At 38.8% G+C, this 72,089-nt stretch overlaps 1 protein-coding gene across 1 annotated transcript; it reads left to right on the top strand.

Moving 5' to 3' along the window:
* Positions 1-21,715: 21,715 nt before the first annotated feature.
* Positions 21,716-50,748, top strand: LGSN (lengsin, lens protein with glutamine synthetase domain; the record flags this gene model as incomplete). The annotated part of the gene is made up of 5 exons (XM_084890402.1): positions 21,716-21,745; positions 38,050-38,179; positions 38,973-39,149; positions 44,519-44,685; positions 49,442-50,748. 5 exons carry the CDS (start codon positions 21,716-21,718, stop codon positions 50,699-50,701), a joined length of 1,764 nt encoding a protein of 587 aa, XP_084746528.1. The 3' UTR covers positions 50,702-50,748.
* Positions 50,749-72,089: the final 21,341 nt, after the last annotated feature.

The following is a 72,089-nucleotide window of genomic DNA, read 5'->3' as shown; positions in this document are numbered from 1 at the left end:
GATTCTATTATGGTTCCCTTAAAAAAAAAAAAAAATACTCCTGTGGTACTAACAAGTTCTCTGGTAGGGAGAGACTTAAACATCTGAGCATGTCCAGGAAGGCAATGGACCAGGGATGGAGATGTTGTGTGCCCAGGGGACCTTGTAGGGCCTTTGGGTTCAGGCTGTCCTGAGTGTGTGTGTGTGTGTGTGTGTGTGTGAGTGTGAGTGCGCAGGCCTTTTGCCTGTGGATTGTGTAACTCCAAGAAAGCCACAGCCAGTCCTGGCCGATTGCTCCATTTCCTTCCCTTTGCTGCGACTGACCTCTGCTGTCACAGAGCAGCGACTCTGCCCGCCTCCAGGGCTACTCTCTGATTTCCAACCTGGAAAACATCCAGTAACAAACCTCATCATCCTGGAAGAGAAAAACACCCCGCAGTGACGTCTGCTCTTTATCTCCTAAGATGGCTCCGCAGGTTTGGAAGTTCATGGGTGAGGACCGCGCACAGGGTCACAGGGTCACAGGGCTGCAGCCTCCAGTGCTACTGAGAGAGGCAGATGTGGGTTATGTGTGCTCATCCGAGAAAAGGAAACCCCAGGCAGCTTCCTGCCCTGGACCACACAACTTGCTGCAAACTCTAGATTTTGAGGTCACACTACAGCTTTTTATTTATTTTTAAGCATTAAAAAAAGAAGTATGCATGGCTCCATTAATCCTCACTCTTATCTAATTCAACCACTTCTTCTGGCCAGCTCTTGTGAGGGAGAAAGATTCTGTCCCTTCATTTAGATGAGCAATCTAATATGACTCATGAATAAAACATTTTAAAGATTAATGATCTCAGCGAAGGCCTTCTGATAAGGTAGCAGCACGATAGTCTAATATAGAATAAAAACAAAGAACGTGTCGGTGCATAAATATCACTCCTAATTCGTGAGTTTTGGAAAGTCCCATATTTCATGAATCATTAGCCTGTTTTATCTTGATGTTATACAATCATTTCAAAAATAAGACCGGGTAGATGTTGCCATCTACTGTTTGCCTGGAAATATGCTATTATAATTCACTTTATATAACAACTCTCTTCCCTCTAACTGCATTTCTTTTTCCGAAGTCACCGTCTTTATCTCAATTCCTTTTGAAAAAGTAATTTATTTACTTACTCTTAAGTACTCCATCTACAAGGTCAAGGTCATTATAAGAAATTCTTCCACTGATCTACTGGAAAATCCTAAGGATTTGTCTTAAATCTTCCCCAATATGGTGAAATTGTTTTCAGGTTTGAAAAGACACCAGTATATGTAAATTTTTAATATTTAAAACTCCATTTTAAAAATACACTGGTCTCCAATTGAATTCAAAGAAGTTAAGACAAATAGATTTATTTTAGTTTAAAGAGTAAAATTCAAGATATTTATGAGGAAAGTATCTGCTTTTCCCCCTTATAAATATATTTGTCAGTGGTTGCATGTCAAGCTTTTATTGTTAGGATAAAATACTGCTTACTTCACTTACCAATTGGTTTTCTGAATTGTTTACTTTGTAATCCTTTGATGTGTATGAAACACTATTTTAAGTACCGTATTTTCCGGTGTATAAGATGATTCTCTAATTTTACAGTTAAAACATAGGTTTAGGCCTATATTTGCTATATAAGACTACCCCCCACTTCCGAGGCAACACCAGTTCTTTTTTTTAATAGACCGCCTCTCTGACTCTGGCCAATCTGAGCAGGCTTTTAACTAGAACACAGTGTAGCTTCGGGTACAGAACATGTATAATTTGCATGCATAAAAAGCCTGCTTGGATTGGCTGAGTCAGAGAGGCGGTCTATTAAAAAAAGAACTGGTGTTGCCTCGGAAGTGGGGGATAGTATTATACAGCGAATATAGGCCTAAACCTATGTTTTAACTGTAAAATTAGGGGGTCGTTTTATATGCCGGAAAATACGGTATGCTGTTGATTCACACCAGAAATAAAGTAAAATTTGTAAAATCTTTGAAACCATATTTCAGGCTACTTGGAATGCCCTGAGATAATCTATGATCTATTGACAAAGAACTAGGACTAGACCCAGTAATAATCATCATTAAAATCTGTGAGTTATTTGACAGTTTATATATGTCTGTATATACCGGTATTTTTTTAAGCTTGGTATTAGTCACAATACTATGAAGTAAATAGTACTGTAATCATTTCCATATTGGAGACACAGAGATATACAGAAAGTGAGACTAAAAGGAATCAAGGCACTTGTTGAGTATTACATAGCCAAAATAACTCTAAATATAGTTATCTTAATTCAAAAGCTTATTTACTTTTAAAAATATTTATGAATTAGTTTACTTAATTTACTTGATACCTGACTCTTCAAACTTTTGCTTGTTGAGTGAATAATTTTGAAGAGTTTTAGAATAACAATGCATTCACTTCTAAATGTTCGGGGCGGGTCTCTAATAACTAAAATGGACTGAAATGTTATTCTTATCCTAGTCTTTTCCAAGCAGGTCCTGAAATGTTGCCTTTTCTAAGTGTACACTGCATCCTTGGTTTAGTAAGGAGCAGGTGCTTTAAAATGATATAAAGCACATTGATATACATTTCATTACTGTAATTTGTTGCTAACAAACTTGGGGGCTTAAAATCACACAAAAATATGGTATCACAGCTTCTGTGGGTCAGAAGCCCTGGCAGGATGCCCTGTGCTCAAGGTACCACAAGGCGTTGGCCAGGCTGACTTCTTGTATGAAGACTCTGGGAACAAACCATTCCCCCCTCTTATGCAGGCTGTGGGCAGAATTCAGTCCCCTTTCGCTGTATGACTGAGGCTCCCATGTCCTTGCAGACAGTTGACTGTGGGCCTTTATCAGCTTCCACAGGCCACTCATGTTCCTTAGCTCCCCGTTTTCAAAGCCAGTGATGGAAAAATATTTCCCTTTGTCTAACCCCCCCTCTCATGCTTTGAATCTAACTTCCCTGGCTCTGATCTCTGGACACAGATTTAAAGGATTCACGTGGTTAGGTCAGGCACTCCTGGATGATTTCTTCATCTCAATGGCAACTCATTTTGGACCTTAATGACAGCGCAAGATTCCTTCACGGCAACACCCAGAGTAGTGTTTGACTCGATAACTGGAGACGGTGTGTGTACACCTAGGTCTGGAAATGTGGGGGCCGGTTTAGAATTCTGCTGACCGTGCTTCTCATCTGGGCAGCTACGAGCATTTTCCAATTTGGCCTTAATACGTCCATGAGTCCACATCACAACATGGACCCCTCCATAAATCTTCCTAAAGCACTGCCCTGATTAAATTTAATATCTTGCTTAAATCGATAACAAAACAAGCAACACTTTGAAGGCCTCTTCTTGCGTGAAGTATGGTCTTTGAAAATCAAGATCTGTTCCCCGCCCCTCCCCCCACCCCCCACTTCTCTCTTCCTTTCCTCAGACGTCATTAAATTGAGAACCACCGTCTGCCCTGAGCACAAACAGCTCAGTGCTTTCAGTTCTCGCCCTAATCCTTACCCTCCTTTTCACAAGTGCAAATCCCACATGTTATTTCAAGGCTGCATTCCAACGCTAACTCTTCCACAGACCTTTGTACTAACCCCTTCTCCTTTCGATGCTTTTGTTCAATTTTGTTTTAAAAATCTGTAGCTCCACCTTGGGTGAAGGTAATTAATAAATGCCGCCTTGCTCCTATCAAATGGCGGATTCTCCTAGGCCAGATTGGGATTTGATTCATTTTAGTCTCTCTATAACTGCCAGCAGTACCATGTAAAGATTTTACGTTTAAAAATATTTGTTGCACCATTAACTCTCAAAACAGGAACCAGAAGGTGCCCCGAATTCAGAGCTCTTCATTGTGAATGCTTAATTACAATTCCACCTCTTTTGCAGTTCAGGTTGATAGTCTGGGTTCTTTCTTTTTTGTAGCAAACTATTTTTCAAGGTCACTGATTCCAGAGTTGCTGCTTTAAGTTATGTTACAGGAGTCCAGGGCAGGAGGAATAGGGAAACTGAGACGGGAAAGTTAAAACAAGGCCAACCCGTGTGGGCCATTTACAGCCAGCTTGTACCAGTAAGTAACAAGCCATTATCTTCCCCAGCCAAGGACATGAGAGCAGGAGTTAAAACAACTCCCCAGTGAGAGAATGCAGAAAGGAAGGGGGAGAAGGGGAAGGGGAAAAAGGACAGTTTGACTCCCTGAGCAGAGAAGCCAGCAGTATCCAAGTTTGGCAAGATGAAGTTGCCAGGTGCTTCTCACAGTTTCTGGGAAGGCCATGACAAAGTGAAAAGGGGCCTTGAGACTTAATCTGCATTGAACTATTTCAGCCGAGGAATTTTGAGACCCATAGACAGGAGGGTATGTAACGCCTCAAATTCCCATCCAACTTGCTCTTCAGATTAACGGAGAAGAGCCCGTCTACACTTCATAAGCCAGATGTATAGAGTTGCTTGCTTTGCTTTTTCAATAAAGTTGGAAAAGCGTGCTTTAATAAATGGGCTTTTCACAATGCAGTCAAGATGTCTCCTATAGCCCTAACCAGTTTGGCTCAGTGGAAAGAGCATCGGCCTGCAGACTCAAGGGTCCCAGGTTCGATTCCGGTCAAGGGCATGTGCCTTGGTTGCGGCCACATACCCATGGGGGGTGTGCAGGAGGCAACTGATTGGTGTTTCTCTCTCATCGATGTTTAAACTCTATCCCTCTTCCTTCCTCTCCGTAAAAAAAGAAAAAATAAATAAAATAAAAATCAATAAAACGTATTAAAAAAAGATGTCTCGTATAAATTCATTTATAGGAGAGGACGAGGATCCTCGAGGTTGGGGACAGCCATCTTCACTGACTCAGGGGGCTGTCCTGTCTGGTAACACCTCTCTCGTGTCAGTGAGAGGTGCTTATAACAGGCCAAATTCTTCCGTGCTTAGCTAGTCAATTTTGAGTTGCAATCAATTGCATGATCCACTCACTTATCTTTTCTTCTATAATAAATGTTTATTGTTATCTCCTGGAGAAAAATGTTTTCTGTTTAAATTTAAGAAAACTTTCAAGAGCTAGAGACAGACTTAGTTTTCTATCTTATTTTCTCATTCACAGAGAAACTTTTTTTTTCTAATATTAGGCACTTTTCAAGTCATTCATTGACTAGTGGACTCTGCTGTATGAGTCATGTGTGACTCAACAATTATTTTTTAATGTTGCCATTTATTTAAACAGGCTTTAGAACATGATTAGTCACCATGAGATTCAGCTTGTACATTTCCAGGTAGTGAATGGTTGAAAACAAGAACAGAACAGAAATTTACTTGGTAACTTTCCAAATTTTCAAAGGACTTTGGCATTAATTACCTAATTTTGTTTCATGAAGCATGTGTCTCAATGGTTGTGAAAAACAGTACCTTATCTTAGAGACACCTTTAGCCTTTATTGGAATAAGTTGTTTTGGAAAATGAAATGTGAATGAAAAAGTGAATGAACTTATGGAATAATGATAGATTATAAAATAAACTGAAGCAGAAAAAATAGACTTTAAAATGGAATGTTTGATCAACAACTAAATCCTTACAATTTAACTAAAAGAACTTCTGAATAAATGATCATATCATTTAATTGACAAAAATGTTGATTTCCCCCTAAATTTTCTACAAATTGATGTAAATTCAAAGTATCAAATAGTTTTTTAAAAAAATATATGTTTTATTGATTTTTTACAGAGAAGAAAGGAGAGGGATAGAGAGTTAGAAACATCGATGAGAGAGAGACATTGATCAGCTGTCTCTTGCCCACCTCCTACTGGGGATGTGCCCACAACCACGGTACATGCCCTTGACTGGAATCGAACCTGGGACCTTTCAGTCCGCAGGCTGACGCTCTATCCACTGAACCAAACCAGTCTCGGCAAATAGTTTTGTTTTGTTCTGCTTTTAAAGAATACTGGCTTTTCCTGTACATCTGAAACCAATACAGAATAATTTGAATGTAAACTGCAATTGGAAAAACAACCTAAAAACAATTCGAAATTCATCTGAAAGGGAAAATGCAGAGCACAATTCAAGAAACTTATGAAAAGGAATCATAAAAGAAGATTTGCCCCACCAGGTAGCTAAAGTATACTTTAAATTTGTGTCAAATAAAACAGCCCAGAATTAGTGTAAGCGTAAACAAATAGGTCAACAGACTGGAATATGGAATTAAGAAGCAGACCATTTATTTTTGAAAATTTAGTTTATGAAAAGGATGGTCTTTAATTAAGTAGGGGAAATTATTAAGTAAATGGTATTGAACCAGAGATTGCTAGTCGACCTGTTCTTTTCTGCTTCCATAGTAATAGAGCTCATGATTTCCAGCCGGGAGTATGGCTGCCAATAATAAAGATGGCGCTTCTCAGCCAACCTTGCAGCAAGGTAGCCATGTGATTGATTCGCCACCAATGGGGTGTAAGCATGAGACTTTTGCTGTGATTGTAAAGTGAAGGCATGGCTACTGCAGCCCTTCATCCTTCCTGCTGGCTGAAACAAGGACACAAGAACTGCTACTTTAAAGCAGCGGCCGGCAAACCAGGCTACAGTTGACTTTTATTTGTAGGATTTAGGTTCCCATTTTCTTGCTAGTGATCAGTTGGGGGCTGCTCAAATTGCTTGTCACGTGGTTTCTCTCTTGAAGCCAGCAATGGTGCACTGCATCCTTCTGGTGCTTTCCATCTCCAGCTTTCCCTTCTACTGCCAGTCAGAGAAAACACTGTGCTTTTAAGCTGGATTAAATCTGCCTGGATAATTGCAGTATTTTAAAATCTATAACTCAGGATTTTAATTGCATTAGCAAAATCCCTTCATAGTAGTGTATGGATTAGTGCTTGATTGAATAGCCAGAGGATGGAAATCTTGGGGATCCCATTTTTAAAATTCTGCCTACCACAGTAACCAATTGTACTTTGCAAAAGATTCCTCTCTCTCCTGGAAATTCCGAGACTCCTCTTTGCTGCATGATTAGGGAATACCCTCCTCACTGTGTTCCGGGTCATCTGCCAGTTCAAACTCAATATTGCCAGTGCCGGTTTCCATTACAGTTTCCATGGAGAGCAACCAAGAGTGTAAAGAGCTGGGAATTTGGAAATAAAGGAATTTTGAGTTGGGTAATCCATTTTTTGACATACATATTACTTAAGTTACAGACTTTTGACTGTTCATTTTTATAAACATGAAATTCAAAATGATATGCACTCTTTAATGCCAGATCATATCAGGTTGATTAAAATAAGTAGGAAATAATAAACCTGTAACTGAAAGTCTACTCTTTTATGTAAATTCAGGCTAAAATGTGAATATGAATCAATTAAAAAATTATGCAAGCATACATAATGAATTAGCTCATGACTGTTTTCTTTCAACCATCCTAATGGCATAAAATCATAATTAACACTGTTCCATTTATTATATTTCTAACTATGATATGAGTAGGCAAGGCATTACTACAATTAAAGTATAAGACATTTAAAGTCTTTTATATTAATTTTTTTTTATCATATTAGAAAAATCAAGATGTGAATCTGAAAATGGCTCTTACATGTTTGAGAGGGAGCAATGTTTTGACCAATGAGGAGAAACTTTCATCTCACTGAAGGCTGATAAGCCTGACAGAATGTAAAAGGCAGAGGAGATTAACTCCAATATGTTGAAGGTTGAGAGCTGAAGTGATATCACTGTATGAAACCTGCTTGATGAAAAACAAATTAGTGCTGTTTGGCACAATCAAACTGATTGGGTTTGGGCCAAAATTTAGAAGGCAAGTAATTACGTCTGATTCTCAATGCATGGTTCTAATTTATGTAAAAATGGATAGTATGAAATTCTGTTATTTCTCAAGTAATATTTCTTTCTTTTTAAAATTCTAATTGAATTTATTGGATGACATTGATTAATAAACTTATTTAGGTTTCGAGTGGATAATTCTATAATACATCATTTGTATATTGTATTGTGTGTTCACCTCCCTTTGCCACCATTTATACTCCCTTTATCCTCTTCTATCAATACATGCTCTATCCCTCTTTCCCTCTGGTAATCACCACACTGTTGACTGCATCTCTGAGGTTTTTTTTTGTTGTTGTTGTTGTTTTTTTTTTTTTTTTATCAGTTTAACAAAGGACATAAAAGACCTGTACTCAGAAAATAATAAGACACTGAAGAAAGAAGTTGAAGAAGATGCAAATACTTGGAAGCATGTACTGTGTTCATGGATAAGAAGAATTAACGTCATTAAAAGGTCCATACTACCCAAAACAATCTGTAGATTCAACACAATTTCTATCTAGATACCAATGGTGTACTCACATAAGTGAACAAACATTCCAGAAATTTATATGGGACCACAAAAGACACCCAAGAGCCACAGCAATTTTGAGAAAGAAGAACAAAATTGGAAGAACCATGATATCTGACACCAAAATCTACTAAAAGGCCATAGAAATCAAAATAGCTTGGTAATGGTATAAAAACAAACATATAGGTTAATGGGACAAATAGAGAGCCTAGAAACCAACCTTTACAGTCAATTAATATTTGACAAAAAAAGGCAAGAACATACGATAAGGTAAATACAATCTATTCAATAAATGGTGCTGTGAAAAATTGGTCATATCCATGCAAAAGAAAAAAGAAACTCGTCTACTTTCTTACACCATATATGACAATAAACTCAAAATGAATTAAAGACTTAAATGTAAGACCCAAAACTATAAACATCCTAGGAAAAAACATAGGCAGTAAAATCTTGAACATTTTTTATAATAATCTATTTTTCTGATATATATCCTTGGGCAAGGAAACAAAAGAAAAAATGAACAAGTGGTACTATATCGAACTAAAAAAGATTTTGCACAGCAAAGGAAACTATCAACAAAATGAAAAAACAACCCACTAAAAGGAAGAACATTTGTGCCAGTGTTACATCTGAGCAGGGGTTAATATCCAAAATTTATAAAGAACTTATATAATTCAACACCAAAAAAAATAGTCAAGTGATATTTTAAAAAGCTGATTTTTGAACTTCCGTAAATAGAATAATACTTCAATGCCTTTAATGAGATCTCATGGACCATAAATATAGTGAGATCACACAGTGATTTACTGTTTGTTTGGCAGTTCTTGGCTACTGACATTGAAGTTCAATTGGTTGACTGAATTAAAAAATACATATATACATATTTAAATAAGGTCTAATATTTTTTTCTTAGCCACAAAGCATAGCTAATTCTCTGTATACCTCTTGTCACATACATCATGTTTATTGAATAGTAGAACACAAGTCATGATTATTTCAAACCCTCTTTTAACTATTTAAAAACATCTTATATGCCAATAAATAAATGGTAAAGTTTGCCGAAACCGGTTTGGCTCAGTAGATAGAGTGTTGGCCTGCGGACTGAAAGGACCCAGGTTCGATTCCGGTCAAGGGCATATTCCTTGGTTGCGGGCACATCCCCAGTAGGGGGTGTGCAAGAGGCAGCTGATCAATGATTCTCTCTCATCAATGTTTCTAACTCTCCATCCCTCTCTCTTCCTCTCTGTAAAAAGTCAATAAAAATATTTTTAAAAATGGTAAAGTTTTTTAAAATTTATTTTTATGTTGAGAGTATTATGGATGTCTCCCATTTACCCCCCTTGACTCCCCTCCACCCTATTCCCACTCCACCCTGGCTTTCACCTCACTATTTTTAAAAATATATGTTTTATTGATTTTTTTACAGAGAGGGAGAGGGATAGAGAGTTAGAAACATTGATGAGAGAGAATCATCTATCAGCTGCCTCTTGTACACCCCCTACTGGGGATGTGCCCACAACCAAGGTACATGTCCTTGACCTGAATCGAACCTGGGACCTTTCAGTCCGCAGGCCGATACTCTATCCACTGAGCCAAACCGGTTTCGGCTCACCTCACTATTGCCTGTGTCCGTGATTATGCATATATGCACATAAGTTCTTTGGTTCATTTAAAAATGCTATTGCTAATATTCTTTGGACTGAACCAGTTCTAGAGTTACATAAATGAGTATGTTATTAGTTGGGGTTCTTATTGACTGAAATCGACTTTGATTGATGTAAGCAGAAAGTGGACTGGTAAAGACATTGGGCATTTTGCAGAGTCATTAGGGGAGCTGAACCTGGCCTCAGGAAATGGAGAGGAACAGACTGAACTACGGCTAAAGGCACAGCACAGACCTGGCCCTGCAAAGGTACTCCACCACCGAGCCTTGCATGATGTAACCTGCTCCCCAACATCACCCCATGGCATCAGAGCCTGACACTTCTGCTTCTGAACACACCGACTCTTTCAGCTACCGCTACCACCTCAACACACACACACACACACACACACACACACACACACACACACACACCCCAAACAACAAAACACAAACCCACACAAAAAAACAAACAAAAAACCCTCACTTCTGTGTCCCTGCTCCTTTGCACCAATAGCTTTTGATTGATTGCTCTGTCTGGCTGACCAGAGGACAAAAACCCGTTCCCAGATAAGGCGCACACAGGTGGCTGTGGTGTGAGAAATGTGAGAATCTGCTATTTTTATGAGTTTGTGTAGTGAGACCAGTTTGTTGCTTCCTCCAGGACTCTCAGCATAGGCATCCTCCCGCCCGCCCCACTCCAAGCACAGGAAGGGGTTTAGAAGCTGGGCAGTAAACAAAATAAAACAAATAAAGTAAAATGGCACCACCATCCGTAATAGGGGCTCATGATGAATCTAGTTGAATTGTCAAAGCAAGAGGTAAATTAAATATTTGCATTTTTAATATTCATTGATAATAAAATTTAAAATGACCCTAAATCTAAACATTAAATTCCTATGTGGGATATTGCACCATATTCTGAAATATCTTGTTTCCTTTTTTTTCCTTTGGGTTCTTGAAAAATAATTGGGTAACAGCGAGGGCCTGAAGAGCAGGTAGTTGCTATCTGTAGGCTCCACCCTCACTCACACCACTCAGTCATGGTGATGCAACGGTACCCAGAATGCCGTCTCCTTTATTTTTTTTGAGACGATTTTGAACTTTCAGAGGAGTTTCAATAACAGCAGAGTTCCAGTATGCTCCTCTCCAAGCTTCCTCTTATGTTAACATCTTACATAATCATAGAACATTTATCAAAATTAAGCAATTACTCTTGACACAGTACTATCAACTAGTTTCCCACGACTGTCCCTTTTCTATTTTAAATCTCACATTGCATTTAAGAAGGCAATTATTAAAAAAAAAATTATTTCAGATACTCTTTACTCAGAAACGTTGCAATTCCTACCTGGCCTAATCACTTAAATAGGTGCTTAGCTGGAATTAATTTGTAAAGTCAAATTCCTCTTACGACAATTACTGCGTGGGAACAGAAGTCACATAAAACTTGAATACCACAAGGAGCATAAGTAAGTGAGGGAACTGAGGGGGAGTTTCCATTTCTTTAGTATTTTACAGACTCACAGAATATTCAAATTAGGTGGGCCCTGAGAGATCATCTTTACCCTAAACCTCATTTTACACCTGAAGGAACCAAGATCAAGAAAATTAGGTGATTTGCCTTTCAGGAGCAAGTTGTCATTTAGAACTCAGGCTTTTAATCTGCTAGCTGCTCCACTGCAGCAGCAGTTCTCATGTCCCCTGGAGACCCCCAGTCCCTTTGAGGAGACTGTGTGGTCAACATTATTTTCATAATACGACATTATTTGTGCCTTTGTCAGTTTCATTCTCTCGTGAGTGTACAGTGGAGTTTTCCAGAGCTTGCATGTCATGTGGTATTGTAAAAGCAGATATGAAATGCTAGTGATTTTTTCTACTTCTATTAGATATTTAAAAAAATTGTAAAATTTTAAATGGCATCAAGCTTCTATTACATTTTTTTTATATTTTGAAACATGTCAATATTTTTCCTTAAAAATATGTTACTTATGTTAACATGTTCTATGTTTATTGTTATTCTGTTTTAAAATATAAGTATTGATTGATATAACCTATATAAATGAAAGATTTTGGGGTTCTCAATAATTTTTAAGCCCTGTGCCAGTAATTAGAATGCTGTCATCAGAAAGAGAAGGAAATACAGACACCAAGTATCAAATCTGTTAAATCAGTGATGTTATAAAATGTATTCCATGGCACTTCCCTTCTTTTCCTAAATATAGCTCTGGCTGCGTTGGAATAATATTTAACTCATTACATGTGAGTGCAAACTCTTTATATGCCTTGGAACTCAGAATTTCATGCTTTCACAGTCATGACTGATTTCTTTTAACTTCATGACGTTTGTGCTAAATATACAAATGCTTGTAGATATGTGTCAATAATTGAAATGATAAATTAAGGTGACTTGAACTAGTTATTTATTTTAGCAACTCTGCGTAACTGTCATTACTTTTTTCAAGGAGTTACATTGTTTTCTACACTGTGCTTAAGTTGATTGAAGGGGTAGATGAGAAGTTCCACTCTAGAGCACATGAGAAGGACAAAACACACGCAGGTGCAAACACACACACACACACCAAAACAAGACAAAACAGAAAAAAAAATCTCATGTTCTCTGCCAATGTGTATTTCTGTTCCTCCATGAGTTCACTGATACTCTCCTCAGCCCCACCCAAACTTCACCATTCCCCCAAATGATGTGTTTTAAATTTCAATCCTGTTTCCTTAGAAAATGAGCTGTTTCTAGGCAGTATTGGGGCGAGGTGGTGCTGGGTATGTGAGGGGACATCTGGAGCTCTTGTTATTAGCCATTCCAGAGCTTCCAGGAGAGCTCAGTTACTCTTCACAATTTTTGGGGTTCATATTCTCTACAATAAAGGCTGTCAGTCGCTGTCTTCTGGGTGTCTGTCACAACTGGAAACATGAGCGAGAGAAGGAAATGCATGCAGCTTCCAGAGCAAGCACATGTCTGGAGAAGGACAAAGTGGGAGCATCCTTCTGTCGCTGTTGTCATGGCCTATGTTGACCTGAAATCCTGCATCTGTGATTGATGGAGGGGGTGAGAAAGACCATTCTTTTTTTATGGACTGATTTTCACAAATCGGTTTATACCCTTAGTCCCATTGGGCATGCTTTATCCTTTTGAACTTTGCGTCTCAACATACTGTTTTGTAACATATGATATACATAAACATGAAATAAAACCAGAGCCATTATGGTTTTATTTTCTCCCACTGTTTCTCCTACAATGAAAGAAAAAAGTTCAATCTTTTGTTTAATTTGCATCCTTTGCTCCTCCAATCCTGTTAAATAATTCATCAGAAGGCAGTAACTTTGTGTTAAACACCATACTGTTTTCTCTTATTGGTACTTAGTAAACTTTAGCTTGTGCAATCTGTTCTCATATAACGAACCCCATCATTTGTTTAATCATTTTAGTCACTCTTCTTTGGATCCATTCAATTAGATTACATATTCAGGCAAGAGAAGTACTTGAGTTTTACAGTCTTCCCATATGCTATCTTGGGAAGTGGTAGGGTAAAGACTTGAATCTTATATTCATGGCTCAATCATTTTGACAGACAGCCTGAATATAGTAGGTTTTGAACAAATGCTTGTGAATGAGAAACGTTGAATATGGATTTATTGACAATTTATTCCCACCCCCCACCCCAAGTCATTTACTGACATTTGGTGTCTTGAAAACTTATTTTAAATAACAGTAAGACTTTTAATTTGTTAATATCATGGATTTGGTTATATACCATATGTCTAGGCACAACCAACGATTCTAATAACTGCTTGTGTAGTTTATGATGCAGTGATAAGCCATGCATATATTGAACTGACAATGTTGACAACATGAATAAAGCAATGAAGAATAAACTAGAAAGTGGCAAGAATGTTCCAAAAAGTCATAAAATATATGCACATAAATGTGTAATAAAATAGTAGACTTTATTATTCACACGATTTGTTTCTACTTTAAAACTTTTAAGAGTGAAATTTAACATTTTATAAAATCTTAATATAATAAAATCCCCTGGTTAAAATTACAATTGTTCTAGAGAATTTGATTTCTTGGACCTTAAATAATACATTTTTAATCAATATTTTAAAGAAAAATCATAAATCACTTTGAGGGGAAAAATGTATAAACCTCATAAAAGACACAAAGCATATCAGAAGAAAGGAAATTGCATTTAGCATAATAGTTACTCTTGTTGCTGACTCTAAACAGAATGCAAGACAATGTGTTAAATAAGAATTCTATCAAGCCCTAACCGGTTTGGCTCAGTGGATAGAGCATCAGCCCGCTGTCTGAAGGGTCCCAGGTTCAATTCCAGTCAAGGGCATGTACCTTGGCAGCTGATGGATGTTTCTAACTCTCTATCCTTCTCTCTTCCTCTCTGTAAAAAATCAATAAAATATATTTTTAAAAAAGAAAGAGCTGTTAAAAAAAAAAAAAAGAATTCTATCAGGAATATGGACCTAATCAGGAATTGATCTGTGACTTCTTGATTCATAGGTTGACACTCAACCATTGAATCACACCAGCTGGGTGAACCATTATTGCTTTTTGTCTGAAGTCTTCAGTATTTAGGAATACTAAATATATGATATCAAACACCACTCCTAAAAACTATAAACCAATTGTGCCCCACTAAAATAGATTGACAATTTGATTTTTGTTGCAAGTGGTCAAATAAATTCCTCATTCACATCAGACAAATGTAGACCAAGAAATAAGACCAACAGAATTGTCTTTAACCTTCAGATAAGTTCTCACAAATGCAAAGGGACAAGGGTTATTGAAGTTTCCTCATGTTATTTATGTATATATTTATGTTTTCTTAAATGCTGCACCTTTTTTTAAAGCATGAATTCCCTCCCCTTTGTCCAGCCTATAGGAGTTCAGATCCTCGTTTGTCCATTTACTAAGCTGTGGGGTGTCAGCAAGACATTTAAGGTTTCTATGCTTCTGCTAGCACATCTGTAAAATGGGAGTATTAATAGTACCCTGTTTCCCCGAAAATAAGACAGTGTCTTATATTAATTTTTGCTCCCAAAGATGCACTAGGTCTTATTTTCAGGGGATGTCTTATTTTTCCATGAAGAAGAATAAGGAACACATTTATTGTTAAATGAAAATAAAGGAAATTTATTACCTGTATACAGGTAGTACGGTAGTTGTCAACACAAACCAGACAAACTGTGAATCCTACAGTATCAAGAATTTACTCATTTATTCAATGACAATCATGTCATCATCTTCTGGAACATCATCATAACAATCCAATTCCTGAATTTCCTGGTGAATTTCTTGTGACTCCATTTCTTTCAGAATCAGTGGACCAAATCTCTCATGTTTAGCCTAGGGGGGGCCCTTATTTTTGGGGGGATGCCTTATATTTCACTCAGAAGGAAACCTGTGAGTAGGTCTTATTTTTGGAGGATGTCTTATTTTGGGGGAAACACGGTAGTACCTCATTGATTTTGGGGAGGTTAAATGAGCTAGTACATGTAAAACACTTACAAGTTCATTTTTACACACTAACCACATTAAGTGTATACTATTTTTACCTACTACAATAATGTAGTAGGGCTAAATACTTGTAAATTTTGTAAAGCTTTTGTTGTAATTACAAACTTTTACAAGAAGAACAGAGGAAGTGGTGTGGACATTCCAGCTTTATCTAGATCACAGTTCAAAGTGAAGAGATTGATACACATTGTCTTGGCACAAGGACTTTAATTGAAGAAGCTCAATTAATGCAAAGAAAGTTATTTTTGAAAAAAATGTTCATTTCTTTTTCTAAAGTATATCTGCTTAACAAAGACATGTTACTTTAAAATGTATGATGTTAACAGAAGTTTATTTATTTGTGATGGAACATAAAACATATCAATGGATTTAGATGATCACCCACCTACCCTTATTATACCCAGGATAGAATGGAAACCAATTTTTCAAATGAGCTTATGCCTTATTATTCTAGTGTCTAATATACTTATTGGATTTATTTTATTTTATTTTGTATATAGATTATAATTTTCTCTTTTTACAAAATAAAATTATTCATAAATTATCTAGAATCAGGTAGAAGATACAACTTATCTTTAATTTTGTCCTTGATCTAGGAGTAAATATGGTGGGGATATTGTGTCTTGTTTGTGAATTATTCTTTCTTTTCTTTTTTTTTTTTTTTTTGAGTTTTCAAATCAGTTTTAATTTTACAAATGAAGAATCACATTCTACTTAGAAATTCAAGAGGCATTTTTCCAAGATACAAACAAGAGGAAGTAAAGAGACACAATGAAGGAAGACTACCAGGAGGTTCAGAGATTACTTACAACTTCTTTTTAAAAACATTATTTAAAACTATGGGCAACATTCATGTCCATCCATACAAAAAGGCTAGAATAATGGATGGTGCAAAACTCAGACACTTTCCTGACTGTTTTCTGAGTTTCTATTGTGCCTTTCCCTTCCATATTCTTTATGTATTAAGTGCTCCATGTGAATCATTCTGAATTGAGCATCCCTAAACTGATTTCAACAAACCTGAAATAGGCATAAATAATATAGATTACGCTCTGAAATCAGCTATGTTTGGTATGTAAATTGTGTGAAGGGCTCTGACTTTACCTAAAAAAGAATCATGAATATAAATTGTTATTTATGGGTGAAGATGTCTGACAATAGATGTTTCAGTCCTTTATCTAATAGAAAGAAAGCACTCATGTTAGCTTCAGTGGCTGCGCTGATTGACAGGAGCATAGCAGATATAACTTGACTCTAAGCCATCATAAAAATTTGATTTAGGATGGCAAAAGATACTATATGTTCTTTGGCAATACATACTTAATTCTTATAATAGAAGTCTGGGCATTTCCCCCCAGATAATAAATTTAATCTCTTCCAGATATCATTCACTCACTCAACGGAAGTACCTATATTGATCTCTTATTATGAAACAGGCTGTGTTCCAGGTGCTTGAGTTACAAAACAGAATCAAAACTCTCTAGGCATTCATAGCTTAGGTGGTAGATATAAAGACAGGTAAAAACAGCACAACATGGTAAGCACTGTGTAAAGTTTTGTGAAAGCCAGAGGACAGAGTGACTAACTGTATATCAAGAAATTAAATATGACATTTAAAAAAGAAAGAAAAAAAAAGATCAAGTAAACACAATAATATAACTTTTGGAAGAAATAATAAAACAATTCACGTCCCTTCTTTCATTTTCATGTTTATTAAAGTTATATATGGCACAGCTGGTGTGGCTCAGTGGTTAAGCATTGACCTAGGAGGTGTGGTTCCATTCCTGGGTAGGGCACACAGCCAGGTTGTGAGCTTGATGCAGGAGGCAGCCAATCAATAATTCTCTCATCATTGATTTTTCTATCTCTCTCTCCCCTTCTTTTCCTCTCTGAAATCAATAAAAATCATATCAACTTTTACAACACCTGCTGCCCGGAGGTGTTGTAATTCATTCTCAATTTCTTTAGCTGGATTTCTTTGTTTTAACTCAATATCTCTAAAAATGATACCTACATTACTATTATTGACTTTTCACATTAAATTAATGAGGCTTTAACATGTTTTCCTCCCTTTTTCTTGGATGCACACTTTCAATTATCTTAATCCTCCTAATAAAATATATTGTAATTTTAATATGATCAATATTTAGTATTTACATTATTAAGATTATGTAAAGCTATTCACAGTTGAGCCATGTAGTATTATAATATTATTATTTTTTCTTGCCCATGTCGTATTTTGGTTTCCATGGAGTTAAAAATTACCTTTTATCCAGTTACTTAGTATCTTATGTATATATTAGAAAGTTAATCTCAATTATTCCCCAAACATTCCAACATAAGAGTTATTTTATTAATTTATTTTTCTTGAAAAATATTTCTTGGGCTTTCTTTTCTGAAAATACCTGACTACTTTTCGTTTAGTATTCAGCTATTGTTCTGAGCTCCAACCTTATCAATTTCTGAGGGATTCTCTTTAATCTCACCATGTCAGATCTCCTGGTCCTTGGATCTTTGGCTTTTCTCTGTATTAGTTTTCTATTTTGGAGAACCATAGTCTTCATTAGTGTTCTTAGAAAGGGTTTAGGAGTGGTATGTGAGACATCTCTCTCTTTTCACTTGATTGATAGTTTTGACTCAGTATAGAATTATGTGCTAAGTATTTTCCCACAGGATTTTGAAAACTTTTCTCTGTTGTCTTCCAGCTTCCAGCTTCCAGTGTTGACATTAAGAAGTCTGAGTTCATTTTGATTCCCCATTTATTGTATGGGTTAGTGTTCTAAGACTTTATGATGGCAAATCTTGATGTGTATTAATTTTAATCTTTTCAGTTAGGCACTCAATATACCCTTGTGTTCTGGAAACTTGTGATCTTCAATTCTGGGAAATTAATATATTTGAATATTTTCTCCTCATATTTGTCTGAAACTCCTATTATTCGTATGCTGGATCTCCTGGACTGGTCTTTTGTTTTCTTTTCTTGTTTAATCCCTTATTTTGGGCCTTTATTATTTTTCTTATTTTTTTTGTCTCTCTCCCCCCCCACCGACCACACTTATTTCTGGGAAGTCTATGATGTACACTGCATTGGTTCTTGTATTTTTTTCTTCTTCCCCCTAGGGGGTGGGGGGGCAGTCAAAAGTTAGTGCATGTGTTAAAATCTGATACCTCGCTCATCCACTTTTTAAAGAAAATTTTATGAAAATAAAGAAGCTGTTCTCCCTTAAATAATCAAAATTAGTTCGTTAATCAAGAAATCCAGCTGAAATAGGAAATCATAAAAAAAGAGTATACCCTTTATACATATTATTTTAAATTAAGTCATATAATTTGCATTTATTAGCCAATCTATTGATTTCAAACAATGCCTTTTTTGAGCATGTATCCATTGATTTAAAACCCATATTGCCTTTTTTTTGTATAAACCATTATCATAGTGCATCATATAAGAATAAAATTTTTGTAATTTTTTTGTAATGCAAAACCATAAAGACCATTGTAAGACAATCTGAAAGAATAAGTCTTAATTAATTTTTAAAATTTTTTATGATTGTATCATCTTTACTGAATTTAACAATTATTAGACATGTATGGCTATAGACTGAATTTCTCATGAAATTAGGATCCTTCTAAAAGAGACTTCAGAAAGCGTCCTCACATGTTTCCCATATGGGTACACAGTGAGGCACTGAGTCTTCTGGCACCTTCATCTTGGACTTCCTTACTTCCAGAACTGTGAGAAATATATTTCTGTTGTTTATAAGACACCCAGTCTATGGGGTTTTTGTTATAGCAGCTCAAACTAAGACATGCATCATTTTTAAATCTTTTTAAACATCGAGCTTAGTTTTAGAGAATATTAAATATATATTTTACGTTAGTTTATATAATGTTTAATTTAAACTTTTATTTGCACTAACCAGTGTGACTAGAATAAACACTTTTTAAATAAGTTTACAACTACACTGGTAGGAGAAGAAGTTGGTGGAAACTTACTTAAAACAGCTAACCTCGAGGTTTTGAGTCAGGAAGGAGTCCAATGATAATGAGGGGAGGCTAAAGACAGTTGGATTAGTAGGTTAGGGATGATGGAGCACAGGTCCAGAGAGGACCACAGAATTAGAAAAATGCTAATGAGTATTACTGGAAATGAGTATCTCTGACTTATGACGTGCATACTGCTCATGCCACTAATACGCAGACAAGAGTTTTGTGACATGAAAATTCTTCTAAATGAATAAGATCTAGCAAGTTAGTAAGATCTAACTGTTTAACTGATTTGTTTGTTGGAAAAGTACCAGTCCCATGTTATATTACACAACAATTTTTCCATTTCATCTTGAGTATTAGAATTAGGATTCATTATTAATTTAGGGATTAAGGAAAGAGTGTGTGGCTATGGATGTGAACTGCATTTAGATTACGTAAATAATGCTGATTATCTGGAAACTTCAGCTATAATTTTTTACTTTGTCTCAATTCTTTACAATAAACAGGTGGGTTGTTAGGTTTATAAAAGAATCAGCTTTTGAATTTTGATAAAATTATGAAAAAAAATCAACAGAGTGAATAGGTAAATAAGGCCAATTTAATTTTTTTAGCTTTCAAGAGAGAAATGAAAACTTTACAGATACTCAGTTTTGTGATTAAAAATAGAGAACAAAATGGAGAACATTATGCTAAGTGAAATAAGCCAGTCAGAGAAAGACTAGTACCATATAATTTCACTCATATGTGGAATTTAATGAACAAATTAAACTACCAAGCAAAATAGAGACAGTCTTATAGAGAGCAGGGAGATAGCTCTGGTGGAAAGGGGGTGTTGAGGGGGTGGTGAAGGGATTGAGCAAAAAAGGAAAAAACCCCCTAAAGAACTCATGGGTAACCACTGTGGTGATTTTGTGTGTGGGGGGTGGGGTGGGGGAGAGGTGGAGTGTCAGAGGGCATAGAGGGGATAAATGGTGATGGAAAAAATAAAATAAAGTAATATAAATAAAAAGCAAAAGAATAGAGAACAAAATTTGTCAGCAATATAGCAACTGCTATAAACAGTGTGTTTGAATTCAATATTTTGGTTTGATTAGAAGGAGACACGGAGGGTAAACTGAGAAGAAATTGAAATCCATCAGATGGAAAAGAGGGACAAAGGGAGAGACAGGTAGAAAGATGAACAAAGAAACAAAGGAAAAGCAGAGTTGATTACAACAAACATAAAATAATGACTCGGCAGTTGCGGAAATAGAACAAGACCTGGCGGCGTGGCTGGAGTGCTGGCTCCGCTTCCTCAGGCCTCCAGACCCCAGACAGAAATGACCAGCTATGGAGCCCGTGCACTCATACAAGAAACATGCTTAGAGGATTTGATTTGATTTAGGAAAAACACATCTCCCCTCCCTTGACTCTCTCCCCTTCCCTCTCCTCATCCATCAATTATACTTTAAGTCACAACTGAAGGCAGCAGAAGCATCATTTCAAACTCCCTTTGAAAAGCTTCCCCTACTTCCTCTGACCGAGCTTGGGTAGTTAATGGAACCATGTAGGGCAGCCTATGCTCATTGTGGCCAGCTGGGAAGGGCTGGGGTCTGTCAGAGACTAGCACATGGAGAATTGGAAACGCTACGGAAAGATGGCTGCAGTTATATAATGAAGGGCCAGAATTAATTTAGAAGCCCGGAAGGGACCCTGAAAAAGGAAATAAAAACCGGAATTACAAATGAGTAGGTTTTTGCCGTTGGCAAAAAAAAAAAAAAAAAAAAAAAAAAAAAAAAAAAAATCTGGGTCACTGACAGCTGTATTTTTCCATTTGTGCTTTTGTCTGGGACTTTGATTGCACAATTGTCTAATAATAAGCGTTCATCATCCGAGTCTAACAATAGATTTCATTCCAGAATACAATTGTTATATAACAAAAATTCAGTGTGTTGGAGGAAAAGCCAATCAACACAGTGTTAGGCTTTGTATGCCTTTGTTTGTAGGGAGTCAGGCATAAACGAGCATTTGTCATCCGACTTTTCTAGCGCGGTTCCAGCATCCTGTGCCTGGGGCATGACACATCAGAGTCTGGTGTTCATCTTTTCTTACCTGCCAGTCCCCTCTGGAAAGAGACTCCATGGAATTCATCCTCTACAGTGTTTGTTTCAGGTGTACATATAAATACACGTGCAATGCATTGGTTGGGGATATTGTGGTTTCCAAGGGCAACTTACATGAAAAAGTGCGAGATGAATAATGAAGGGGACCTTCTGCAGGAGGTAGGAAGTTAATAATTAAAATGTCATTTACCACAATACTGACAGCCAAGCTTTCTGTCGTTGTCTGTCAGCTCTCTGAGTACCGGTATGAACAAGGGCAACATGGTTATACTTGTCTTATGTCTGCTTTGGAGAAGTTTGTGATGAGATGCTCTTCTCTCCTGCACACTGAGTTTATAAAAAAAACTTAATTTAGAATTTGCATTTGGAAAGCTCACTTAGTTTTAATAATCATTTCAAATAACTTCGTTAGGCACTGAGTTTCAGAAGCATGAGGACGCTATAAAAATTTTATGCCTATTTTGATTGGTATTAAGAGCATCATCTTTGTTTTTCTCACAGTGCTTGTCTCATTCTAATAAAAATGTTTGAGGTTAAGTGATTAAAATTGAGAGCCGTGGAGGCTAACAAAAATGAATACTCTTCCTCTCACCTTCTAAGTTCTTCTCGCTAAACTAATAATCAAATGGGCAGGGAGATTAACAGGAGAATATAAAATTTTAATACATGCACATGGGGAATTCACATAAGCATGAAAATTCCAAAACAGAGATGCAAAACTGGGTGTTTATGACATTTTGGACAAAGAGAAAAGGTGGAAAAAAGGGGTATTAGTTACAAAAATAAGAATGGGCTGGCACACAGTTGGCAGATAAATTATTGTTATGTAACTCAGAAACAATGGAATGAAAGAGCTTATCTAGCTAACAGGCCCCTGCCTGAAGCCCTCCTGTTTACTTAATTCAAATGAGGCTCAACTGAAACCTGAAATCTCTTTCCTGAGGCAGGTTTCTTTATCTGACTCTCCTGGGCAGGGAAAGGGAAAGGGCCAAGGTTCTTTCTGAGTCTTTTTCTTTTTCTTTTTTGTTTCCTCTTATAAACAGCTTAAAATCAATATATTTAAAGAACAGCTTCAGAGTGGCAAAACTTTGGTTCCTTTCAAGCCTCAGTTTCAAATGTTCAGCATTTTAAATAGGACAGCCCACTCATTTGCTCTAGAATATATTAAAATACTCAGTTGTCAATATGCAGCATTCTCATTATGTGTATGTATTCAAGTTCTAGTCTTATTTTTCAGACAGATAATTCTGAAAAGCTGAAATGTAGACTGGGAGGAATGCTGTACTCAGATCTGGGAGAGTGTCAGTTTTCTTTAGATGAAATTAAGAAAATATAATGTAAGAAGCACACCTATCATGTGTAAGGCACAGTGGTAGACCAATATATTGTTTGGAATAGTGTCATGCAGAGAACAGACCTGGTCCTTACTCCTTCATCTAGTGGACTGAAAAAAACCCAAGGAAGCCTGCAGGGAGCGGTTATAAAGTTAAGCCTCGGACTGACCTGTTGGCAAAGCCAAAAAACAAGTCCCCTCTTAGAGGGCGCAGTCCTCTTAGCATAATTAAGCTTGACCTTATGATGCTCCCTAGATCCTTCCTGGGTAGCTAATGGGCTGTGGGAGGGGCAGCAAGTGCTGCTAAAACAAGTGAAACTCACAAGAACATTACAACATTACATGGTGACCACTGCCTTGTTTACCTCTGGCTATAAAATAAAGGCCCAGCTTGCTGTCTGGATCTGTTCTATGATCTCAGCCAGGCATAGGAGATCCATCTAGACCCAGCTTATTCTCTTTGTCTGTCTTTTCTTTCTTTCTTTCTTTTTCTTTCTTTCTTTCTTTCTTTCTTTCTTTCTTTCTTTCTTTCTTTCTTTCTTTCTTTCTTTCTTTCTTTCTTTCTTTCTTTCTTTCTTTCTTTCTTTCTTTCTTTCTTTCTTTCTTTCTTTCTTTCTTTCTTTCTTTCTTTCTTTCTTTCTTTCTTTCTTTTTCTTTCTTTCTTTCTTTCTTTCCTCCCTCCCTCCCTCCCTCCCTCCCTCCCTCCCTCCCTCCCTCCCTCCCTCCCTCCCTCCCTCCCTCCCTCCTTCCTTTCTTTCTTTCTTTCTTTTCTTCTTTCTTTCTTTCTTTTTTTTTTTTTTTTTAAATATTTTATTGATTTTTTACAGAGAGGAAGGGAGAGTTAGAAACATCTATAGAGAGAGACATCGATCAGCCGCCTCCTGCACACCCCCTACTGGGGATGTGCCCGCAACCAAGGTACATGCCTTTTACTGGAATCGAACCTGGGACCTGTCAGTCCGCAGGCCGACTCTCTACCCACTGAGCCAAACCGGTTTCGGCTGTCTGTCTTTTCTTCATCCTTTGCCGACTCCCCTCAGGCTCGCCGAACCCTTGGCTGTGCTGGCACAGCACAGAAGCCCTGGCCAGGGTGGCTCAATTGGTTGAGCATTGTCTCATGAACCAAAAGGTCACAGGTTCAATGCCTGGTTAGGGCACTTGCCAGGGTTGCTGGGCTTGATCCCCAGCCAATTGATGTTTCTCTCTCACATCCATATTCCTCCCCCTTTTGTCTAAAATCAATAAAAACCCATATAGAAAACCTAAGGAAGAATGAGGTCACTGACATGTACACTGAGTCTAAGCAGTGTGCTTTGGTATGGAGACAAGAATAAGTGTACTTGCCACGAAGAAAGTGGGTAACTATGTGAAGAAAGGATTCACTGGAGTGATAAGCTGTGGCTTATCAAGTAGTGACGGATCCTTGTCATAGGCATCAAATGATGGATATGTTTGTGTAAGACAACCAATTTATCTGAAAGTAAATGTGTAGCTGTAAATGATGGCTTAGAGAAAGAAAGTAATCAGTATGTACATCATCAGCTTTTTGAAATTTTGGTTTCTAATTAAATCGGAGTAAGTTTTGTTACTCCTGAGCTTATGGTCGAACTGTATTTTCTCCCTTACCTCATACAATTTTGGGCAAGGATTCTAGGCGACCCAGCTTTTGTGAAAACTTTTAAGAGTCACCCTGTCTCCATATCAGTCTAGAGACCAATGGTTCCCAATGTGGGGCAGACGCCTCATGAGGGGTAGGGGGAGATTTCATTTTCAAGGGGGGCAATTAAAGAATGAGCTATTAACAGTGACTTTTTTTTTTTTTTTTTTTTTGCATTTCTTATGGTTCTAGGGGCCTCATATACAGTATATAAATATATATTGTGACATATTTATACGTTTCAGTTCTTTATTGTATGTCTTGAAACTTTATTTGCTTTCTTTTCATATCACTTCATATTATTATTAATTTAACAATTTCTTAGTGATTTCTTCCTCAGTACTTCAGCTGTTCTTTTGTTCTTTTATTTTTCTCTTTCATGGATGCCATGTTCTTTGGAAGCTTGTTTAGACCAAGTTAGTGGCATTTTAGGCTTCCTGCACATGAATAGGAGATCACTTTTTGAATAATAAGAATTATATGTCACAGGGGGGGCATCAGAATTTTAGAGATGCTTAGGTGGGGCATGGTTCCCCCTCCCCCCCCCCCCCCGCCCCAAATAAAAAAGGTTGGGAACCACTGGTCTAGATCAGTGGTCGGCAAACCACAGCTCGTGAGCCACATGTGGCTCTTTGGCCCCTTGAGTGTGGCTCGGCGTTAAAACCACTTCTTCAAGATAGACTCGCCCAGGCCGAAAACTGACTTTTGTGCATGGGCCCACGAAGTTTCAATTGCACTGTATAGGCATGATATTTTGTGGAAGAACCACACTCAAAGGGCCAAAGAGCCGCATGTGGCTCACAAGCCATGGTTTGCCGACCACTGGTCTAGACCAATGTTGATGTACTCTTAGGAAAATAGAAAAAACTAACAATATCATTTTAAAATACACAAATTTTCACAGCAAGAGACACACTCTCTCTCCGTGATAACTGGGATGGAACGTTATATTGAATAGATGTAATAAAGGTGAGCCTTGGCATCCACTTGATCTGACTCTCCCCTGGATAACCTCCTTTGTGCTCTCCTGAGTCAGGCCATATTCTCGGGAAGAGAAAGTACGTGGGAGGAGGGAAGGAGATGGTGTGTGACATTCCTTCCCTAGTTAACTAAAGTCTGGAAAAGGACAAAGATTGTGTTCCATACCAGATGCTCTGGTAACGTGAGCAGCAGTAGCACGAGCTTAACTGCAAAAACACGGCAGCTGAACAAAGGCTGGGCTGATTCAGAAGGGCAGATTTTGTGTGTGAAGAAAATCCGCTAGGATGATCACTTCCCCAAGCAGAACAAATTCGTCGGCAAAACCTTCTGTAAAAACGAATAGTTATTAATCTTAGATTTGGTATTTCCCTAAAGAATATTTTACTGAGCTTCCCTATGCAAAGCATTGTCATAAAGTCATGCATTCAGCCAAATTCTTAGCAGCGGTGAACAGAAAATAGATTAAAAAACACATTCTTGTCACCAAATATAGACCTTATGGGTATATAAGGTTGTGAAATCTATCACAATAATTAAAATCTATTTATCAGAAACCTTGCATGTAGCATTGAGCTGGGTGGTACTAGTATGTCAAGCAAGTTGGGTAAGATTTGTTCTCTGCCCTGTAGATGCTTATGACTCATCCAGAAAAGACCTGCACAGGTAGACACAGAGCTGATGCTTCCACGGTGCAGTGGGAACGGATGCCACCTGGGGGGAGGCCTGGATCTGTCTGTGTGCTTGGGCACTACTGCAGCTCTGTGGGAGGCTGCGACCCCAACTTACCCTACCTTCCCTGCTTCCTGCTATTTTCTGTGCAATTCTACAAAAACTTCCCAACTCTATATTTTTATTGTAAATGCGTTTTGTCTCTTAGGATTCAAAGTTTTGTTTTCAGATCTCAAGATTTTTAGTTCATTTCACATTAATTGTGATTTACCTTAAATCTACCCTTTTCGAGTTCAAGCACCTCTCTCAATGTTAAAAATAGGTTCCTGTTTCATGCATGGCGGTTGAGAGACTACTCACTGAAACCAGAATGCCTGTGTGTTGTGTTGTAGACTCGCCAGTAATAGCTCCACTAAGTTTTCATTTTTACAGTCTTAAAGAGTTTTATACTTTTTCCTTTGCATAGTAGAACTTTATTTGCCTTTGGATATAATACTGATAACAATTATATGTGGTATACATTTATATAAGTAAATACATCTGTATCCTTTTATAGCCCACTAAAGTTTTCCTACGGTACAGAGACTGGAACTATATTGTTATTCTAGTTCTGGGCATATTATATTTTTTAAAAATAGAATGCCTTCTCCCATCATATTTAAAATATTCTTTTTGATGAGGTCCAATTTATTATTTATTTATTATTTATTTATTTATATATTTATTTATTATTTAAAGTATTACAAATAGTAGTACATATGTCTCCTCCACCTCCCCTTCCCCCCATTAACTTTCCGCCAGCCTCCCCTACCATCTGGCTAATGCCCTCAACCTCCCATCCCCCCACCAGGGTCTTGTGTCCATTGGTTATGCTTATATGCATGCATACAAGTGCTTTGGTTGATCTATTTTCCTCCCTCCTCGATACTCCCCAGCCTTCCTGCTGTAATTTGACAGTCTGTTCGATGCCTCTCTGCAGCAGCCCATTAGTTGATCCTTTTACCAACAATTCTATGTTTTGGGATCTTATTTCACAGAACCCATTCTCATAAATATATATGATATACTTTATGTATATTTAAAATTTTCTACAATATCTCAACCAATGTCACCCCAATAAATTCAATAAAAACTAAAAAAAGAAAAAATTTGCAAGTCTTCCTTACCTTTGAAGTATATTTGTTGCTTTTCTGCCTATCCACAAAGTTTTCAGAAATCACTTTGATAATCTCTGTACAAGATAAATATAATTTTAGCTGCAAAACCTTAATTTCTCTGAAAAACATAAGGATTTATTATTCAACTTACTTATGAAAATGCTAAATAAGACCAGGACCAGTGCCAAGCTCAGGGAATTCACCAAAGTTTTAGCATCCTTTGTTATTAAAGCTTCATCTTATAATAATAACATGGTGCTATATCTGTAGAAAATAAATTTTTTTCTCTGTTGTGAAACTACTGGTCAGGCACATTTTCTAATACAGAATGTTCTGTGGCAGATTTTGCATGGACTTGCCCCAGTGGTGGGATTTGCTCTGTGCTTGGTGCTGCTGCTGTGTATTTTACCAACTTACCATCCCATCATTTACCAAGTGGCACTTCTTTCACGCAGAGGCTCTTTATAATGATAGTTTCTCAATAATTCTCAGGTGGATGTGGATATATAATGGAGCAGGGTCCCAGTGAATCTCCCAACTTGGATCTGGGTTATTTTATGGTAAAAGTACTGAGCATCTCTGATGGTAGAACTGGAAACTATCTGGTGATTCATGACATTGGACTATTTCACCCCTCCTCAAATGTGCTTGAGAATGAGAAACATGACACTTTTCCAAGTAGCCCATCCCTTTAATTTCATTTCTTAATGTTTAGAAAATTCTTTTGAAATATCAATATATTAAGTAAAATTCTGATTTTCTGTAACTTCCAAGAATTTAATCTGCATTTTCCTTGTGTGCTTAGTTTCACTTCAAAGGATAGAGATTCCACTGAATGCTAAATAGAAGTATAAAGTTAAAAGACAAAGGACCTGAATTTCCTGCTGCATTTTATATAAAACTGCCCAGGATTTAGTATTCCTAAAGGCAACATCTTTAGTTTTTAGTGTTTTGTTGTCTGTAAAGTTTATAAGTAGCATGAAGAAATGAAAGAAGAGTTTCAAACAATCTGTTTGGATTCTGTACTTTCTAAGTGTGAAATTCGGTGAGTTACTGTATCTTTTAGACTTAGGTGTCTCATCAGAAAAATGGTTCTAGCAGTGCCTTCTTCATTTATACAACAAATGCCAACACACTTTCTTTAAAAAAAATCATGTATATAACACATGCTAACACACCTTAAGAAATTATGTATTATATTATGTTTCATGAAACAGCAAGTAATTCATCTTTAGTTCTCCGAAAGCATCTAGTAATCTAGATATTCATTAAGTACTTGTTGAATAAATGAAACTAGAGTAGTCCCAGTAAGTCACTTGTCAATAAGAGGTGTGAATATACTATAAATATTCTGTTTCTGTTTTTGGTATATTTTAAAATGTGTGTGGTCCCAAGCAGTATTGACACATTGAGCAACTACAAATAACTATTAAATAATTTATATTATAAAATGAGCCATTACAAGAATTATTTATAATAATAAGAATCAATTCTTTCTAAAAATATTTACTTATCACAGAACAAAAGGTTATAGGAAAATAAAGAACTTTTATTATCTTATTTTTAGTTTTCCATTTTATTTTATGAGTTTCTGTACCTTTAAATTTTTTTTTTCAATGAGGATTATTATATTTGTAATAAAGAACAAAATCTTCAGAGATTCCATGTATTCAGATGAAGCTTCCTAAAATGCAATAGACTTTAAGGATTACAATTCTTTAAAAATATACAGATGAAGGTCTAGATTTTTAGGATAAGTAACTCTATGGGTAATGGGTCCCTAAGAATATCTCATTTTATGTAAATTGGAAATTGGTAGTCTTTTGTGTCCTTGTGCATAATGATCTCAGATATTTCCTAATTTTGTGTGAGACTAAAGGGACTTTGCAGAAACAGCTTGGTTGAATCACTAACTAGGCCATAAATAGGTGTTCTATGTTTTTAAATAAGCTCCAAATGATGCTACTTACCTGGCTGGTGAACTAGATATGTAAAAAGGAGAATATTTTGGGCAGGGTCTTGAGTAAGATGTGGAATAGATCAGAGTCTACAAACATAGTTAATTGCCAGGACTGAGTAAATATTTTGTAATTGGTTCTTTTCAACGTTTCTGAATTTTATTTAATATCATTCCTTAATGTTTAGAAAATTCTCTTGAGATATCAGCATGTTTTAGTTATGCTAAGAGGAGGTATAGGAAATAAGATTTTGCCCATGTTTTAAAGGAAGTAATCATCCCTAGTGATAAATTGTGGTTTAGAGGATAAAAAGAGGGAGCTCCCCTCCCTGACTAAGGAAAGGTGAAATTAATGATGTCAAGAGACAAAGTTGTTATGCAGCAGCTTGTCACCAGCAGAAACTTTTTTTTTTTTTTTTTTTAAGCCATTCCTGAGAAAAGTTCAAAGGCATCCATGCAATATTTTCTCTAGGAAAGTTGTTTTGATTACATCAGCCTATTGGATTATCATTAGAACCTATTATCAGACAAATAAATCTCATTTGGAATCATTTATGAAGCATAGATCAGAGTCAAATGTCCCTTCTGACTTTGTATTTCAACATGGTAGGGTTTAGTTGCCATTCATTCATTAGAGAATATTTATTAGCCCTAGCTGGTTTCGCTCAGTGGATAGAGCATTGGCCTGTGGATTGAAGGGTCCCAGGTTCAATTCCGAGTTGTGGGCCAAACCCCAGTAGGGAGTGTGCAGGAAGCGGCCAAACAGTAATTCTTTCTCATCATTGATGTTTCTATCTCTTTCCCTCTCCTTTCTTCTCTGTAATCAATAAAAATATTAAAAAAAGAAAATATTTATTAAATTTCCATTTTACTGTAGGCAATAGATTAAGCTCAAGGATACATTTAAAATGTATTAACCTTCCAAGAATCTTCAGTCTGTTGACTAGGTTTGCCTTGTCAGTCTTTCCTGTTTTCATTTCCTAGTCCACGTAGCTTGGATTTCATATTTTATTATTCTAGTCTCTTAGTTGCCAATATCTTCAACTTACTTTGACATTGTCTTCCTGAGTTTATATCCTCACAAACCTCAATCCTGTGTTTTTAACATCTCAAACAGAGCTTTGCTGGGGAAAAATTATTTACCTGTGTGATGTGGATTGATACCACCACAACTTTAAAGTCTTCAGTTCCTGTGGGACACTCAACATTTTTGTTTCTTGAGTTGGCTCTTTCTCATTCTCTGCTATGACTATGTCAAACCAGTTCCATCTTCCTTAAAACTTTAGTTTTCCATATCCCTACTGTCTGAGCCACTTTCACCTGGAAGACAAAATTGGAAGCTCCAGAACTGTCTACCTTTCTTGTCCTCCACTTAAGTGACCTTAATCTTCCTGAGGCTCAGTTATGTGATTTGAAAAGTGATCATTTAATGTTAATAATTTCCTTTTTCCTAATCCCCTCTTTCTCCTTATTTTTCATTTTCCCTCCTCTTTCTTCTAACATTCTTCTTCTTTTTTTTTTTCTCTTAGAGAGGAAGATATAGTAAAGTTCTATATCTAATTAAGCACCAAACTGCCAAATCTACCTCACAGATATCTGGAATATCCGCATTTTTTTTGCCCAAGTGGATATTGGGGATCCTACCTAGTTCCTTGATTTATTGCTGTAGTGTTCATTACCTCTAGAAGAGGAAGGCACCTAAGTATACTGCGCACATGGTATTTAAGGAATCACAATACTTGAGTTAAACTACTCATTGCCTTTTTATTTGGAGAAAAAAGTATGTGGATGAAGGAAACTTTAATTATATTGATAATTATTTTACAAAGCACTAAATGAGATTTCTAAGAGGAGACTAAATAGTTTACCAATTGTGACAAAAAAGACAATACTTATGACTTATTTGAACAGGCTACAAAGTTTAGTAAGAGATCTACTTTCACTGGGGACTTAAGAAAATTAATCATCTTCGAATAGAGTGGCTATACCAAATTGTCCAGAGAGTTGGGTTAATTTTGAGGGTGGTCAGAAGAGTAGATAATCAAAAAAGCCTAGGCAAGAAGGAAACAATGTTAGCCACAGAAATGATAAACCCAGTTCTATTAAGATGGAGCTAGAGTTTGTGAGTGAAAATGACCAGTTATGGAGTCTACAGAGATTGGTAAGGCTGGGTTATGTAGCATCTCAGGTAATATTAATTCTAATTTTTTCCAGAAGGTGCTGGGAAATTGTGGAAGTATTCTAAGCAAAGAAATAACAAGACCAAAATTGTTATTTAGAGCAGTAACTTGGGAATTAGTCTAGAGCAGTGGTCGGAAAACTCATTAGTCAACAGAGCCAAATATCAACAGTACAACTATTGAAATTTCTTTTGAGAGCCAAGTTTTTTAAACTTAAACTATATAGGTAGGTACATTTTATTAACTTAATTAGGATACTCCTAAGCTGGCCTTTGCTAAAAACTCAAGGGGCCAAAGAGCTGCATGTGGCTCGAGAGCAGCAGTTTGCCGACCACTGGTCTAGAGGATAGCAGGAGAATGGTCACGCTGAAAGGAGGGAGAGCAGTTTGGTAATGGCTATGTTAATCCATGCAAGAAGATGGGAAGTGGCAGCACTCAATTCTAAATGGTTAATTCACTGAACAGAATCACCACAATGTATTTAACTCATTCTACTTTAATCTATACTGCTTTCAAGTCTTCACTATTATAACAGGGGTGGCACTGGACATATATGTAACTTTACATATTTTGAATTATTTTCCTAGACCAGGTTGCCAGAGTAGGAATAGGAGTTAATTGGCATGGAGATGTTTAGATTAGTTGATGCAAGTTTTGATATGCTCTTTGAAATATCACTTCTGTGACTATTTTAAATACATTTTCCTCCCATTTTCTTTGAAGAATATACTTTAAGAAAACTGAAGACACATTCTTTTCAGTTTGACATATTCTTTTAAATTTGACAATCATTGATTCCTTTCCCCCCTGATTTCTAACAGAGGTTAAAACTTGTGAGCTTTTCTTAGCTTGCTTTCTTTTTTTGTGCACCTTTATCTTTAACAAAAATCAAAGTATATGAAGGATTATACCTCACATTTATAGCCAGTACACAGAGGTCAAAACAAAGGTTTATTTTAAGTATTGACATTAAAAAGCTAACTGTTAAAGAAAATTAAAAGTAAATGAATAAAGTCAGTGATATTTAGAATGTAAATAACACTGATTATTAAAAAGAAACTTATTAGGTCAAATTAGGTTTTATATTTAATGCTTGGCAGAATCCCTTTAGGTTAAGCCTCTTTTAGTTAATTTGATCAAACTATGGATTTGAAATGCAAAATGACAACCTTATATTAATCCATATAAACAACTTTCAAAAAAAACACTGTGATGAGAAAAACATGAATTATGAAAATATCTTGTAATAGAAAACATTCTGTAAGGCCATTCCTGTGTATGAGACAACGGAGCCATCTGATGGAATGATAGCAGAAAAGCTTCTCAGGTGGAAATGTCAAAAGAAATCAGAATCAACCTGTTGTAGAATTTTGAGATCATCTACATTAAGCATGAATTAGACTTGCATATTTATGCTATGTGACCAAAATAAAACTGAATATCTGTGCTTATGCTCATGGTTCCTCCAAACTGGTTTACTTCATCCCTCTCTATCTTCGGCTCAGGTGCCCCCTTTTCCGTTTAAGCTTGGCCTAGTTTCTCTGGCTATCTGAAGACTCTATTTATAAAGTATTCTACCTGCTTAATAATAGCAGCATTTAGAGTCCAAGTATGAGAATGTTTAATAATAGCAGCATTTAGAGTCCAAGTATGAGAATGTTGGACACTCTGCCCTCTCTGAGGACCCTCAGATTACTTGACATAACCTCACCTGAGTGGTTCCTCTCATTTCTTGAGTTCAGAATCTATAAATTAGAGTTAAATCAATAGGAGCTATCTCCTGTAAGTTAGGAGCCCATGAGGTAACCTAACATAAGGTATCTTCTAAACAGAGACTCCCAGTAATGCATGGTGCCTGGGTAATAACAATTAGGACTAACATCTATTTAGTACTTACTATGCACCAGGCACTGCTTGTGCAGCACAAACGTGCAACCAGAAGACCTGTCAGCTGCAACTGTATTGCTGATTGCTTGAGAAATATTTCCAAACTCTTAGGTAAACAACTGCAAAGGGTCCCTCCAAAGCCTCCAAACTTCTCTAGCTGTCCTACTATTCCCCTAAGGCCTAAGGCAGTGGTTGGCAAACCTTGGCTCTCAAGCCACATGTGGCTCTTTGGCCCCTTGAGTGTGGCTCTTCCACAAAATACCATGGCCTGGGCAAGTCTATTTTGAAGAAGTGGCATTAGAAAAAGTTTAAGTTTAAAAAATTTGGCTCTCAAAAGAAATTTCAATAGCTGTACCGTTGCTATTTGGCTCTGTTGATTAATGAGTTTGCCGACCATTGATCTAAGGTCCTTAGTCCTGTCTACAATCCATGCACTAAAGAGTTAATACTTGGCCCTGCAGGAGCTCTCTTGAATTCTGCTCTAGCCTCCTAGCACCACAGCTCCCCAGAGGGCAGTCCTACTGACAGTATTCATTTAGAACACATTAAGTACTTGTGCTCTAGTGCCAACTGCCTGGGTTCAAATCCTAACTCTCCTACTTAAAAGATATGTGATTTGAGGCAAATTAACACACACACACACACACACACACACACACACACACACATATACTAGAGGCCTGTTGTACGATATTTGTGTGAGAATAGGCCCCTGGCTTCACTCCTAGCCACCTGGGAGCCAGCACTTCCCTGCTCCCAGGCCACCTGGAGTCGGCACATCCCCACTCCTGGTGGCCCAGGATCTGGCAAGTCCCTGCTCCTACTGGAATCTGGCAAGTCCCTGCTCTCCGGCCACCTGGGAGCCGGCATGTCCCCACTCCCAGGCTGCCCAGAGTCCTGGCTTCTGTCTGGAGCACCACTTCAGTAGCTCTCTCACCACCCCCTTCCCCTCATAGCAGGCTTCACACTGCTCTGTGCCTGCATATGCAAATTAACCTCCATCTTTGTTGGTTTAATTTGCATACTCACTCTGATTGGATGTGGGCATAGTGGAGTGATGATTGATTTGTATGTTTCTCTTTTATTAGGTAAGATACTATTTTTATTTTTTTAACTCAGTTTTCTTCACCTCTAAAATGGAGATGATAATGTATCTATCTCAAGGGATGGGTTTGAAACTAAATGCATTAATATATAGAGAGCATTTAGAAGAGATTTGACTTATAGTAGGTATAATAAAAGTGTTATCACCCGAGGATATTTTTCCATTGATTTTTAGAGAGAGTGGAAGGGAGGGGGAGAGACAGAAAGAGAGAAACATTGGTATGAGAGAGATACATCAATTGGTTGCTTCTGCATGCTCCCCATCAGGTCCTGGATTGAACCTGAAACTGAGGTATGTGCCCTTGACCAGAATCGAACCTGGTATCTTTTAGTACCAGAGCTGACTTTCTATATACTCAGCCAATCTGGCCAGGGCGACAATTTTATTTTTTTATAACTCTTTCCTTTGTAGTAATTACAACCATTTTAACTCTCCACCAGTTTAAATTTTATCAATTCAAATAATGAGGACTAGGGATAACCTGCTATGGATAAGGCAAAAGCAAAGACATAAAAACAAATAAAACATGATCCCTTTCATGAAGAATCCTATATATACAAACCTAATATGCTAAGTGTCTGTTTGTTCAACCAATCAAAGCGTAATATACTAATGATATGCTAAGGCCATTCAACTGCTAGCTATGATGTGCACTGACCAATAGGGGGCAGATGCTCCAACTGGTAGGTTAGCTTGCTGCTGGGGTCTGGCCAATCAGGACTGAGCAAGACAATCAAGACATGCCCTGGAGCCCTTCTGCAGTCACTCCCCAGCTGGCCAGCCTCCAAAGTCCCTCCCTCATGCATCAGTGGGGTCCCTCAGTCTGGCCTGTGCTCTCTCACAATCCAGGACCCTCCAGGGGATGTTGGACAGCTGGTTTTGGCCCCATCCCACAGGCCAGGCCAAGGGACCCCACTGGTGCACAAATTTGTGCACTGGGCCTCTAGTCTTACAATAAAGTACTGTGATGGAATTGAAGGCTTCCATGTGGTAAAGAAAGTGATTCGGGTTGTTCAGTGTTAGAAAACTCAAATTCCAGGCAGAAAATGAAGAGACACCATGGGCTAGATGGTGAACACCAGAGAGGACATCCCTTTCCAGGAAGGAGCCAACATGTGGCTCTAGCCAGTTGTTGCATGACAAAATGTGGTCCCAGTGATGCCAGTTTTCCAAATCTCCAAAGAATGGCAGAAATCTGGATTTTTATGTTAAATTTTATAATTTTAAAACATTGGCAATTACAGTATAAAGTAGAGAGTAAAGGAGAAAAATAAAGTTTCTCAATGACCACATAAAAGATCTCAAAAAGTCTGGAATGCTGCTCAGAGTACGCAGAAGTTCTAGAGGGCCCCTGGGCAGAGTGATATCTGTAGTGACCCTAATTTTTCCCCAGCAGTGGCATCTAGAATGGTATTGAGAGAAGTTGGTCAAAATATTTGACCATTAGCACAGTTAAAAAAAAAACACAACAAAAATATAACTGTAAAAGAATATATAATTGAAGAAGTTGAGTGAACAAGTTTTTGTGACTCATACAGATGACATTAGAATTGGAACTCCATCTAGTTCAACTGTCAGGCTGTGTGATGTGGGAAGTTCCTTAAATAATTCCCATTCTTCCTGGGCCATTATATGATCTTGAACAAAGCACTTAACTCCTGTGGACCTATTTCTGCCTTAGCAAAAATGTAGGTAATAGCAAATGTTCCCTGCATGTTTTGTAAGTGCTGAATGAGACATAATATTGTCTGGTTATGAAATACTTATAAAATGGTAGTGATTCTAGATGAAAATACAAAGGCTCCAGAAGGATTTGCTCCTTAGTTGAAAAGTCAGAATTAGAACCCAAACCACATGAATCCTGGCTAATAGTTTTTTGTTTTTTTAAAAAAATATATATTTTATTGATTTTTCACCAGAGGAAGGGAGAGAGATAGAGAGTTAAAAATACCGATGAGAGAGAAACATTGATCAGCTGCCTCCTGCACACCCCCCACTGGGGATGTGCCCTCAACCAATGTACATGCCCTTGACCGGAATCGAACCTAGGACCCTTCAGTCTGCAGGTTGACGCTCTATCCACTGAGCCAAACCAGTTTCAGCTTGGCTAATAGGTTTTTTTTTTTTTTTAATGACACATCATTCATATTGTAGCTGACTGTAATTAGGTTAAGGAGAATAAAAATACTCTATTGGAAGCAAGATAAAACAGGGATTCACCTAAATTTGTTTCAGTTATTATAGCTATGCCTATACTATGATTATCCTAGTATATTAGAGAAAGTCAAAAGACTGAACTGAAGGTATTCTTAATCGGATAAAAACTTTTGATTTGAACATCTATTATGGAGTTAGAGGCATGTACTGTGACTTAGTTCTTGGGGTTTTACTGGTGGAATTCTCAGGTTAGTAACTAGCTGAATTGTCTTTGTTGTTTTCTTAAGAATCTTTTCTTTTTGGTATGGATTATCTGAAGACAGGTGAATGTTACAAAAATAAAAGTTGTCCCCCCTCTTTCGGTCTCCAGAAGCTAACTTGCCCTGGCTTTATTGATAAATGGGGACAACTGAGCCTCAGCAGCGACTCTGGTCATGTATTTATATAACTTGCCCCCAGATATGAAACTTCTCAGAACATGCTCTTCAAAAAGACAATAGCTTAAAGCATTTTAGAATGTAGTTTGTGACCCAGACCCTGACACTTTTCTTTCCCTTGAAACATAGTGTTTTTGTATAACAACATTAAACATACCAGTGTCAGCCTAAAAAAGCACAACGCTTTAACTGTTTTGTTTTAGTACTGGTGTCTGTGTCCTGGGACTCAGGGGTGAGTCTGTCCTCCGCTGGTAATGAAGACCCTGAAGCTCTTCACCTCTAGACCCTGCTGGAAATAGGCCATGTCAAGGCTATCAAGGGATCCTTTCAAAGATTATAGATAGAGTGTAGGAGGTTTGGTTATTTTGTTTAAAAATGTTTTTCTTTACATATCAAGCTATACGGCAGCTTGGGGATGACATTCATTTTATACTGTAAAACACAGTTACAAAATAGTATTAATGCAGTGCTTTTTTGAAGTAAAGTAAATATGGATGCTATAAGTTTGAGTAAGAAAAAAGAAGAGAATCAAATCTCAGGTAATTATGGCTCTGGTCAAAGACATTAAAAATGCTGAAAAGGAAGACTTTTGGGCTTGAAATGCCTTTGGCAAAATTATTTAGGAATAAATAATGTAAAATACCCCAGAGTAAAAAGTAAGAATAGAAATCTTGACTAGTTGAACAAGTTCTTAATTTATTTCATGATAATTCCCAAATCACACGAGAAAGGTGATACAGACTATCCAGCCTGTGAGCGGAATGCTGGGATTTGTAATTTTGAGTTATTCCATTGGATGTGGAAATGACAAAATTTACCTCGTTATAAAGGTCCCATGTATTAATTTTAAAATTTAGATCTCCAATAATCATACTTTCTTGACAACCGAATTTGGTTGTGTGCATGATCTGTTATTGGACTTTTTGTTTATTAACTATTACAGGATTCAAGAGATGAAGATAATGAGACAGAAGGCAGTAGGATGAGAAAATTAAGAAGGACAAGAAAGAAAGTCACTAAATCACATATTTCTTCAACTGAAATAGAAGAAATGGATATGCCCAACTCAAAAGGTATCTTGCACAACTGTTGGGCTGGTTCAGTCGGTAGAGCATGAGACACTTAATCTCAAATATCTTGCTATCATTATCCCTCAGGAATGTGTTATCAATGACAATCTTTATTTGGTCCACATTTTCCTAATAAATTTGCTTTTCTTCTATGGAAGAAGCAAAAACAAATAAAATTTATTTGTACAAAGTCAACATAAAAGATGATAAATACAGGATTACAACGTAAATATATAAAAACAATCAGCCAAAATATTCAGAATTTAAAGGGGGAAGAATGAGGAGATAAGTGGTAAAAAAGAGAGAACATAATAGAAGAAACATATAAGTAAGAAGAGAAGCAGATTTCTGTTCTGAGAATGAGTAAAAAAAATGATTATTGAAGATTTGGGAGGCCACAATAAAGGTGGGGGCACGTTTTCATACCACATGTTGGAATTCCATCTAGACTCTGATGGGTCTGAAACAGTGGTGAGACTAGGAGTTAATTTGGACAACAAACTCCGTTCTAGGAACAGTGGTGTTTTCCAAGGTAGGTCAGTAGGAAAGGGCAGTGCATGGCAGCAATCAAAAGCAGCCAGACTTTTTATGGATTTTTAAAATTATTTTTAAATTCTCTAGAGACAGTGCACCTCCTAATGGCCTGCAACCAGGGTGTACTACGCTCACTGCCCTTTATTTGGTATTTTACTGCCTAGGAATGAATTATTTCCTCAAGCATTTCTCTCCATGTCATATTGGAAGACAGTTGAAAACAATGGCATTGTTCCTTAACATTTTTTCTGTATTACTACAGAAAGGATCAAAGGACAAATGGTGTGTCACATATTAGAGGATATGAGCAAACCAGTTGTCGGACCTGGCTCTGATGATGAGGACTCCCAGGATCATACAGCAGAGATGAAATCCTCACCCCTCAAAACATCAGCCAGTGCTCCCAGTAGTGAATTCAACCCTGACTCCAGCTGTACTGGTAAGGACCCTGGGACAAACGGACATATAGTTCAAGCCTCTAGTCCTAAATGTGTATGTGAATTACAGATAATGTGATGTTGGTTGAGGAATGCTAGCTTGGGAGTCAGAATACGTAAGAGAATATCAGCCATCATTGATAAAGTGCTTTACAGTTTTCTTTACACACTAGGCTGCCCATCTAGAAAATGAAAAGGTTGTAATGGATGATCTCTCAAATCTTCTAAAAGTGAAATTCTGTTACTCTAAATTTATGGCTTATTAAATCAGTAATACGGCTATTTTGAACTATGAATACATTGGTTAAAAATCTCAGAGATCCAAATGAAAGAAACTGGTTAAAAAGAGGTATTTTTTTCTCCCCACGAGGGAATCAATGTTGAAAAGGTTTGGAAAGTAAGAAAATAGCAGTTTGTGACATTAGAGGTACAGTATTCACCAAACAACGTTTACTTCTGACACTAATTGCATGTTTGGGAGTTTCCCAAGATTAGTTTTGATAATTCACTATAAGGAATCACAGAAGTCACTGAAAGTGATAATACTCAAGGTTATGGCTTATTATTGTGAAAGAATACAGATGCATGAGGTGGGCTGGTCTAGGAAAACAGGAAGTGGTGCAGGCTGTGAGAAACTAGAGTAGAGGGTGACAAACTATAGCCCATGGACCAAATGAGTTTGTGAGCTGGTTTTTGTAAAGAATCTTTATGTGTTGTCTAATGGCATAGTTGGTAGTTGGATACCATATAGCCTGCAAAGTTGCAAATATTTTCTATCTGGCCCTTTATAGAAGGTATTTGTCAACCCATGAATTAGAGCATGCATGCACCATTCCAGGCTACCTCAGAGCTCCAGCCAATGGTTGCTAATGAAGACATATCCATCTAGTATTTCAAATCTAGTTTTATCAAGAGGCTTCTCAAAATTTTTATATGAAATTTTCTGATATTAGAGTGTCAACTAATTCAAAATATTTTTCAAACATTGGGAAGACTAATATGAAAACATGTCAGCCATCTTAGCTCTTCCATGAGCAATCTGTAACCTTCAGCCAAAAAAAAGAAGATGGAATTTTCCATTTCTTAGTCTCAAGTCAAAAAATCTGAGGAAAGAATTTGTGTCATCAGCTGTCTCTGCACAGATCAACTTGGTGCTTGTGTACCATTTTTGATTCAATTTAGTTAATTCAGAAGCTCCCTCTCTCGCCCAGGGCAGGATTAAGTTGTTGTTTTTTTAAGCCCTAAGCACCAAAAAGTTTACAAACCCAAACAAAACACTTACATGTGTATTTTAAGTACATAATTTAAAATTAAGCATAAAAAACTAACCCTCCAAATACTAGTAAGTGCAAGGCATTTCAACATTGCCTTTTCTTCTCTATAATTCTTACTCTGAATTTTCATATGTATATAAAAAGCTACTCCCTCCCTCGGAAATGTGCCCCCCACATTTCCACATGTTATTTTTCTGTCCCTGCTTCGTACCAGGTTATTCTGCCTCCTGGGCTTTCCAACACTGCGGCGTGAGCATGAGGGTAGGGTACATTTGCACTGGCAGGGTGGCGCTCAGAGGTGCCATGTGGATAAAGAGAGGCAGGCCCTGGGAAGGGAGCGTGGCAGGTTATCGCAGCATTCCATAAACGGAGTGCTTATCGAGTGCACTTTCTGAAATAGTATTTCTGAAAGCCCACATGCCCAGCTAATCTTTTATAAGTGACTAGTGCTTGCTCTGCAACTGAACTATGTCCTTGCTGTCACTGAACACCGCCTTCTAGTTGCTACGGAGCTTGGAGGTTTTATGTGTTTTTTGTTTGTATGCATTTCCTGATTTCTTCCCCCTAAACATTTACACTGGTAAAACTTCCTGTATGAAAGCACACTGATTTAATTTATTAGTCCGCTGAGGGGATGGAAAAGGAGAACACCTCCCAGGAACCACACTGTAAGAAAAACAAATGAGACCCTGAACTGGCAATTATCTGCCTGCTATTCATCATGGGCATCTGGGAAGGGCTGACCAAAAGGTTTAATTGTAACTAACAAGTATGATTTATTTGGAGAAAAGAAATTCAGACAATGATGCAGAGAGATTAGTTACGGCCTTGAAAATGAAATTAGATTAGATAGGGTTCTCATAGTTGGTGAAAGAAATGAACTTTTAAATGAGAAAATGGATACTTAGGAAACATGCAAAAGTATGTGATGTCGATTTTTGCTTCTTAATTAGACAAGGTCAAATCACACAGCCTGTATGAATAAATGAATGAATGAATGAATGAACTGACTCACACACCTGCTTATGAAAGCTATCCAGTGCCTATGATATGCCTGTACTGCTACAGGCACCAGGGTTACAGCAGAAAGTGAAGCTCAGCCCCTGGCCTCTTGGAAATGACATGCAAATGGGAAAGACAGACAGTAACGTGTCTCATAGAATATGCAGGTGGTGATGAGGACTCTGAATGAAACTAGAGCTAATTTATTATGGACTAAATTGAGTCCCCTCTCCCCCCAATTAATATGTTGAAGTCCAAGCCCCTAGTACCTCATAATGTGATTGCACTTGCATATGGGATTTTAAAAGAGACAATTAATGTTGAGTGAGTTGTGTAGGGTCTCTCCTGAGTCCAATATGACTGGTGTCCAGTACTGAGTCCTTATAAGAAAAAGAGATTAGGACACACCCAGAGGGAAGACCATGTAAAAAGGACACCTGTAAGCCAAGGAGAGAGAGCCTCAGCAGAAACCAACACCACCACCCCCCCCCCCCCTCCCCTGACACCTTGATCTTGGACCTTTACCCTCTAGTGCTTTAGAAGATAAGTTTCTGTTAAAGCTACCTGGTATTTGTTATGGCAGCCCCAGCAAACTAATACATATACTCACTATCCAGCCATGGTGAAACTTGGTGATCTTAAACCAAATCAATGGTTGGCCCTGTGCACATTGTGATCAAATCCCATCGATCTAAAACTATTCTAGGTGATTATGTTTTATTCTTTTTTTTCAGCACTTTTCACCACAAATTATCTCAGCTTTGCATTCAATGGCATGTTTATTGCCTACAGTTCCCTCATTCAATAATATAAAGCTGTGTGAGGTCAGGGATATTTCTGCAGCTCCATAGACTATGTCCAGAATAAATAGTAGTGGTAACTTAAAAAAAAAAAATCTATCTTGAATGGATCAATATTTTTCTTTTTTAGAAATAACACATATTTATTGTAGAAACTTAGAAGATACAGATAAGGTAAAAGACTAATAGAATTACCTGTAATCTAACATTCTAACTTTTTCTGTTGCTAAAATATGGGAGTGGGGCCGAGGAGTCAATGGGGAAAAATGAAGAAAAAAAGGGGGACACTTGTAATACTTTCAACAATCAAGGTAAATTAAAAAACAACAAACAACATTTGTAGTTTACACTAGTATTTAATTGCTTATGATGTTTAGAACACTGATTATCTGAAATTTTCCATATTTTAACTTGCTTATAAATTTTATTTTATTTTTTATTTTTTTTAAATAAATATATTTTATTGATTTTGTACAGAGAGGAAGGGAGAGAGATAGTTAGAAACATCGATGAGAGAGAGTCATCGATCAGCTGCCTCTTGCACACCCCGCACTGGGGATATGCCCGCAACCAAGGTACATGCCCTTGACCGGAATCGAACCCGGGACCCTTCCGTCCCCAAGCTGACGCTCTATCCATTGAACCAAACCGGTCCCGGCTAAATTTTATTTTCTGTAAGGAGAATTATTTAACTTGGGCCGAAAACCCAATAATTCAGAATAGGTTGGGAACACAGCAACTGCTAATTTAGCATGAAGTACTGTAATTGCTACAGCTTAATTGTTTGTGTTAAATGGAAGGTAGTAAAAAACCCTCAGGAGTCTCAGTGTAGCCAAATGTATCAGTAACAGGACATTATCTCTAATATATTTGCATAGGTGAAACCAGTAATTTGTTTTCCTCATGCTTCATGTACTTTCAATCCACTTAATCTATGTTTTAAACTGTTCGTCTTTATGCTTATTTCTAAAGCCTAATTATATGTCATTGAGGATATTCAGGTATTACTTTAAAATTAAAGCTGCTCAGTGTCAGGGATGTGACAGATTGATGGGTATTCAATACACATATGATCAGAGTACCATTACTAGGTTTACAGTAATGGTGCTCACTTGATGCATTTAAGAAGCACTGATACGGTGTTTACTGTCTCCCAGGAACTGTTAAATAACTTGTCTAATTGTCATAACAAGCCTCTAGGTGTACTGTATCAATGAGAATGCTGAGGCACAGAGAGCATAAGTCTTTGGGGGAAAGGCAGCATTGGAAGGTTGGCAGATGGTCTTCAGTGTTTGTGCTGAATCCCTACAGTCTATCACCCCTCCAAAGGTGCGGACGGTAGATAACATTTGTGATGGGTACTACGTGCCTGACCCTTCTATATGCTTTATAGTTCATCACCATAAAATTATATATTCAGTTATCCACTGGAAATCAAAGGTTCAGATTTTGGTTTCAATTTTGGCAATGAATTGAGAGTGTGATTTGGGGCACCTCATACCTCTCTGGTTCATTGGATTAGATTATTTATCCTCCAAAGTCTCTTCTAATTGTAAAGTTTTAGAATTTGAAGACTATCTTAAACGTCTTGAAAAGACTTTTTTTGGCTTCTAATTTTAATGATTATTGGTATCTGGGGTCTGCCCGTACCCATTTTGTCATCCCATTTTTTGTTCTCTGGTTGCTTTAGGTTTCTAATGCTAAAATTGAGTACTCAGTCTAGAGCTTTCATCTCCTACACTCTCATTCTTGAAAAATTATTTTGTTTGCTTATTTACACAAATTTTAAATTTGACAGAAAGATGTAGATGCCTTTGATTCAGATGACATGTTAAAGATAAAAAGCCCTATTGGCAAACAGAACAAAACAAAACATACCAGAACTTTTAATTTAGATATTACCAGTTCAAAGAGCTCACAGTGTTTTCTTTTCAATGGTAGTCATCTATATACAGATTTATATGATGCCAAGGCTGTCTAATTATGCAAATATGTTTTAATTTCCATAAGCAAAGGCATTTTCAGTAAGTATTTACATATGATATTGCTATATACTTATGCAAATGGTGTTCACTTTCACCTAGTCCCAAGTGATAAACAATCTCCTTGGCCCTTTAGAGACAATGTTCTTGGGAATACGTGAGGCTAAGTAGGAAGGGTAAGATTTCTAGCTCTAAGCCAATGACATGAATGTCATAGTTAATATTCATAAAGAATAATCTTCTGCTATCCAGCCTCCTTTTGCTTCTCATTTCATCATGGTCTAATGCTTTAGAACCATTCTCTGTTTTACAGATGACACTGGGGACAGCACACAAATTCCAAAGGTACCTCAAGTCTCCTCTAGGATGAAGCACATTAAACAAGAGATGGCCAAAAATCACCTTCAGTTTGTGCGATTTGAAGCAACAGATCTTCATGGGGTGTCTAGGTCTAAGAGTATCCCTGCACACTTCTTCCAAGTGAGTTCTACAAGTCGAGTTATGACTGAATGCAGTTTCATCACCATTAGCAAGCCAACGGTCCTTATTACTCTTTCTTATTTTATTGTAATCCACACAGCAACTTCAGCTGAAAACCAATACTTTATTTCGTTTCTTCTCTTGTCCCTTCCCAAACACATTATTGCTCCCCAAGGAGCTGAACACATAATTTCAGCTCCCAAACATCCATTCCTTTACCCAATAGAAATATAAAACTAATTAAGACTGGTAATTTTAGTCCTTCTGCTTTGAATAATTTCCCTCTACAGAATTATCTTTTCTTTCTTACTGCAATTATGAAGATTATATTTTGTTTGACATGAGAAAATTGCAACAGAAGACCCAGGAGCAAATATAAAAGGGGGAAAAATAATTAAATAGAAAGAAATTTCCTAGATAAAAAGCATATCCCTTTTAGCTTCTATTTCTGATTAGAAAATACTCTATTGTTGGATGACTTAATGATTATTAAGTTCTCCAAAATAGTGATATTAAGAAATATTATATTTTTAGGTATGTTCTAAGATTGTAAGATTTTTTTCAATTTTATGATGTCTTCATTTTAATGACAGGTACACTAGTATTGTGCAACTGAAACATGACTTTTTAGGAATGAGACATCCCTCATATTATATAAAAATACAATAGTTAAGCAGGCTGTAAATTAAAATATATAATTGTTATCACTGTAATATCAAATTGTAGTTTTTCTCATAGGTTTTATGCTGGGAAAAAACTGTGCATCTTCAAAACGCCTTTTAAAACAATGCTAACAGATTCAAATTTATTTTGGAACTTTTGAAGGTATAAATAAGGATGAGTATTTATTTGCAGCATGAATATTTATAATTTAAGATTAAATTGATTTTGGAAAATTTATCATGACTAGACATTAAAAATAGATTAATCTGTGCAAACCAATCTAAACACCGTGTGTCTGGCTCAAATGGCATGGCTCAGTGGTTGAGCATTGACCTATGTGCCAGGAGGTCATGGTTCAATTCTCAGTCAGAGCACATGCCCAGTTTGCAGGCTCGATCCCCAGTGGAAAGACATACAGGAGGCAGCAGATCAATGGCTTGTCCTATTGTAATCCCCATAGTTAACTGCCTCTCAGAAGTCTACAGTAAAGAATTGTTTTTTTTTCAGTCCTACAACACACACCTGAGCAGCCAGGTCTGCTCACCATTGATGTTTCTGTCTCTCTCTCCCTCTTCCTTCCTCTCTGAAATAAATAAAAATATATTTAAATATTGTATGTTTGTATATATGTAAATCTACCTGAATATGTATAGACATACAATTCTGTATGGGAAGTTCATTAAACAAAGAGTGGAGTCAATAATTTGAATTTGCCAATGGCTTAGAGAAAAGTAATTTTAATCTTTATAAAGTAATTAATTTTTTTTTATTTGGGGAAAATAAAGTATCAATTTGAAAATTATTGTTAGACCATGGAAAGATATAACATTATTTAATTCATTGACTTCATTATAGATGAGGAGAGTAAGGCCTTGGGAAGTTAAGAAAAGCTTTTAAAAAATAGTACAGGCAGTTAGTGGTAGAGCTGGGACATTAGTCAGTGGTTCTTCTCTTCCATTTCCACTGTTTCTCTCTCTCTTTTTTAATTGCACCTTCTGCCTCCAGCTCTGCTTTTATATTTCCTTTTATTGTTAATTTGAGCTAAGTGTTCTTCCTTATAAAATTGAAAAAACATTGATTTTTTTTTTTTTAAAAAACAAGCCATCTACAAAGACTAGAGAAAAAACTGTTACATAATTGGAAAAGGCCAAATGGGGAACCTTTGAAAATGATGGTATCCACATTTTAGAGAAAACTCACCATGTGCCCGCCATTATGCTCATTGCCTTAGTTTATTTAAACCACACAACCAACTTGTACTATCTGTTCTATCAAAGGATTAGTTTTTATTTAAGTTATATGCAGATTCTATCTTTGATTTAATCAAAACATGATATAGAACTCATGACTAATTCTTTGGTTGTTTCAAAAGGTGACTTTTAATATGGCCCAAAATGTCAGTGGTCATAAAGATTGGAGCTATTCTGTAAGAATTTTTATTGATCCTCTGGTGATTTATATTGCAGTGTGAAATTCTCCTACTGTTTATATTCTTAAATATAAATAATGTAAGATAGCAATTGTCATGAACAATGTCTCTGTGTATATATTTATGTATTTCCCACTACTAATAAAGAGTAGTTTGCATTCTGAATGTTCCTAAAAGAAAATGACAGTTTAAAAGAGTGCTCAGAAAAACACAGATTAAATAACCTGAAGGGTAAAGTGTTCACTTTTTACTATTCTTTAAATTCATGAAGAGTAACATGGCAGCAAGCTGTTCTCTATTGTTCACAATCAAGTGCGTGCAAACACAGATTTAAATTGCAGCAACTCTCGGAAGCCTCGTGAATAAAATACATCACTCCTCATTCTAGATACAGAACTAACGTACAGATTTTCAAACTAAAAAATATGACAAGTTAGGGAAATCACATTATTTTCTTACAGTGAAAATTTGAATGAAAGGATTTCATTCTAAAGTGCTCTAAAATCCCATAATGTGTGTGTGTGACATGTATATATACAAGTCTACGAATGACTTGAAAAATCAGGCAATAGATGAGCAGTGCTTACTCAACATTATTACTGCTGAAAGCACATTTGGCCCAGCCAAGTCAAATGGCATTTGAAAGTATGTGTAGAGACAGTGGAAAGGGAAGGAGGCTCACAATCGAAGGCAGAAGAGTGGACTGGTAGATTGTGTCTGCTACACCAACACCTCCTTGGCAACCATGATCTTGGGGTTTGGAGGTAACATAGAAAACAATCTGGCTTGCAGAATGCCAGTACATTTTCATTTTATTTTATTTTTAAATATTTTATTGATTATTTTACAGAGAGGAAGGAAGAGGGATAGAGAGTTGGAAACATCGATGAGAGAGAATCATCAATCAGCTGCCTCCTGCACACCCCCTACCAGGGATGTGCCCGCAACCAAGGTATATGCCTTTGACCGGAATCGAACCTGGGACCTTTCATTCCGCAGACTGACGCTCTATCCACTGAGCCAAATGGGTTTCGGCACAGTACGTTTTATTAACCTCATAAGGCTCAGTGACATCATGGGAACCACACTTTATAGACGGCTTTTTCTCTGTCCATTAATGTAAACTTCAACACATGAAGCCTTGTTGATATTCCTATGACACCATTTCTAGAAATTGTGTTTTTGTGTGTATCTGCTTGACTTTATCACCTCATCCCTTTCCTGTTGTTTGGCACATAGCAAAAGTTAAATAAATGACCAAATCCATTGAACCCAAGAGGGTACATGGCTAAAAGTGCCATAGCGATCACCTAGTCTAGCTTCTGTTTCATAGAGACGGATGCAAAGGTACATGGTCCGAGTTGCCTAACTTCACACAAATAATTAATGTAAGAGCCAGGACTAGAAGTCAGATTTGGTGAGCCCCAGTTCATGCAGACTTGAAAGCTATAACGTTTTGGAAGCTGTAATCATGGAGATATAGGTTCTCATTCCCAGGAAAGGTTTTTGGGACTCTGAGACTGTGAGGTAGCTCATTCTTAGTGGGGGTAAAAGCGAATGAAGAGAGGAGTGTAGCTGTCAGCAGACCTGGCTTCTCAGGTTTGTGTCGTGGAACTGACTACACTCAGCTCTCCGAGGAGGACTTGCAGTTCTTTACTGCAGACTTCTGAGAGGCTGTTTGCTATGGGGATTACAGCGGGACAAGCCCAAAGCAAGCCTTATCTGAAGTATTAGGAACGATGCCATAAAACAAAAAGAGCCTTGGAAAGTACTTCTGGTCATGACCATCCTCTCTAATAAAAGAGAAACATGCAAATTGACCGTATTTTCGCTACACCACAAGCCACACCCACAGGCCAATCAGGGCGAGTATGCAAATTAACCCAACCAAGGTGGCGGTTACTTTGCATATCCAGGCCAGAGTGAAGACTGAAGACAGCTAGAAAGAAGCCAAGCGCCACAGAAGGGAGTGAAGCTGCAAGAAGCAAGTGTGGCCGAAGCCGGTTTGGCTCAGTGGATAGAGCCTGCAGACTTAAGGGTCCCAGGTTCGATTCCCGTCAAGGGCATGTACCTTGATTGCGGGCACATCCCCAGTAGGGGGTGTGCAAGAGGCAGCTGATCAACGATTCTAACTCTATCCCTCTCTCTGTCTCTCTGTAAAAAATCAATAAAAAAAAAAAAATATATATATATATATAAAAAAGAAGCAAGTGCGGTGGTGAAGGAAGGGAAGCAGGTGGGGGAGCAGAGACCACAGCAGGAAGCCCTGTTGCAGGAATCTTCCTGCAAGGGGCCTCTAGTTTCAAATGATTTCGTAAGGCTTTACGTTACCTTTGCCATTTGGTCTGGAAAGACATTTCCTTAATCACCACACCTTTTATTTATGAAGGTTGTTTTCAGATTGGAGAGCCTATGAAGCCTTTCAAGGCTGAAAACAATGAGTTGCTTACAAAAGTACCGTTGGGGTTTTCTTTCAAAAAAAAATTTTAAAACTAAATTAATGCTCACTAATTGATGTTTAACAGCCTCCCCCCTCCTCCCCCTCCCCCCCCCCCGCATCCCCACTCCTTCATCCCTTCCTTGCCCATTTATGTTTGCTTTTATGTTTGCTTTTATGTTTGCTTTCAAGTTTCAAAACTTAATCGCTCTATCCGTTCACTTTAGGAAAAAGTGGCCCACGGTGTTCTCATGCCCCGAGGTTACCTGGAATCGATACCCAATCCCAAGGGCGGCAGCGACGTGGATCACCTCAGGGCCACGTGCTTCCACAGTGACATCGTCCTGCGGCCGGAGCTGTCCACCTTCCGGGCGCTGCCGTGGGCGGCGCGGACGGCGCGGGTGATCTGCGACCCGGTCACGGTGGCGGGGGAGCCGGTGCGGACGTCCCCGCGGCACCTGGCCCGGCGGCAGCTGCGCCGGCTGCGGGGCGCGGGCTTCTCGCTGCTCTCGGCTTTCCTCTACGACTTCTGCCTGTTCGGTGTGCCCGAGGCCATGCCCCCCAAGACCGTGTCCTTCCCGGCTCCCCTCCTGCTGGGCGATCACCACCAGCCCTTCCTCCAGGAGCTGGTGGACGGCCTGGAGGGCGCGGGGGCCACGGTGGAGAGCTTCTCCTCCTCCACCAGGCCCGGCCAGGTGGAGCTCTGCCTGCGGCCCGCCTTTGGCATCGGCGCCGCGGACAACGCGTTCACCCTCAGAGCGGGCGTCCAGGAGGTGGCCCGCAAGCACAACTACATCACCAGCTTCTTCGTCGAGACTGGGCTCTGCAACTCGGGAATATTGTCTCACAGCCTGTGGGATGTGGGAGGGAAGAACAATCTGTTCTGCATTGGCACCGGCACCAGCACCAGCACCTGCACCAGCACCTGCACCAGCACCTGCACCGAGCCCACCCAGCTGCTCACCGCCACCGGCAGGCGCTGGGTGGCCGGGCTCCTGCAGCACTCGGCCGCGCTCAGCTGCCTGCTGGCTCCCGCTGGCAGCTGCCGCAAACGCTACTCCAAGGAGCGCCTGGACCCCAAGGACAGGGTGCCCGCCACGTGGGGCTACAACGACAACAGCTGCGCCTTCAATGTCAAGTGTCACGGGGAGAGGGGCGCCCGGGTGGAGAACAACCTGGGCTCCGCCACGGCCAACCCGTACCTGGTGCTGGCCGCCACGGTGGCCGCGGGCCTGGATGGGCTTCAGGGCAGCGGTGATGCCCTGCCCGGCCCCGAGGGGGACAGCCCCGGGCTTGGGCCGGCCCCGCCGCCTCCCGGGATCCCTTTGAAGCTGGAAGATGCGCTGGCCGCACTGGAGGAAGATGCGTGTCTGCGACAGGCCCTCGGAGACACGTTCATTCGGTATTTTGTGGCCATGAAGAAACATGAGCTGGAAAATGAAGAATCGGATGCCGAGAGAAACACGTTCTTGGAGTATTTTATTTAGAATGGGTCCCCTTACACCAGTGTTTCCCAAAGTGTGGTACGTGTACCCCCAGGGGTACCGGAAGAGTTTGGTGGGGATATGCACTGCACCGTGCTTAGCTACGTTCTCATGAGTACGAGGGGTACTCTGCGTTACGAAAATTATAGAAGGGGTACACATATGTCAAAAAACGATTCCTTGAGAGGTGTGGCTTTGTGACTTTAAGTAGCTGAGCTAGCAGAAAGGGGAGATGGCGCTTTTGGTAATTAACGGGAAGATGACAAGTGCTGTCACTCTCTTATTTCGTGGCCACGGGATAGCTGACAGATGAGGTGGGCTGCTGAGGGGACTCTGATAGCAATAAAGTTGCCGTGGAGCTGTGCTATGCAAACTTACCGTGTCTTGTCTGGGGTCATCATTTCCTGTGCACGTTGATCTCAATCAAATATTCAAGTTGTTTTTTTTCAGGCAACATATATATTCACACAATAAAAATCAATAAAAATGTCTTAAGAATGAGAAAGCAAAATTTACATCACTTAGGAAAAAAAAAAAAAAAAAAAGAGCCCTAACCGGTTTGGCTCAGTGGATAGAGCAGCGTAGGCCTGGGGACTGAAGGGTCCCAGGTTCGATTTCGGTCAAGGGCATGTACCTTGTTTCAGACACATCCCTAGTAGGGGGTGAGCAGGAGGCAGCTGATCGATGTTTCTCTCTCATTGATGTTTCTAATTCTCTATCCTTCTCCCTTCCTCTCTGTAACAAAGCAACAAAATATATTGAAAGAAAGAAAGAAAGAAAGAAAGAAAGAAAGAAAGAAAGAAAGAAAGAAAGAAAAAGAAAGAAAGAAAGAAAGAAAGAATTTCAATCATACAGATAGGTTGTGACGGCCAGGGAGACAAGGAGACTTGCTAGTATAATCTCACGAATCAAGACATCATGGGGATCTATTTTGCAAGCATCATTGTGATATTTCTAAACAAGTTAAATAAGTTTTGCAAAAATGTGTCATGATGACAGGTCAGCAAAAGAGTTCCCACATGACCCTTCTCTTTTTACCCCTCTTCATTAGCAACTCCTGAGAGGCCGAGGAACTTCAAGGCTATAAGGTCCACAAGGAAAAAAAAAATCCACAAGAAATAGAATTCAGGCTGGGAACGATGAGGCCAACTGTTTACAACCATATTTTAAAGCAGAGCCAGCCCCCTAGACAAAGTAAGGTGGGATGGGCATGTGTGTGGGCGTGGGTGGGCTCTGCGTGCTTTGCTCCCTCCTTTGAAACTAGAGATTTCAAAGATACCGCGAGTGCTTTGTGAAGTGTGAAAACAACTGCCTAGATAACCAGGGCTATGTCTGCAGCTTAAATTTGTATTTCAATGACTGATTCTGCTGCCCAAAGAGGCCGGGGTCCCTCCAGAGAATATTTGTTCCGGACCTGAATGAGATAATACTGTAGCTATCACTAAAGGTTAGCTTCTTTTGGAAAAAATGCCAAAATCCACTTACCGGCAAATGAAAACCCTATTCTAGTGCTCAGGATCAAACAGGAGATTTGTGTTCAATTAAAACGGACTGTGTTCTCAATTTAGATAGCAAACACACGAGCCGAGGATTAGAATTTGGCTCAGATTCTCCTATTCAACTTTGTAGTAGAGTAGTCCTGTCTTATCTGGGGGATTACATTCCAAGACCCCCAGTGGCTGCTGAAACTGAGGATAGGTCCGGGCCCTAAATATATTGTGTTTTTTTTCTTCTTCTATATATAGATAGACTACAGTTTTTCACTTAAAGGAAGCACTTTATGCTTCTCTTTAGCTTCCCAAATTACAACATCACTACTCCTGTGCTTTGGGGCCACTAGTAAATACAATAAGGGTGATTGCATGGAAGACAGTTGATCTGATAACACACAGTGCTACTGAGTGACCAATGGGTGGCCATCATGTCCACCATGGATAAGATGAACAAAAGAATGATTCACGTCCTGCCCGGAGAGAGAGGGACAGTGTGGGATTTCACCACGCTACTCAGAAAGGTGTGCAATTTAAAACTTATGAATTGTTGCCCTGGCAGGTGTGGCTCAGTTGGTTGAACATCATCCTGTGCACAGAAAAGTCAATTCTCAGTCAGGGATAGATGTGTCTCTTTCTCTCTCTGTCTCTGTCTCTATCTCTGTTTCTCTCTCTCTCTCTCTCTCTCTCTCTCAAATCAGTAAAAACGTATTTAAAAAAATAAATAAAACTTACTAATTGCTTGTCTTTGGGATTTTCCATTTCATTTTTTCAGACTGTGGCTTGGATAACTGAAACCATGAAAATCAGAACCACAGATGAGGGGACGACGACTATTCTACTCACTAGCTTAAATAGCGACAGTTGGTCTGCCCTTCACTAATGGCTCCCATCCCTTCTTTGAGCAGGAATGTGTTTTCATACAGAAGAATAAGGATCTTTGTGGATTAAGTGGTGGAAAGGAAGGCAGTGTAAGGGTGGGTAAACAAGGAAAGGAATCTTCCCGAATCCTCCGAGAATGAGATCCCACACACTAATCATGTCAGGGAGAGGAGGGAGCAAGCCCACGGCAGCTTGATTGTTGTCTGCCCATGTTCACTCTCCCCTCTCTTTCCAGGAATAACACCTAAATATGTCAGTTGGGAACAAAGTTTGAAAAATCAAAGTGGCATTTCTGAGTTCCCATTGTGGCTGAGAATGGTCATGTTATTGGGTTCGGGCCAAGGGGAATTAAGGAGAAGTGCTGTATGGACGCTCTGAGGAACTTCCTTAAAGGACAGATGATCTGCTCCTGGTCCTTTCTCCATCTGTCTGCCTTTGCCCTTCCTGCTGGCTGGCCTCAGATAAGGTGGCTGGAGGCCACCAAGGCAGAGTAACAAGATGGAAGCTATGTTTTGTGAGCCAGAACTCGATTTGCCTACATTCAGATTGTTATCCGAGAGAGAAAGCAACATCTGTCTCCCATAAGAAACGGTGATTTGGGGTCTTTATTACTTGTGACAAACTTTATATTCTGTCTTACTTATCTGTGAGTGTGACTGACTGTGTGTGTATGAGTGACATGTCTGCATGTAGGTATGTATGGGAAATCTGCGAAATTGGGGATGAAAGAATCCTATATAATAAAAGCCTAATATACAAATTGACCAAATGGTGGACTGACTGGTTGGTAGGACCACCAGGGGGCAGACGCCCAATGCAGGAGCTGCCCAGTGGTGGTCAGTGCGCTTCCACAGGGGGAGCGTCACTCAGCCGGAAGCCCGGCTCATGGCTGGTGAGTGCAGCAGCGGTGGCGGGAGCTTCTCCTGCCTCTGCTGCGATGGGTGGTAAGGAGCGAGGGGTCCCAGACTGAGAGAGCCCTGGACTTTGAGAGGGATATCTGACTGCTGGCTTAGGTGGACATCCCCTGAGGGCCTGGACTGTGAGAGGGCGCAGGCTGGGCTGATGATCCCCCCGCTCCCCAGTACACGAATCTCATGCACCAGGCCTCTAGTGAAGATATAAGAAGTGAAAGCCTACTTCCTCAATCTTTCCACTCCCAAAGAGGAGAATCTGAGTTAGAGGGATCCACACATGCAAAAAAAATTGTATTGTCTCTCACCCTAACAGAGTTCTAGAGACCCGTTCTAAGTCTATGGGTCTTTGTAAAACACATCTCATGCTTTGGCTTGGTTTTACACCAATGGGTTAAATATGTTGTAAAAAACCCTGCTAATCACAATGTTTGCAGCCTTTATTCCCCCCCCCCCTTATACATTTTATTAGCATTTAAAAAACACAACATTCAGGATGCCAGTCTGAGGAAATTATGGGAATATTGTCTTCAGGGTTCAATGTAGGGAACCGTGTGCTCCCAGCCAGTTTATAGCATAAGTTAGTGTGGCCATTTCCCCTGAGATGTGGGCTGATGTTCCTTCTTATTTTATAAGGCAAACCAACAATAAACATTAGCCTAGAGAGTTTAGGCTAAAGGAAAATTGGGGTAGGTGTGAAAACTCAGTTATTGGTTTCTATTTTGTAGGGGACTTTCTGCTGAAGCTTCTAGGCGCCTTCTTAATCTAGCTAAGAAAGCCAGACAGACATTCAGCGGCATTTGTTGGGCACCTTTTGTGTGCTGAGTCTTCTGCTAGGACTCATGGCACTAGGAGAGACCGAGACAAAGAAGATGAGGAGATCATGGAAGAGTTCTGGATCTGTGTCTCTTAAGCAGAACAGAAAGACTTTGTTTGTACCCCTGATGCTGAAAAAAACAAAAAAACCAAACAAAGACCTACTTCCAAGGCTGGTTTTATAGCTTGAAAAGGATGCTTTATGAATCTCTTTACAGAAATTACTTTCTTATTTTCATTCACTATAATTGTTCTAATCAAAGCTTAGGGGGAAATGTGATTACTGAATTTAAAGTTGGTTATTAAATGAGTATACATGAGAAATGTAAATTAAAAACGATAATATTTTAAAGACTGGAAAGTAAAACATTAGTATCATGGCAAGAAGTTTCTATTTTCAAGGACATTTTATGATCTGAAATTTCATTTTACAGTGAGTGTCTGAATAACAATGAAGCTTGAAATGATTCGGAGGCACTGAAAGATCTAAAAACCAAATATGAATAAAAATTGAAAGCACACAGTGCAGTCTGAACTTATCAGCATCACACAGCAGCCTATTGACATATCTCCAGTCACCTGTATAACAAAACAGACTTACCAATATGTTTGTGATATAGGTATTATCGAACGATACCTTTAATCTTGGTCTTTCTATTACAGGTGTTGGGACCTGTATCTCTAAACATTGCGTACGTGCACAGTGCCTTGCATGTTCCCTGCTAAAGCTCCTCTCATGTTGCCTATAGTTAGTGGTTTACCTTACAGCTTTCCTAATTAGGATGTGAGTCCTAAGAACGAATGGCACAGATCTTATTCATATTTATAGCTATGTTTTTTGTCCCTTGCCGATGTTCTGGAATTCAATAACCATTTAATGAATCAATGGATTAATCCATCATCCTATAGACTATATGCATAACACAGTTCTATCCTATGACAGTATAACGCTCTCACATACCTTCATATACCCAGAGAGAGTGAGAAATAGAGATGGGGACAGCTGAGAGAATCAATATTTCGTGGTTTGTTATTGGCTACAGCTTCTCTGTTCCTAGAAACTCCCGAGGAGACACAATTTGACCAGCATGATGGGGATCATGGAAAACAAAGAGCAGGGAGGAATGGCCATGATTTTTTGGGCCATGTGAAATCCTTTGCTAGCTTTTTAATGTTTGTGGGATTCCTCTACTTTTGTCTCCTGCCTTCTGTCCAGAAGCTCACCTGTCCAGCTTCTCTTGTAACCAACGGTGCACAAAGACTGCCAATCAGATGCAATCATTCAGCCCTCTGGGGACTCCATTCAAGTAGGCCTGAGGGGGCAGCAGTGACAAGCATCCCAGTGGCAGTGGCTTAGGTTCTTGCAGGAGAAGTCAAGCCTGATTTTTAGAATTACCTACTATCTTTTTTATAAATTCACTTCCTGCTTAGAGTAACTAGAATTTGCAAAATGAAGACTGACTGAAAAGGATCATATAGAAGATTCACAGTGACTAAGTAACTTGGGTGAGTGGGAAGGGGAATAAGGCAAGGAGTGCTCCTTCATCAGAAGAGTAGGAACAATTGAATGTTTACATGAAATTTAAATGAAACAAAGATCTATTAAGCTCCTTTTGTAGAGCGTACTTGATGTTGATACTTTCTCATTCATTGTGTTTTTGGATGCTCTCTACAATTTCATGAAAAGGACATGCTGTTTATTTTAAAAGTAAGAGAAGTAAGACTCAGAGAAATTAAGTGTTGAGACGAATGTGGGTTTCTTCCACCTTTTGAGCCTCATGGTTTCTGTGCTATTCCACAAAAGCCATTTGCCATACAGTTCCAGCTGAGCACAAAACTGAAAATTATGCTGCACATTACATTTCAATTTTAAGGCTTCTGGGCACCAAAATACAGGTAGATACTTAAATAATGCGACTGTTCCTTTTTGCTAATATGCAGTTCAATTTAATGTAGTTTCACCGAGTTTTAGTTAATATGTTCGAATACAAACAAATCTCAGCAAACCAGATGTGGAATTCTTCAGGTAATAACTACCTGCCAGCTACTCTATCCAGGCCAAGAGGGAAATCTCATCACAAAAGAGTATCATTCCATAACAGGATTTATTTCAGAACATTTCTCCAAAAAGAATAGTACATCAAGCCTTAAAGAATTTTATAATTTTTCTTTTAATATAATAGATACCTGGTAAATTTTCTGACAGTCCTTGGAATTTGAACTGAAATTATTTTGTTCCATCTTCAAAAATATCCTGTGACAAGTATTCACTAAGCACATTCATCAAGCACATAAATGATTTGATACTTCTCTCTAGATGCTTACGGAATAACAGATAGGAAAGCACGATGATTTAAAACACACACACACACACACACACACACACACACACAAACAAACAAAAAAAAACCAAACAAAACCAATACAAAAACAAAAACAGGCAGCTTACGTGAAGGAAAAAGGTATAAATTATGGTGAAAAGAGAATCTGTTGAGAATACAAAACACAATGAGAAACAGAGTTGTTTTCTTTTTCTCTCCCTTTTGAGGATTTTTCCTTTTAAGATTAGTATGATCTGTTGACCAACTGATCATAATCTTATCTGGAAATTAAAGAGATGTATACTTTTATTTATTTATTTATTTTAATATATTTTATTGATTTTTCACAGAGAGGAAGAGAGAGGGATAGAGAGAGAGAATCATCGATCAGCTGCCTCTTGCACACCCCCTACCGGGGATGTGCCTGCAACCAAGGTACATGCCTTTGACCGGAATCGAACCCTGGACCTTTCAGTCCGCAGGCCGACGCTCTATCCACTGAGCCAAACCGGTCCTGGCTAAAGAGATGTATACTTTTAGTTAATCAACATACAAATTGAATTTACATAGAATTGTCAATATATAATTCATTGAAAAAGAATGGATATATGTTTATTGGGCATAATACAAGAAATTATTGAAGAAATTGCTGCATTGTAAGGAACTTCTCAAACATGAGCTAGAGGGCAGCAGCGTACCATTAAAGAGTCAGTACTAGTGGCTCAGAAATCATCACAAAAACCTAATATTAAACATGAAAGTAACCAGATCTTAAATGAATAGAAATTGAAAAAGTGTATTAGAAATACTAACAGCAGAAATTCACTTCCAATCACATGACTTATATTTCAATATGTTTTGGTTAACAGTTATTAAGTACAGGCTCAGTATCAGTGGAGAGAGGAGAAGGGAGCATTGAAAGGATATTACTGAAACTGAAGGGTATATTTGAGAGCCATTAGAAATATGAAACCATGGAAACATTAGCTGTATTATGTGATGTCTGAAATTAATCCAGGTTTTAAAAATTCTGGATGACTCTGCAGTGGATTTGGAATAAATAGTTCTGAAAAGAAATAAAGAAGAAATGTTTAACATTAAATAAACTATGAAAGGAATATAAAAAAATCTATAATTTTTCACTCATTTGGAGGTTCATTTAAATGAATCAGATGATAAAAGCCTCTAGAGCATCTACAAATTACATAATTTCTACAAAGGGTTAGTTTTCTTTCTGAGCTCATCAGAAAACACATATGGCAATTCAGTTTTTTAAGAGGTAATCAGAAATGATGCTTTGGTGTCAGATGTTAGAAAGGATGGTGAGATTTTAAGTTGTTATTGATGTTAAATTCTAAGTACTATTTCTATTCAATTTATTAAATAATTGTTTCTGAGAAATCATTTGTATGTTGAGTACTGAAGAGGAAGGTACTGTAAATATTTCTCTCTTTTCCGAGTCCAGCGAGGCTAGAGAGCGGTCTGGTTCCTGAGTAGGGGCTTCTGGGGCTTGAGAAAATGGAAGAAAGAGACAGACACAGAGACAGAAGGAGAAAGCTGGGGCTGTCCTCTGATGGAGAGACAGTGACCCAGAGCTGATACAGCACATCTATTTTATACAACAAAATACCAGGAAGTTGTACTAAAGCCCAAGACAAAGGAAATTACATGCATTCTTGTGGCTTCTTTGTAACGGCCACTTCTGGGTGGGCCCAGATATGTGCTTGCTCCTGGTGCTTGGCTGGATTTAGATAATGAAACCCTGGTGCCTGAGCGAGCTGAAGGTCAAGCTGACAACACACCTACCTCTGGCAAGGTGTGTTTCCAGGATGTGGCTCTGCCAACGCCCCTGGATTCAGCTGACAATAATTAAAGAAATGCCCATGTGCCTTCCCAGGTGCCCTCTACAAGGTACAAAACTAGATAAGACATGTTTTTCTCCCACAGAGAGATTCCAGTTTAATTGAGGGAATTAGGTATATTTATAAATTTATGGGTTGAGGACAGACTATATGTGTTGCAGAAGAGAACAAAACAACAAACAGGAGGGTGACACTGATTAAATAATACTAAGGTCTCATCTGTATCACAGACTTCCTGGGCTCCAACCTCCTTTACCCTGGGGTGGTGAGGGTGTCAGAGCTCATGTCTCCTTTCCTTGGGGAAGGAAAAGAAGTGAGTCTAGAAAGGAGAGAAGAAAACCACTTCCTTAATTCTCTGATGGTAAAGTAGCATCTTACCTCACCTCACCATGGTTCCCCCTTCCTTCTGCTTTTGAAGCAAGAGGTATCCCTGAGGTGTTCTTAGGATCCCACCCTTCTGACCTCCTCAGACCCTAATGCTACCAAATGCCCCAATTTCTACTGTATCTCTAGTGTATCAGTCTCTGATGTTCCTCTCCCATCAGAATTTAACTATGTTTCCAATGTGTACAGTATACACACATGTACCAAGAGTGAAAAACACCAAACCCTGTAATAATCCCAAATACCCTTCATACCCTCTCTCTTCTGTAAAATCAGGGTTACGCATATCCTTGTATTTTTTGAGTTCCTCATACTGTTTACTCCTCACAGCTCCACACCAAGTCACTCCAACTTTCCTTACTAAAGCTAACAGTGACCTCCCTCTTGTTAAACCCATTGGCCACGCCTCATTTTTTATACCGTAGTTCATGACTACTAGACAAGCAGAATTTGACCTTTTGATGAAATGGGTTTCTCTTGACTTGTAAACACTATAGACTCTAGGTTTCTTTTTCTGTCCTTTTCTTTCTTTCTTTCTTTTTTTTAATATATATTTTTTATTGATTTTTTACAGAGAGGAGGAGAGAGGGATAGAGAGCTAGAAACGTCGATGAGAGAGAAACATCGACCAGCTGCCTCTTGCACACTCCCTACCGGGGATGTGCCCGCAACCAAGGTATATGCCCTTGACTGGAATCGAACCTGGGACCTTTCAGTCCGCAGACCGACGCTCTACCACTGAGCCAAACCGGCTTCGGCTGTCCTTTTCTTTCTTTCTTTCTCTGACCACTTCTCAAACACCTGCAAACTTCTCTCTGATATTTAATGTTGATTATTATTCAGGGTCTCTTTTTTTTCTAAAAGTCTTTTCCTCATTTTAAAATAAAATGTATTCCAATTAAACTTGATTAAATAAAAAAATATATATTTTTGTAGAGATAGAAAGTTGCCTCATGGACTCAAAGACCTTTGCCTCAGCTCTGTCTCAGGGATGAATCTAACCAGGGGCCACAGAACTGTAAATAAACAAAAACATATTTTTCTCATCTCTATGCTTGTCTGTATGTGTTCTCGTTTGTGGTTGACTGGCTTTCTCTGTTTCTTCCTCTACAAATTGGGAAATGGCGGCTAAAACCACAGACTACATTTATGTCTTTTATAATCGTCAACCTGACTAAAGTTGGACTTCTCTAGTTCCAATTGCAACTTGCCTGGTTCAGTTTGGGCAGTGTACCCTCTCCTTACCCAGTTCACTGTGGCCTGGAAGGGAGAAGCCCAGAGTACAATCATGGCTACTCTCTCTATTACAGTGCGTCTGGGACAGAGCAGGGGAACCCGTGTGGGGTGACATGAAAACCCAGTGAGTGTCCATGGTACGTTCCATACCTTCCATTTCCATCTACAAGCAGATGATGGCCAAAAGCTGGTTTCTTAAAAAGCACCTCTACTTGAACATCCCCCAGGTATCTCAAATTTAATATTTCCACAATTTCACTCATGACCCTTTGGCTGCAAAGGCTACATGCTGATACTCTGCTATTTTTTAAGTCTTCACTGGTCTCCTTCTAAGAAAAATCCCTTGTCACACCTGGTCATTGATCATCTGCTGCCATCCATAGTTCAAGCCTGGAGGGTTGGCGAGACTTTGGGGGGGTCTCTTCTCTTCACAGAGGCGGGGCATCCCCCAGGTCCTTCTTATCTGCTGCCTGGGTCCTTCAGCTCTTTCTGGCATGAGAGGTCCTCTAGGTCAGCCTGTCTGCTATCCACTGAAGGTCCCACAGGGTTCACTAGCAGCTTCAGCTATGGCTTCATTTCACCCTCCACGCTGTGGCCCAGAGCAGGCCTGCTGTCTCTCGATGCTCTTGGCACATGATCTTGGACAAATAACCCATCTATTTTTAAGATGTTCAATTACAGTGTACTTTCATTATTATTTTCTTGTACTGATTTCATGCATGCAGCATAGTGGTTGAACAATCATATACTTTACAAAGTGATCCCCCTGCTATTTCAAGTGCCCATCTAATACCATACATAGTTATTGCAATATTATTGACTACATTTTCCAGGTTGTAGTTTACATCCCCAATAACTTAATTTATTTTAACCACAATTTCTCAATCAATAAAATGAGGATGTCCTTTTTTTTAAAAATCTACAACAGAAGACTTGTTACAATAATTCCTACCCCACTTTTTACCTTAGAAAATACTACATATAATGTTATATCACCTAGATAAGGAACATCTAAAATATATTGTTCTGAGCTCCTTTGAACATACCTTTAAAAAATATAACATTAAATGGATGGTTGTATAATTGAATCATCTAATAGTTACTGAAAATTTTGCTATGAATTGGATCCATAGTAACCTAAAGTTGAATGAAGAATAAAGAAATGTCTCGACTGAAATCTGCTGAGAACATGTGAATCACACCCCACATGTATTCAACTTCGAATCTTCTTGGCTTCTCTTTATAGTGTGAAACAACACCCCAAGGATTCAATCGGTGAGGTCACCTGCCACAGCTGAAGCTCTTGAGGAGGGTGAGATAGAACTGCTCTCCCCTGCAGCGATACTCATTTTTCACACCCAGGCACCCAGCCGAGGAAGCCCTGTGCCGCCCGGTGACTGTACAGTTTGTTTTTGTTTTTTGGTCAGGGGACAGAGATTGTTTTTGCATGTCCTGTGGTTGCCAGGACGGTTTCTCTGTCTCTCTGGTATGAGAAAAGAGAATGACACAGTGAGAAGGAGAGGCAGTTCAGGAATCACCGTGGTTACAAGGATGCCCTAACACGGTGCAAATCTGCTCAGAGGGGTCCTTGCAAGCAGCAGAGGCGCACCTCTGGGCTTTTTAGAGCTGCAAACTCTCAGGCCCAGGATTTTGTGTGTTCACAGGTGCTCTAGGCAATTCCTCTGCATGCCTAAGTTTAAGAACCGCTTTTTTTTCAGGATCAAGACCTGCCTGGACATTCACAGAGATTCCCATAAGCCCCGAATCTATGACCAAACACACACGCACAAAGGCTTCTGTTGTTTTAAAGACGCTACTTCTTTGCTTCTAGTTTCTTGTGCCCCTGGGGCAAAAGTCTGCTATTCTAAACTGCTACAGAAGCCAAACAGCTGTTCTCACACCTAGGCTCTCTTCTCAATACCCACGGAAGCCTTTTACACGCCCCAGAAAAGTATGTTATCTGCTGTGCTATTAGGTTCAATGTGATGACTATTAATCAAGTTTACAGCTAAGACAGTTAAATGCTTCTTGACATGTGAATGATCTCACTTCACTTCATTACTTACTCCTTTAAGGAAGGAGAAGGACTACAAAATAGTCTCTCCCTGGCTGGTGTGGCTTACTTAGATGGCTGTGTGCCACCTTGTGTGCTGAAAGGTTGCTGGTTCAATTCCTGGTCAGGGAGTTTTCTGGAAGCAACCAATTGAAACATTGTTGTTTCTTTCATATTCCCTCTCCCATCTCTCTCTATAAAAATCAATAAAAAAACCCCACCCAAAATAAATAAATAAATAAATAAATAAATAAATAAGTCTCTGATTGAATGGCTTGCTGCTTATTGGTGTGGGGATATTTTTAAGAATATAATTTTGGAAGCGCACTTAACCTTATTGAACTATCTGATTTCTCAGGAGGCAAAATTCTTGCATGATCAAGAAGTCATGTAGTTTTTGTTTGGTACTGGTTAGGGTTATGAAATTCCTCTTAATTCCCTTAATACCTCTTAATTCTTTCTAATAATAAGCTCATTCTCTTCCCCCACACTCCCCCCACCCCCCCTTCCCTGCCAATAGGACAGAAGCAGCTATGTCAAGATATACATACACTAATAATAGGAAAACACATTATAAACATTGCATTTGTCATATTCTTCTAAAGGATTCTTAAATTTCTGAAATGCCTTATTTACACACACACACACACACACACACACACACACACACACACTCACGGTAATAGGAGAGAGTGAAATAATGTGTTTATCGACAATAGAGCTAACCATTTCCATAAGAACACACACAACTGCGTAATTTGAAAAAGGGTGGTCATTGTCCCCATGAGGAAGTGCAGTGTAGAGTCTTATACAGCACAGTCTTTGCGATTAGATTGCCTGGCTCGGGGTCCTGCTCTGCCACTTACTGTCTCTGTGTCCTTGAGAAGGTTTTGTATGCTTTCTGTGTTCAGTTTCTGCATCTGTAAAATGAGGTTCATAACAATGCCTCAAAAGTCACTTCGAGGATTAAAATTAATTAATGCATGAAAAGCCCCTAATATAATGCCCAATTTTGTTAAGCATGCAGTAGATGTTTGCAAGTGAACTACAGCATTACTCATTTTTTCTTTGTGACAAGAGAAAACATGGGTTCCCTTCACCCTGTCCATATGGTTTGGGATCTCCCCATCTGGGGGTCTATAACTTTAAAAAGGAGTTTCCTTGGAGACATTTATGAGGGAGGTGTGCACAGAGGAAGCAAGTGGAGGACCAGTTGCAGCATTTAATCTTGATGTCTTTTGGCTTCTCGGTTTGTTTTCCTTCTTCCCATTACAAATAATTTTCATCACTCTGGACAGGATAAGAGAGCACCTTTTTTTTGGAGTATATATTACTTTTAAAAATTTACTCTATAACTTACTAGGGGCCCAGTGCATGAATTCATGCACCTTGAAAGAAACTGTGGGCCACGAGGCTGCAGTTGGGCACAGGGGTGGGTCTCAGCCCATCCTTCGCATTCCTGCCTGGTTCCTCCTGCCACAGTCTCCAGTACCCTGTCTCCTGGCAGCCAGTTCCTATCACTGCTGCTCCCACATGCTGATGGCATCAGCCCCACTCACACCTGCTGACAGTATTGGGGCCAATGCAATCAGCAGCTGATGCCCTGATTGCCCCTCAGGAGCAGGGGGAAGTGGAGAAGCCCTGAGGAGTGATGGAGGCTGGCAGCTGCCACTAGAACCGGCTGATGGTGCTGAGTGATTTGGGTCAGCATTGGGTGCTGGCAGTGGGTGCGAGTGGGGCTGGTGCTGGCAGCAGGTGTGAGCACCAGTTGGACCATCTACACAAGGGAGCAAAGAATTTTCAGTAACCAGGAGAGGCTTGACTTGATGACAGTGACCAGTGCCCTGCCTTGGTCTGGTGCCCCTATTCACCTCCACCATCTTGTTGTGGCTGATGCCCGCCATGTTTCTCCACACGCCCCATGGTGGTCTGCGCACATCATAGCGACCAGTTGTGTGGTTGTTCTGCAGTTAGGTCTATTTGCATATTAGCCTTTTATTATATAGGACTAGGGGCTCGGTGCATGAAAATTTATGCACTGGAGGGGGAGTCCTTCAGCCTGGCTTGCCTCCTCTCACAGTCAGGAGCCCTCGGGGCGGGAGGCAACCCAGTGATCAGGGAAAGATGACGCCCTCATCACACCTCTGCTGCTGCCACTGCCAGAAGTGCAAGCCTCAGCCAGCCCTGGTTACCTGAGCCTTCGGCAGCCCTGGGAGACTGGGAAGCTGCCATCCGAAGCTTTACTGCACCTTGGGCCAGCCTTAGGCAGCTAGGCAGCTGCCATTGGTGGCTTGCCTGAGTCTCGGGCTGGTCCTGGGAATCTGGGCAGCTGCCATCCAAGGGTTGCCTGTGCCTTGGGCTGGCCCTGGGCATCTGGGGGGCTGAGAGGACTGGGGGACTCTGGAGGCAAGTGGCTAGACCTGCCTGTGGGCAGGCCCGGCCATGCTGCATGCCTGCCACCCTGGTGGGGCTGAGGGAACTGGGTGCTGCCATCTTGTGGCTATGGGCACTGTCGTCTTTGAGGGCATGACAGTCAATTAGCATATTCCCTCTTTTTTTTTTATTTAAAGTATTCTTTTTATTTTATTTTATTGATTTTTTACAGAGAGGAGGAGAGAGGGATAGAGAGCTAGAAACGTCGATGAGAGAGAAACATCGACCAGCTGCCTCCTGCACACCCTCTACTGGGATGTGCCCGCAACCAATGTACATGCCCCTAACTGGAATGGAACCTGGGACCCTTCAGTCCGCAGACCGACGCTCTACCACTGAGCCAAACCGGTTTCGTTTCGGCCGCATATTCCCTCTTCATTAGACAGGATAATACACGTCAGAGGTAATTACTCTTAAACTAACAGAAAATATAATAGTATATCAGATTCAAGCAGCCCCTCAAACATTGTTTTCAGAGTTACACTCTATATTCATGCAAGAAAAGAACATTTGTAAACTAAAGTTTCTGGAAGAAATCCCATGTAGCATGGAGTTTCATCTGCCTGTGAAGCTGGAGGAGTCTTTGTAGCATATTACTAAATCACAATGTGTTTCTTGAACAGTACAAAGGACTGAAATGAATGACTATTCTCTCATTTTCTTCCTAGTAAGTACATTTTTATGTTAAGTCAAAGAAGAAATATGCAGGGTTAAGAGAAAGGCAAATTTGAATAATTTATATAAAGGACATAAACTTAACATACACAAAAAATTATGTTTGACACTGGGGTATCTTCTGAAAAGAGCTTATTTTATTAGATTTCAAGAGCAACAGGTTTATGATAACCTTTGGAATAAAAATTCTTTCCCAATGAGGAACATTTATAATTAAATTTAGAAATAAAATGTTATAAGTTGATGACAGTCTTTAGACCAAAAACACCATACAATTTTATACATTTTATACATTTTATGACTTCTTTTATATAATTTTCAAATTTGAAAATCTTGGAAGACTTTAAAAAAATCTTTAGAATAATAATCTATTTTTTAAAATATATTTTATTGATTTTTTACAGAGAGGAGGAGACAGGGATAGAGAGCTAGAAACGTCTATGAGAGAGAAACATTGACCAGCTGCCTCCTGCACACCCCCTACCGGGGATGTGCCCACAACCAATGTACATGCCCTTGATCAGAATCGAACCTGGGACCTTTCAGTCCGCAGACCAACACTCTACCACTGAGCCAAACAGGTTTCAGCTAGAATAATAATCTATTTTATGTTGTGTTACCTTGTTTAGTTGTACATGTTTAAATAATGATTAAAAGAATTTTCTAAATAAAACCAAAATATTCACAAGCAATCTCAAAGCATTTATAAAATATAGCTACTCTTAAAGTGAATGATCACTAAAGATGATCACATTGTTCTTTCTCTTGTCATATTTGGCATTTTTATGCTAAGAAATCTGATTAGCTTTGGCATGAGTAGAATCTTCCTCCTGCTTACTAAGGGAAAGAATAGTAACACACATGCCTTCTGCCAGAAGCTGCTCTCCCGGGATTGCTTTTTCATGAATTAGATCCATAGAGTAAGACTGTGCTTGCCATTGTTCATGGTTGGTTGGAGCCGCATCTCAGGGTACAGAGGGGGCCTCTAATGAGAAATTCACAATGGATTAATGAAAGTTCAAGTTTTGTGGCCATAGAGGAACACAATTAGGTCCTCTGAGATCCATACTAAACCAGAGCCTCACCACCGAGGGACTCGGTTGTTTCATGCTACACTGCGGTGAATAAGAGCCTCCCAATAAGGCCACACCATGAGCTCCTATATATTGTACAGTAAATCAATAGCATTTTACAACAGAATTACATGGCAAGTTTCTCTGTGCCTTACTCAGTCAATGGAGATTCATAATAGGATTCACTTTTTAGCATCTATGAATTGCATGGTAAATCAAGTGTCTTCATTTATTTTAAAACTGGATAGTTTCCCATCACATTAGCCAATGAGCTTAGAGGCAAACCCTTTCTGATAAGAATAAAGTTTTATTTTTAAGACATGCCTTAAGATTGATATGAACCTTTCAAAAATAAAAGTAGTACCTCCTATGATGTCAAATATTAGAGTCATTTGGAGAAAAGGAGCAAAACTTACTGGAAGGAACAAGACAATCCTCTGAACCACAAACTCATAAGAAACTGAGGGCTAAGGGAAGTCTTCCTATTGGTAGGAGGTGAGATGATGGTGGGAAAAAGGGAGTAGAGAGCATGAGAAAGTTGTGGGAGGAAAGAAGATGGGATACTGGCCAAGCATTGATTGAAAAAGTCCACCCATCCTTTAGTAAATCTTTCTTGCCAGAGAGAAATAATTACTTTATTTCATAGTCTCTTTTAATTATAATGCTTTGGGGATTAAAGAAAAACTATTTAAAGAAAAAATATTTTACCAACCTCAAAATATCTTCTTATACAAAACTATTAATTTTCTGTAAACTAAACTTACATAGGGTGAGTTGAGGTTGGGTTTTAGTCTACTGCAAGGGGAAGGAATTGCAACTATCAAATTGAATTTTAAAGCAATTTCACTTTATAAGATAATCAAATGGTTTCAGACAATTCAAAGTTTGAGGTTCTCAAGTAAATACAAAACCAAGCATTTGAGGGTGTGAAGTATATCAATTATCTCTCACCTTTCTTTTAGCAGTGAGGAACCTAAGGATCAGAAAATTTTATATGAATAGCCCAAGGCTGTTAGTTATTGGCAGAGCCAAAACTCTATCAGGATCTACTCATTTCCAGTCTAGTGCTTTAAAAATAAGCTGTACAATATCAGCTTCCTACTATCTTATATTTAAATAGTGCTTTTGTGCTGTCACTGGAGCTTGTAAAATATTTTTACCCTTGAATCTGCCCTTTTATTTGCATTTTACCATATTTTAAAGTCCCATTGGTTTTCTGCCTAGAGGAATTTTGAATTAAATTGCCTTTTGGGTTCTAAATTTATTTAAAGCTCATTTTGAATTGTCTCATAAGACTATGAGCTTGCCCTGCTCGAGTTTCGGCCCATCTTCTGATTTAAATCAACTTAGACATAAACTGGAGATAATTTCCAAATTTTCTCTACTTCCCAATCACCCGTCAGACTCTTGTCTTGTTTTACGGTCTCGTGACAGGAGCGGAGGAAAGCATCCCAATGCTTGAGGTGATTTTAGAGTACCTTGGACCAGATTCAAGCTCATAAAGGGAAAATAAAAAAAAGAGTTATGGTGGATTTTAGATAATAAGTGGATTCAAACCTGTTCCAGAAAAAATGCCAGCAATAGTCGTCCAGTCCTTTATCACCTCGTTAGCTCTGGATTGCCTGACCCTGGATGCTACCAGCTCCTCTGCCTCAGCTACTGGCTTCCTATTTCCTCTTAGGAATGGGAATTATCCTCCAATCAACTTAAAGCTTTAAAAAAAATATATTTTATTGATTTTTAAAAATATATATATTTTATTGATTTTTTACAGAGAGGAAGGGAGAGAGATAGAGAGCTAGAAACGTCGATGAGAGAGAAACACCGACCAGCTGCCTCTTGCACACCCCCTACTGGGGATGTGCCCGCAACCAGCGTACATGCCCCTGACCGGAACCGAACCTGAGACCTTTCAGTCCGCAGAGCGACTCTCTACCACTGAGCCAAACCGGTTTCGGCTTTTTTTTTTTTTTTTTTTTTTACATAGAGGAAGGGTGAGGATAAAGAGTTAGAAGCATTGATAAGAGAGAAACATCGTTCAGTTGCCTTTTGCACATTCCCTCCTGGGGATGTGCCTGCAACAAGGTACATGCCTTTGAAAGCAGTTGAAACTGGGACCCTTTAGTCCACAGGCCAATCATCTATCCAGTAAGCCAAACCGGTTAAGGCTCAACTTAAAGCTTTTACTGGCAATGTCTTTTGGAAATCAGAGCAGCTGAGAAGTTATATGTATGCACATTGGTTCCGTTTTGGGCAACTTTACTTCTAACTTTGATAATCTTTGAGATTTTATCTTCTCTGTGTTCAGTCTTACTCAGGAGCTCATAACACTGCTGTCTTCCTTTCTTTGGCCCACGGTTTTGAAATACACAAGTTTTAAGCAGGATTTTGCAATAGAGATTACTTGAGTGTTTATGTGTTTGAGCTTGTGTGTAAGCAAGTAAAAAAAAATAAAAGTATTGGTGTTTCTTCAAGTGAATGAAAGGTAATGTTTACATTCAGCTTAAATGTCTGTAGGCTAGCCCTAACCAGTTTGGCTCAGTGGATAGAACGTCAGTCTGTGGATTGAAGGGTCCCAAGTTCCATGCCAGTCAAAAGCATTACCTTGGTTGGAGGCACATTCCCAGTAGGGAGTGTGCAGGAGGCAGCTTATCGATGTTTCTAACTCTCTATGCCTCTCCCTTCCTCTCTGAAATCAATAAAGATATATTTAAAAAAAATGTCTGTAGGGTAAATGAATGAAATTAGGCTACATTTTTTTCTTCTTCTCATTTCCATTTTGGACACATGGCTATTTTGATCCTGTGGCAGACAGGCCAACCAGAAGCTGCAGACCCAGTTCCCTGCTTCCTTCCTGTTGGAACTGTACTCCAGCTGCAGACAGAGATGTCCCACGTCATCTCATTCAGGTGACAACTCTGCAACCGCAGCCCAGAGTTTAAGAAGAAACAGAGAGAGGCCATCTGGGCGAAAAACAAAACAAAACAAAGTCTGGCCGATTGTTGATTGTTTCCACCCCTTAAAGCAGTGGTTCCTAACCTTGGCTGCCCATTACAGTTCCCCAGGGAGATTTTAAAAAACACAGAAACCTGGGTGCTCAGGTCCGGCCTTCCGACATCCGGATGCGATTGGTTTGGTGTGGGGCCTGAGCACTAGGGTGTTAATAATCTCTCAAGGTGATTCTAATGTGCAACAGAGTTGATCTTGATCTTGGCCTTAAGGAATCATTGATCAGCAACTCTGCTTTTGATTTAGCCAGTAGTTCTCAAATCTGCCTGTGAATGAGAATCACCTTCGGGAGCAGTTAAAGATACAGATTCCTAGGCCTCCTCCCAGTTCAACTAAGCTGAATTACTTTAAAGATAGGCTTTAAAGAAAATACCTCCTAAGTGACAGTTTATGCAGCCAACTACTTCATAAACAGATAATTCCTGATCTTCTCTGACAATTATTAAATAATTTTTACTGGCTTATATCCTTAGAGTTCCACAGGAACCTCAGATTACATTATTATTCATAGCTGAGGAGGGGGAGGGGAGTTACAGAGAAGTGAAAGTTATGCTGGAAAACAGCTTCCAAGTGAAGAAGAGTAGGAGGAAATATAGAAAAGGAGGAGAAAATTTGGGCAAATGTAATACTGTTTATTGATAAACCTACCTCACCTAAGATAAATCCATCAAGTGACTTTCTAATGATGTAAAGACTTGGACTTACATTCTGGAGTTTCACTCACCATATGTATACTCGAGAGATCTGTGTTTTCAGCTATGAAATAAAAAATGGACAAAGGACCTGAATAGGCACTTCTCGAAAGAGGACGTACAGATGGCTAATGAACATGTAAAAACACACTCAAGGTCACTAACCATCAAAGAGATACAAATTAAAGCCTCATTAAAATATAACCTCACACTTGTCAAAATGGCTACCATCAACAAGTCAACAAAACAACAAGTGCTGGCGAGGATGTGGAGAAAAGGGAACCCTAATATGCTGTTGGTGGGAATGCAGACTGGAAAACAGTATGGAGTTTCCTCAAAAAATTAAAAATGGAACTGCCTTTTGACCCAGTGATCTCACTTCTAGGAGTATACCTTAAGAAACCCAAGTCACTAATTAGAAAGAATTTATGAACCCATAAGTTCATTGCAGCATTATTTACAATACCAAGTTATGGGTACCCAAGTGCCCATCAGTAGATGAGTGGATGAAAAAGCTGTGATACGTTTACGCAATGGAATACTACATGGCCATAAAAAGGAAGGAACTCTTACCTTTTGTGACAGCATGGGGGGACCTGGAGAGTATTATGCTAAATAAAATAAACCAGCTAGAGAAAGACAAATACCATATATATGGAATCTAATAATAAAATAAAATGATGAACAAAATAGAAACAGAGGCATGGATACATGGAACAGACTGATGGCTGTCAGAAGGGAGGGAGTTTGGAGGACTGGATGAAAGAAGGCGAAGGGATTAGCAAAAAACCACACACATATATAGCATATAGACACAGACAACAGTGTGCTGATAGCCAGAGGGAAAGAGGGGGAAGGAGAGTAGGGGTTAGGTGGAGGTGGACAAGGGGGAGAAAATGGAGATAGGAAGAGACTTTGCTTGGGGTGATGGGTGCACAACAGTGTGCAGATGATGTTTTATTGAGTTGTGCATTTGAAACCTATATGGTTTTGCAAACCAATGTCATCTCAATAAATTCAATTAAAAACAAAGAAATGAGTACAAAACCACCTTTTTTTGGTGCAGTTGTTATAAAAGAACATACGTAACGTGCCTAAAACAGTCCTCCTGCGGAAGGTACTTAGAAAGAGGCAGCTGTTTTCATAGTGTATACATAAATTATTTTCTGAGCAATAATACATGTAGAGAGGATAACAAGGAGAGAGGGATAATTAAGCAGAAGCATATCAAGCCTGAAACAATCATAAAACTTAATTACCATCTATTAAGAAAAATAAAAATTTCAAGGTTGTCTTTTATTTTAGTCATACTTATATTGCTTTTTAAAATGTAGGTGGTTTCAAAAATGCAATTTTATTTTGAAACATTTCCTTATGCTATCATTAGTGCCTTCAATCTAATCATCCAAGAACACTTGTAATTATCACCACTGTTATAATTATCATCCCCAGAATTATTATTTTTTATCTCAGAAATGCAAAAATAGCCTAAAAGACCAATTTTGGCTTCACTATGTTGAGTTCTTTCTCTATTCTTCAAACCGGGTAAGTTTC

The sequence above is a fragment of the Pipistrellus hanaki genome (genome assembly GCF_964339955.1).
Source record: "Pipistrellus hanaki genome assembly, chromosome: 7".
Classification (NCBI taxonomy): Eukaryota; Metazoa; Chordata; class Mammalia; order Chiroptera; family Vespertilionidae; genus Pipistrellus; species Pipistrellus hanaki.
The sequence above is the reverse complement of the archived record's forward strand: the minus strand, read 5'-3'. Positions and strand labels throughout refer to the sequence as shown.